Raw genomic sequence first — 72,089 nt, forward strand, 5'->3', positions numbered from 1 at the left:
GCCCATTTTCACCTCGAGGGTCGGGGCAACTTTCATGGTGCATCCAAACCCCGTGACATGATACACTCTATTGCACATATGACTCATTATATCTTCCTCAAAACAGCCACCATACCTACCTATCATGGCATTTCCATAGCTATTCTGAAATCTATTGCCATGCAACTTTCATCATCATCATATACAGACTAGAGCATTCATTGTCATATTGCTTTGCATGATCGTAAGATAGCTAGCATGATATTACCATGGCTTGTATGTTTTTATATCTTTTGCTACGCTAGATCATTGCACATCCTGGTACACTGCAGAGGCATTCATATTGAGTCATATCATTTCATAGGTTTCCATATCGAGTTGTAAGTAATTTAAAGCGTGATGATCATCATTATTAGAGCATTGTCCTAGTGAGGAAAGGATGATGGAGACTATGTTTCCCCCACAAGTCAGGATGAGATTCCGGACGAAAAATGAAAAAATGGGGGAGACCACATGAGCCCACCACAAAAAAGAAGAGAAATGGGGTAGGCAAAAAAGAGCCCACCATGAAAAAAATACATAAAAAAGAAATAAATAAATGAGAGAAAAAGAGAAAAGGGAATTTGCTACTATCCTTTACCACACTTGTGTCTCAAAGTGGCACCATGTTCTTCATATAGAGAGTCTCATGTCTTGTCACTTCCATATGCTAGTGGGGATTTTTCATTATAGAACTTGTCTTGTATATTCCTATGACGGGCTTCCTCAAATGCCCGAGGTCTTCATGAGCAAGCAAGTTAGATGCACACCCACTTAGCTTCACTTGAGCTTTCATACACTTATATCTCTAGTGCATCTGTTGCATGGCAATCTCTACTCCTCGCATTGATATCTATTGATGGGCATCTCCATAGCCCGTTGATACGCCTAGTTGATGCGAGACATTCTTCTCCACTTTTACGCCTTTGAAACCTACAACCATATTATATTCCACCTTTAAGCTATATCCATGGTTCACGCTCATGTATCGACTGAGTAATAAAAAGCTGAAGCGCGTTAAAAAGTACGATCCAATTGCTTGGTTGATACCGAGGTGCTCATGACTTATTCTTTATGCTAGGGAAACCAAGCATGACAGGCTATATGTTTTTTTAGTGATAGCATTCTTTAGCATTGTTATTTTGAAAGGACATAATTGTTTGCTAGTAAACCTGATTATGGATGTGTTTGCGTCAAATGATAGAATATTGCCTTCAATCACTTGTATCTTAATATTCTTCCAAGCTTAGAAATTTGTTCAAGATTATGTTAGGCATCATTCCACATCAAAAAATATATTTTTATCATTTACCTACTCGAGGACGAGTAGAAATTAAGCTTGGGATGTTGATACGTCTTCGTCGTATCTATAATTTAATATTGTTTCATGCCAATGTTCCACAACTTTCAATACTTTTGGCAACATTTTATATTATTTTTGGGATTAACTTACATATCCAGTGCTCGGTGCTAGTTCATGCTTTTGTGTTTTTTCGCATAAATTCCATATCAAACGGAGTCAAAATGCGATAAAAATTTACGGAGATTTTTTTTGGAATATATGTGAATTTTGGGAAGAAGAATCAACGCCACACGATGCTCGAGGCTCTCACTAGGCAACAGGACGCGACCAGGGGGGTGGTTGCGCCCTCATGGCTTGTGGCTCCACCTTAAGTCGGTTGGGGACCTACTATTGTCGCAAGAAAGATAATTTCCTGATAAAAATCTCCTCCAAATATCAGCCCGGTCGAATTTATGGATCTTTGGATATTTAAGAAATGGTGAACGGCGAGAAAACAGTAGAGAAAACAAGAGATAAATAGAGAGAGAGAGATCCATTTTTGGAGGGGCTCCTGCCCTCCGTGATACATGGCAGCCATGGACCAGATGTGAAACCCTCCTCCCACCCAGGGAGGAGGCCAAATAAGAAGAAGAAGGAGGGTTGCTCTCTCCCCCTCTCTCCCGGTGGCGCCGGAGCGCCACCGGGGCAACCATCATGGCGGCGATCCACACCAACTACTTCACCACCGTCACCACAAACTATCTCCCCCTCTATGCATCGGTGTACCCTCTTATCCCCTCTCTAATCTCTAATTAAACATGGTGCTTAATGCTATATATTATTACCCAATGATGTGTGGCTATCCAATGATGTTTTGGTATATTTCTTTTGTCCTATGGGTTAATTGTGGTTGAGGGAGTCCGGAATTAAGGGATCCTCAGGTAATCGGCTTATTACGAAGAGGTCGACCTCATGGGCTGACCCTATGATGGGTCGGGCTGTGCGATTGTTTTGTATTCAAGGAGGAGAACCCCGAAGACTAGCATGGCAACCAAGTAAAAGTAGACTAGGTCCGTTGTATGTAACCCTAGGCCCTCCCGGTAACTATATAAACCCGGGGTCCTCGTCCATGTAGAGAGATTAATCCACCTAGGGTTTAGTATACACGATCTCGAGGTAGACTCTGTAATCATCATCCACAACAATATAATCAAGCGGGATGTAGGGTTTTACCTCTTCAATAGGGCCCGAACCTGGGTAAACATTGTCTCCCCCTCTCTCCTGTAACCCATCGACCCAAGGTCCACAGTTTGGGACCCCCTACTCGAGATCTGCCTGTTTTGACGCCGACATTGGCGCTTTCATTGAGAGTTCCATTGGTTGGATCACTGAAGGATCGATGGTGTGCCTAGTCATGAGCAAAGAGATCATTGAAAGGAACATCTTCATCTCCGAACAAATCTTCGTCTTTGGAAGTGTGGTTCTGCACGCCAATATGGCCGGCCATCTCGGCCTGGTCGAGAACTTTGCCCCAGGTCAGGAGGTTAGGTTCGGGAACCTAGAGTTCATCGCTGACACCTGGCGAGAGCTTGCGTTAACAAGACTTTTTACTCCTCTCGAGGAACTCGCGGCCCCTGACACTTCGGCATCAGGAACCGCAGACCTCACCACTGGGACAATCTCCGTCCCCACCTCGACCCTAGAGCTCGGCGCGATGAATACATCGGAGCACGGCTTGACCGAGAACACTCTGGAAGCGACCTCGAACGCCACTAGAGGATCAGCAACACTGATTGAACCCGAACAATCAAGCGGCGCGAGCCCCGCTGAAATCCCCATGTTACACAAGCTACCCGATCAAACGCAAGTCATGGGGATGACAAACAACCAAGGTACAGTCTATGAACAGCTCGGACTTAGACCCGACAAAGGGAAACTTATATCCCACCCATTACACACCTGACAAAGATTGTTGAGTGCCTAGGCACGGGCTCCCCGCATCAATCACCTGGTCAGAGAAAGAGAGCCATCAAGGAGCTCCATCAAGTCCATCATGTAGCAGCGGCAAACCCATTGTCGAACATACCTATCACATTCAACCAGGACGACAAGGCGATGACTAGAACAGGATGGGCACCTGCCGCCCTAGCCCTAAACCCCATTGTTGACGGCATCATACTCAACAAGGTACTGATGGACGGGGGCAGCGGAATCAACCTCATTTATTTGGATACGCTTGAAAAGATGCAGTTCGACCGATCTCAAATCGAGTCGAGCACAACAACCTTCCGGGGTATCGTCCCTAGAAGAGAGGCCCGCTGCACAGGACGAGTAGCGCTCGATGTGGTATTCGGCACACCCGATAATTACAGATCCGAGGAGCTACTCTTTCATATCGTCCCTTTCCATAGTGGTTACCATGCACTGTTGGGGCGTGAAGCCTTCACACGGTTCTAGGCCATATCCCATTATGGGTACATGAAACTCAAAATGCTAGGGCCGAATGGGGTGATCACAGTAAACAGTGACCCCAACAGAGCCCTCTGGGCCAAAAACAAAATGGCATCCCTCGACTTGGAAGTACTGGCAGAGACCCTCGCCACAGAAGAACTCACGGCACTACGTTCCGTGGTGGACAAAAACAACGCGATCCTCGGCAAGCGGCCCAAGTCCACATCCTTCAAACCGGCCAAAACAATCGTCAAATTCCAGGTACACCCTATGAGCCCCAATAAAGCAACATCAATCGGGGCACAATTGGAGCCTGAAATCGATGAAGCACTATGCGCTTTTCTGTGTGAAAATTATGACATATTCTCCTGGGACCCATCAGACATGCCAGGAATCCCTCGGGCGCTGGCAGAGCATAGCCTGAACATAATAGCCGGTTTCAAACCCGCCAAATAGGCCTTGCGCTGATTTTTCGAACCTAAACACCAAGCTATGGGCGAAGAGCTCGCCAAACTAATGGAAGTTGGTTTCATCACGGACATTAAACACCCCGACTGGTTGGCAAACCTGGTCATGGTACTGAAGAAGGATAGTTCCTGGCGGCTATGTGTCGATTTTAAAGACCTAAACAAAGCCTGCCCCAAGGATCCCTTTCCGTTGCCCCGAAAAGATCAGATTATTAACGCCACATCCGGTCATGATTCACTATGCTTCCTTGATGCCTACTCCGGATACCATCAGATCAAAATGAAGGAATTCAATCAGGCAGCAACCACATTCATCACACCCTACGGGCCATTCTGTTTTAACACAATGTTGTTTGGACTGAAAAACGTGGGCGCCACTTATCATCCCATGATTCAGACTTGCTTGGGGAAAAATCGGAAAAACAGTAGAGGCATATGTCAACGATGTGGTCATCATGACTATACACATCAACCAGCTGGTGGATGACCTCAGGGAGACCTTCGCCAATTTACGGGAGTACGATATTCGGCTTAACCCGAATAAATGCATCTTCGGCGTACCCGTCGGCAAACTCCTTGGATTTATTGCATCGCAAAGAGGAATTGAAGCCAATCTAGCCAAAATACGAGCATTGTCACAACTCGTGACACCAATAGAGCTACAACACGTCCAAAAACTGGCAGGCTGCATGGCGGCTCTAAGCCGATTTATATCTCATCTAGGCGAGAAGGTCGTGCCACTGTATCGGTTGCTTAAGAGAACCTGAGATTTCAAGTGGACCGATGAGGCCACAATGGCTTTGGAGGACATCAAGGCGATATTAGCCAGCAACCCTATACTATCAGCACCCTGCACAGGGGAGTCGATGTTGCTATACATCTCGGCCACCAATCAAGTCATCAGCGTGGTACTTGTCTTAGAACGACAAGCCGAGGGCCAACAAGTATGGATTCAAAGGCCGGTCTACTAAATATCCAAAGTTCTCACCCCGTGCAAAACTAGGTACCCACACTAACAAAAGATCGCTTATACGATGTTCATGGCATCACGGAAGCTTCGACACTATTTCCACGGGTGTGCGGTCAATGTGACTTCAGAAGTTCCGCTAAACGATATTATAAACAATAAAGATGCCACTAGCCGAATAGCAAAATGGGCCATCAAGCTCCTACCTTTAGAGATCACCTACAAACCTCGACGGGCCATTAAATCTCAGGTCCTGGCCGACTTCATGGAAGAATGGATCGAGGCTGAACTCCCCAAAGAGTATAACACTTATGCTCATTGGACCATGTACTTCGACGGGTCCAAAACCCGCACCGGACTGGGGGCTGGAGTGATTTTCACATCCCCCACCATGGACAATATTTGGTATGTGCTACAAATCATGTACGCTGATTCAAACAACACGACCCAATACGAAGTCCTATTGCACGGCACGGTCCTCGAAATTACAGCCTCAATGGTCATTCACCGGCTCGAAGTATGAGGAGACTCTAATCTTGCCATTTCACAAATCAACAGCGAATTCGACGCAAAGAATCCAAAATGGCGGCTTATAGGAACATCGTCCTCAAAATATCGTCATAGTTTGAAGGATTAGAGTTCCACCATGTCTCAAGAGACAACAACCAAGCAGCTGACGTTCTCGTCCGCTTAGGCGCCAAGCATTACCCCGTCCCTAGCAACATCTTCCTGGAGCGGCTATTCAAGCCATCCATAGTATGGTAAGATGAGCGGTCCGCACAGGGGCTGATGGTGAAGAGCTAGTGGTACCTCCAGCGACCGAACATGACGATCAAGTCATCGGCGGGTCTTCATTCGAAGAGACCCCTCGGCCCATGAGGTCATGGCCATAATTGCATCATGGACCGAACCCTTCCGTGCTTATCTATTACGCAAGGAGCTCTCCGACGACCAAACCGAGGCGGCGTATCATCCACCAATCGAAGACTTATAAGGTCCACGAGGGTGAGCTATATAAAAATAGCACCACAGGAGTACTCCAGCGGTCCATATCCGAGGAATAAGGAAGGCAACTTTTGGCCGAGGTACACGCAGGTATGGGTGGTCACCACGCAATAGCTCGGGCCCTGGTCAACAAGGCTTTTCGATCCGGATTATACTGGCCAACGGCCCGAGAAGACGCCCAAGCGCTCGTTCAGCGTTGTACGGGTGTCAACTCTTTGAAAACCAAAGCCACATGCCCCAACAGCTCTTAGAACTATTCCGATCACTTGGCCTTTCGTGGTGTGGATATGGACATGGTCGGCCCACTTAAAGGGGGGGGCAATAAAAAGAAATACCTCCTGGTTATGGTGGACAAAATTACCAAATGGATCGAGGCAAAGCCGATCATCTCGGCCAAGGCTAAGCCAGTAATCGAATTTATCTCCAGTGTCGAACACCGTTATGGTGTTCCACACAGCATAATAACAAACAATGAATCCAATTTCACCGCCCAGGAGGTCAAATATTGGTGTGCAAACTTGGGCATAAAGCTCAATTACACCTCCGTATACCACCCGCGGACCAATGGACAAGTCGCAAGATCCAACGGGCTCATAATGAGTGGTATTAAACCCAGGTTGGTTCGCTCCCTTCAAGACTCCGATTGCCAATGCGTGGAGGAGCTCGACTCCGTTCTATGGGGCTTGCGCACCACCCCGAATCGATCCACATGGTACACCCCTTTCTTCATGGTGTATGGGGATGAGGCGGTTGTACCCTGTGACATTATACACGACGCACCCCGGGTGCGCATGTACGAGGAAAAAGAGGCCGAACTAGATCGGCAAGATGACTTGTATGCATTGGAAGGTGAGCGCAACATAGGTCTCGCCCGATCGGCTTTCTATCAACAGCAAGCTCGACGCTATCACAGCAAGGAAGTCCAGGCAAAGGCATATAACATCGCAGAACTCGTCCTACACCTCCCCGAGAAGCAGAAGCATAAACTTCACCCCAAGTGGGAATCGATGAAATCTTAACACGAGGAGCGCATCGCCTGCGCAGATCCGAAGACAACCACCTCGATCCAAACCCTTGGAATGCAGCTCGCCTTCGGCGTTTTTACAGCTAGACCATTATGATTCTCCCTTTTTCGTCACTTTATTTTTCCTGTATCACCCAAGTTTTTTATTTTTCCTATAAGGATAATTAGTTGTTCATGTGGCATGTTCGGCTTAACCGAACATCCCCGGACATATAGCGAACCATCCATACGAAACACTGCCCAGTTTATAAATAGGGGAGGTAGAAGTCGATGGCCGATCAAAGACAAAATTTTCAAAGTATGGAGGGAAGTGCATTAACACACAAATATCATTACAGGCGGTTACAAGCTTAGCGATTGATCTAGTTGATCTATTATATCATCTCACATGTAGTCTTTTGCGACAAGCGCGCGACAGGCATCACTTGATCATACACGAGACGTGGAGGAATCTCCTTCCCATCTGGTCGAACTTTGGCCATATGCTCGAGATCTAGGCGGGTAAAGCGGGTCTTCACCATAGCTCACGCCTCCCAAGCTCCTTCTTGGCAGGCTGAGGTCTTCCATAGTTCGAAGCAATCATGGGCTCTTGTAAACTACTCGGCAAGATCGTCCATCCCTTGCAGAGGATTTTTGTCTGGCCATAAAGATCGGAACATATTCTGCATAGCCTGCCGTGCACGCTCATGCACAATAGATAGTTCCTTCAACAACCCCCCCCCCCCAAAGTTAGTGGCCTCCTCAGGACGCCCATTCAAAAGACCTAATCCAAAGAAGAAACAAATTTTCATGATCAACACAATAAAGGTCGAATCACTTCCAGGTCAGAACTTCACTTACAGTACATGCCGCCTTTCAATCTTTGGTTCTCTTCTTGAGTTTGCGCCAGTTGAGTTTTCAAACTCTCAACTTCCTGATCTTGTTTTTTGTTCTTTTCCTTGAGGATAGACAACATACATATCATCAAAATAATGGTGAAGTGTCATGTAGTCGACGTTCACATGACACCACTAGAGGATAGACAACATACATCTCATCAAAATATCGAACGAATACCAATTCACATGATTACTTATGACAAGACTTATCACATGTCCTCGGGAACAAACGTAACTACTCATAAAGCATATTCATGTTCATAACCATAGGAGTATTAATAATCATTAAGGATCTGAACATATAATCTTCCACCAAATAAACCAACTAGCATCAACTACAAGGAGTAATCAACATTACTACCAACCCACATGTACCAATCTGAGGTTTTGAGACAAAGATCGGATACAAGAGATGAACTAGGGTTTGGAGAGGAGATGGTGCTGATGAAGGTGTTGATGGGGATTGACCCTCTCTCGATGAGAGGATCGTTCGTGATGACGATGACTTCGATTTCCCCCTCCTGGAGGGAAGTTTCCCCGATGGAATAGCTCCGCCGGAGCTCTAGATTGGTTCTATCGAAGTTTCGCCTAGAGACGGCAGCGCCTCGTCCCGAAAAGTCTGATATGATTTTTTCCAGGTCAAAATCCTTCATATAGCAGAAGATGGGCACCGAAGGCCTGCGAGGGGGCCCACAAGCCTGCAGGGCGCAACCAGGGGGTTAGGTTGTGCCCCTGGCTTGTAACCTCCTCGTGGGCCCCCTCTGATATTTCTTTCACCCAATAATTTTTATAAATTCCAAAAGTATTCTCTGTAACTTTCCAGGACTTTTGGAGTTGTGCAGAATATGTCTCTCAGATTTGCTCCTTTTCCAGTCAAGAATTCTAGCTGCCGACATTCTCCCTCTTCATGTAAACCTTATAAAATAAGAGAGAAAAGACATAAGTGTTACACCATAATGTGTATTAACAACCCATAATGCAATAAATATCGATACAAAAGCATGATGCAAAATGGACGTATCAGTGCCAACATCGACATCCCCAACCAGCCCCAAATGGACTGGGAGGGACATGACCTACTGGATGTTGAGAGCCCGCCACCGGTCACGCTGCGACTATAGCCCTCTAAGAGAATCTATAGTCAGGTACCTCGAACCCCCTCAAACTCCCGACCGGTCGGCCATGTCACTGATCACTCAAAAAACCCAACCACCAATCACTAATCGCTCAAAATACCGGCCTCAAATACCCGCGCACACCAGCACCCCTCATATCCAACCCAAATCTAGGGTGGATATTAGGCGGCCCGGGCACGACTGCCACATCATGGTGACAATCGGGTCCCATACGTAAATGCCCGAAAACCCAATGGCTCGGCGTGTGTCCCCATCTATGAGGGGGTTAAACATTGTGTGCCACCACTTCAGCTTGCCGCCCAAGGGCAAGGGCTCGACTATTTAAGTCAGACAGCGTCCCGGAACCCTAGTCACATCTGCTTCCTCCCTCTCCGCGTCGCTAGCCCAATCCCATCAATCCACTTCTCCTCGTCGTCCATGTCCACCCTCCCTCTCGTCGTCCATATCTGTCATGGCCCAATAGAAGAATACGACCTATGTTATGCTTATGCCTAAGCGGTGCCTCCAGCTGCTTGAGGACATTCGGGCTAGGGGCACCACCAAGTTCGCATCAGGTGTTCCTCTGGATTCGCCGAAGCCAGAGGAGGATCAATAGCTGGAGCAGGAGCACGATCCGGAGTCCATGGAGGAGAAGGAGGCGGTGAAGCCGGTGCCAGTTTCGTACTTTTCCATAGCGGATGCGATGGCGAAATGCGAGGTCGCCCAAGCAGTGGAAATGGTGGAGCAGACCGCCATCCTGGAGTCCATCTAGGATGAGGCCTAAGTCGAGGCTAACTGGTGGTTCATCCAGCAAGAACAAGCGTCGACCAATGTGCTTTTCTCTGAACTAGAGGTCGAGGAGGAGGAGGCGGACGTAGGGGAGTCGGAGTTGCAGCTGTCGCCCATATACCCGAAGTCGGGCACGAAGATTGTGTACATTTCCAACAACGAAGATTCAGTAGATTTATATAGTACGTAGATGTTTTTTGCATGTTTTGTATGGTTTTAAGATTTGAACTATAGTGTGTTTAGATGCAGAGAGAAAAATTGAAGGACTCACTGGTCATTGCGCACATCCGCATTTGTTGTCCATTCGTGTATATGCTCTAAGCTTGCCAGAGGGAAACCCGAAGCTCGCGGACATCTACTATACATTGTATGACTTGGGTACAAGTATTAACCGAACCCTACATTGATATGATTGTACTATCTATACCTAATATTAAAGGAAGGATTGTTTCTCCACTTTTTTCATCCTCCTATATTCATTCGTAAGTCGTTTTTTGTGTCATACATGATGCACTACTGGGCCTAGTAGAGGATCTAGCCCAAACAACCACATGTGTGTCATTGAATTAAACAAAGGAACAAGAAAGCGGTGACCCTAGAATTATATGCCTAGCCTCGTCAGTGGATGATCGCACTGCCAATTAGCTTGCTTGGGCTCGCGGTTGTGATCAATAAGGATGCTTGGTTCATTTTGACCAAATGGTCATATGTTGTGAATTAAACAGATAAACAAGAAAAGGAAGTGGTCGCTTGGATCGGATCCTTGGCTATCTCAGCGGATGGTCGTGCCGGCAACTAGGCTCGTGCGTGTGATCAAGAAGGGCGCCTCGTTCATTTGGAAAGATAAGTCCAAGCATTCTTCTCACGCATGAATATGGTCAAGATTAGGTGTTTTCGATGAGCAAGTCGAATGTGGTACGCCCGCGAGCGTGTAGAAATAGGGTGTGGTGGCGATGAGGGCATGTGGAGCAACCGCGGGAGTTACCCGTAGTGTTAGTCCCAAGGCTCATCGAAGCAGCCTACAACAATCCTATAATCGGCATTTTCATATATGTTCATCCATTAAATAGTCCCACCTTGCTATTTTACACTAGCTTATATGCGATTTTGGGTTTGTAAGGCATCAAAGAGTTGTTTCATAAATTAACAAAGCAAAGAATGAGGCGTGAATAATTTGTGTCCTTAACAAAACAAATGATAGATAGAGCAATGAGCCATTATGAATAATTAAGCCAATCATTAAGAAGGCTAGAGCAATGAGCCAGCCCCATTGGTTTAAAAATGGAATTCATGACACATGTGATATAGGATTGTTAAATCCTTGAATCAATCAAAGGAAAAATGCACAAGGTGAGTCATACGATGAAGCCTTCATGAGGTAGAGGACGATGCACACGAAACACCATTGTGCATAATTAAGCCGAGCATTATATCAATCAAAGGAAAACACACACAAGGTAACTAAGAGCATAATGCCTCCATGAGGTGAAGGATGATGCACACGAAACAAAGCCATCAGTAAGACATTGCTAGAGAATCTACAGTTGGACCCCTCATACCCGTCTCAAACGCCTAGACAAACCGTCCAGTCACTAACTGGTCACAAAATTTCGACCGAGTTAGCCGCCTCAAACGGGCCTCAAACGCTCGGGCTGACTGACACCCCTCATATCCATCCCAAATATAAGGCAGATATGGGGTGCCCAAGCACGCATGTCACGTCGGACCCGATGGAATACCTCGCAACAAACTATATCAAATTCACCCAGGAGAACTACCGGGTCCATTTGCCCTTTCCTATCTTCTTCCTCCTCTGCATCGTCCATATCGAAGCTCTGCCGCCACCCGCGCTCTGTCGCCATTCCGAGCCTTTGCACCGCTAGCTCCGGTAGAGCAATCGTTTGTCCTGTCCTCGCCGCGGGGGACACCGTCGCCGACCTTGAAGACACCGGTACATCCGACAACTCTGTGCCTCCGCCTTGCGCTAGATGTGTTCAACACAATGTTTGACCGTTTTTCCATATTTTTAGGGAAACCAATGGATTCTGATGCTTCCTCCAGCTAGGATTATGGACCGAGGAGCTTGATCAAATTATTCAAGAAGAGTTCTTCTATTCCTTGGAGTTAGACGAAGAAGTGTACATGATCATGCTCATGACCATGCAAGAGGAAATGAACCGGGAAGTGGAGAATATTCTCAATTTCAAGGGCTCAATAAAAGGGAGAAGAGTGATCAATCGGGATAGGGTATCTAGAGCAAAGCTATTGCAGAAGGATTACTTTTTTGTGAACCCAACTTTCCCGGATGATCCATGGTTTCGTCGCCGTTTTCGCATGTGAAAACCATTGCTTTTGCACATTGTGGACGGAGTGGAGGCACACGATGACTACTTTAAGCTCATAAGGGATTGTTGCGGTCAACTCTCTATCTCTGGAAAACAGAAGTGCACGACTGCTATGAGAATTCTTGCACTTGGTACTACGGCAGACGCCGTTGGTGAGATGGTCGGGATGGGGGAGAGCACATGCCTGAAGACTACTGCTAAGTTTTCCCGTGTTGTGGTCGAGGTGTTTGGAACAGAGTATCTCAGAGAACCAAATGTGCAGGACACAGAGAAGTTGTTGGCTATTGGAGAGGCCAAAGAGTTTCCATAAATGCTCGGATCATTTGATTGCATGCATTGGTAGTGGAAGAATTTCCCCAAAGGTTTGCGAGGAATGTATCAAGGTCAAACGAGAGAGGCCACCATCATACTAAAAGCGGTGGCATCCCATGACTTATGAATTTGGCATGCTTTCTTTGGAGGTTCTCACAATGACATCAACGTGCTTCAAAGATCTTCGGTGTTCAAGAGGCTTTGCAATGGGGAATCACTGTCGTGCAACTACACCATATATGGGATACTATCTTGCCGATGGCATATATCCTTAGTGGGCTTCATTTGTGAATACCATATTTGAACCACGGGGCAACAAACAAAAGCACTTGGCAACAATATAGGAAGCAACTAGGAAGGATGTGGAGAGGGCATTCAGAGTATTGCAAGCTCGTTTGGGAGTTGTTCGTGGAGCTGCAATGATGTGGGAATCAGAAACATTGTGGAAGTTGATGGCATGTTGTGTTATTTTGCACAATATGATTATCGAGGATGAGGGTGATGGTGTAGCCCAAACCAATGATTTTGAAGCACGCGAAGATCAAGTTGAAATCCCAGAAGATCAAAATATGGCTCAACTGATGAACTTTCTACAGATGCATCAGAATCTCTAAGATTATTAGGTGCATGCGCAACTACTCAATGATATGCTGGAGCATATGCGGATCCACAATGGAAATCAAAGAGGAGATGATTGCTTGTGCACTTAAAATACACTTTATGTAAACACTATTTATGTTTGGTACCAACATTTGTTATTTACATGTGGCATTGGTTTGTGTGATCGATGTTTATGGTTTTGCATGGATTTGAGAATTCGGATATGAGATATGTGGATACAGGGAGCAAAATATGAGGGGTCGTTCGGATGCCCCCGCAAATGTATAGGGGGCCAAATTTTCCCACTCTGGTTGTAGATGCTCTTATAACGAGTCAATTAGCGGTCAAGCCTAGCCGCGTGACATAGAACATATGCATTGGACACTAGCTAAGTGGGGCAGCACTCTGGACTGGACACTGGCTAAGTGTTGCATTGTGGGGTGTTTTGGTGATCGGGACAACTAGCATTTTTTCAGTGAATTAGTATGACTCTTTCTACTTGCACATAATTTGGTTATGGAAAAACTTCTATTATTCATAGCATAGTAAAATGTTCTTTTTATTGTATTTTATTGGTGCTATATCTATGAGTTTAAAACATTGTCTCATTGTGATGGATGTAAAGAGTGGATCCACTCAAAGTTTGTGGCAACCTCGCCATGGTAAACCTCTTACTATAGGTCAAGAGTTACCAGTCACAACGGGATGACCCTATATATCGCGGAGCCACTCCATGGTACTAGGAGGAACTCACGATTTCCAGGCTCGACCTAGCACCACGCTCATGAAGCTCATAATCATGGGCGGGCAATGTTCCAAGGTGTTCGAAAAATGTCATGCCATCGGGAAATGTCCGACTCGCTTGAGGCACTCGTACTCTCCATCAATGCACGAGGAGGAGTCAAAGTTTCGTATTTCTCCCATTGCAACACACGTACATATACTGTTTGAGCATATTTCTGATGTGTGGTTTTGATAATTGATGACAATCCCTATGTACTAATGGTTGCCTTGAGTTATATTCAAAGGATTTGTCCATAGGCACTTCTTGAAGTCCATTTGTTCATTTAAAGGAGTTTATATGGTGACCAAGGTGGTATTCAATGTGTTATGCAAAGATTGGTCATGTGAGAGTTGAGCTTATTGCAAGCATGTCCTAAAGAAGAAGATTGTGTGAACATTCATGTTTACCTTCAAGACATCATCTTTATGAAGAGATAAGTAAAGATACAAGGTTTATAAAGACTAATTCAAAGAGTGAATCAAGTTGATCAACACACAAAGCATAAAAGATGTACCGAGAGGGATCAAGTGATCCCATGGTATGGTAAGCATTGTTCGTTACACTTTGTGTACTAACCCATGGTCTATGTGATAGTTCTATGTGGGGTTCGGTATGTTTCCATGGGCTTGAGTCAAAAGGAAGTTATCATATGACCGATGGAGCATGATATCAAGTGGTGATTGTCATCCAGATTGCGGTGTGCAAGTTCAAGTGGAGCATCACTAAGATATCATGCTTCAAGCTTGTTGTCCAATATGGTGACAATGGACTTGTGAAGATGTGACGAAGAGTGGACCACCCGTAGCGGAGTATGGGAGAGCAATCTACTAGTCTTCAACGCGCCGATACAACCAATAAAGGTGGTCCATTTTGAGGAGGAGAGCATCGTCATCATGTAGCTCAAGTAGACTATGTGCAAGGCAAAGGTTTGCCCTTAATAGGTTTTCTATTTTGAGGAGGACAACATCATCATATATATATATATATATATATATATATATATATATATATATATATATATATATATTCATCCCTAAGCTTATCGTTTAACAACACACGGAATCTCTCCTAATTTTGAAAGGCCGTAGTAGGCCAGGGTCCGTTTTTTTGAACGAGCGGTTCGACACTGTTTTATTGACACGTCCCATCATGGAGATCATTCCCCCTTTTTCCAGGGATATGGTTTATGGTTTGGGTTTATCCCATGAACCCATAATCATGATTTTATTAGGACGTGGCGAAGTTCACGGTGCAACTGCAGGGCTTTCTGTATTCTAGCGATTTATAAAAGATAAAAACCGTCACCTCGGCCTCCCCACACGCCTCAGATCTCGCTCACCATCGCCATTCTGTGCTCCCAAAGCTCCAGCGCCCCAGCTCTCCTTCTCCTCCCGAGCTTTCGAATCCCCTCACCAGTCCGGCAATGGCCAGCGCCGGTTCCAAGGGAAAGTGGGAGGTTTCCTCTCTCACTGAAAAGGACATTTTGGAGATGAAGAGATGCGGCTATCTCCGAGAGAACATAGCCCACCGTGCACCAGAGAAGGACCAGGTTATCCCCACCCCTAGGGATGGGGAAATAGTAGTTTTCGTCCCTCATTTCATTAGAGGTTTAAGCTTTCCCCTTCACTCATTTGTTCAGGGGATCATGTTTTACTATGGGCTTGATTTCCACGATCCCCCTAACTCCATCATCCATATTTCCGCTTTCATCACGGTCCGTGAGGCCTTCTTGCGGGTCCAACCCCACTTCAGCCTATGGCTGGAGGTTCTTAATGTCAATCCCAAGGTCGTTAACGACGAGCAGGCTGACTGCGGAGGAGCGATGATCGGCAAGCTCAACGGGGCCACATGGCCGAAGGGCACATTCATCGACACCAACAAGTCGTGGTAGAAGGAGTGGTTCTACATCAACGAGCCATGCAACACAGGCGAGGCAACGCCTCCTGCATTTTGATCCCCAACGCATCTCGTGTGCTGGACAGAAAAGACCCTAGATTGGGGGGAAGGCATGGAGGTGAAGGAGCTCACAAAGAGGATCTATGTTCTAATGGAGAAAATCGACATCACCAATGTGGTCCAAGTGATGTTCCATCGTGACCTTCTCCCCTGCTAGCGCCGGCTTGTCCCAATGTGGGAATATGATCCAGAGAATCCAGACAGTGTGGCTGGCCCGGTGCGGAGCTTTTTCCGTACTACACTCTAGAAGCTTTGGAAGGCACTGTTCAAGTCGCAAAAAACTTGGCCCGACGAGGAGGAAGACGAAGGCCTTTCCCTCCTCAATCATGCGGGACCAGTATTGTTTATACCATATTGTTTAGATTTCATCCCTTTCTTTTTAACAAGCCATTCACCCCTTCCTCCCCCAATACCTGCAGATCTGGCTGTAGAAATCCGAACAGATTAAGTGTCCGGCGCCTTTGCTCGAGGATGTCATGACCCCTCTACTGGCAGCCATGCTAGTCGAGAAGTTGTACACGGCTCCAAGGGAGAAGGAGGAATAGAAGAATGGGAAGAAGAAGATCCAGAATGGTCTTTGGTCGAAGGGTCCCCCGGACACTAAGTCCGAAGAGACACTAGCTCCCTCCCACCTGCAGGGAGAGGAAGAGGAAGATGAGGAGGAGGTAAGTGACTCCCCCCATACCAAAAAAGAGTGGCGTACAAATATGTCGGGGGAGATCAAGCTCCTATTGCCTCGAAGAAACCACGTAGGGCCCCTATGGCCTTATCCGATGACATTTCGGACTCGGACGAGGAGTCTGCCAACGAGGCACCGGTCCCTCGAAGGACCATCATGGTGAAATCCCGAGCAAAAAAGGTACGTAAAAATACCGGAATACACGTCTCCTCTAACTACTATGGTTCTAATTAGGCTCATATTCTGCATTACAGCCCACATCGCGATTTCCCCACCGATCATATTTCGGAGGGGGGTTCCCTGCTAGCCAATCTGGCTGAAAGCAGGACCGGCTCCCCCACTCACCTCCCCGTGTAGCTCAGGGGACCCGGGAGGTGGTATCCAGGGACCCCCCTATTGGGGAACGTCGCATGGGAAACAAAAAATTTCCTACGCGCACGAAGACCTATCATGGTGATGTCCATCGACGAGGGGGATTTCAGATCTACGTACCCTTGTGGATCGCACAGCAGAAGCGTTAATAAACGCGGTTGATGTAGTGGAACGTCCCCACGTCCCTTGATCTGCCCCGCGAACCATCCCACGAACCGTCCCGCGATCCTCCCACGATCCGCTCCGATCTAGTGCCGAACGGACGACACCTCCGCGTTCAGCACACGTACAACTCGACGATGATCTCGGCCTTCTTGATCCAGCAAGAGAGACGGAGAGGTAGATGAGTTCTCCGGCAGCATGATGGCGCTCCAGAGGTTGGTGGTGATCTAATCTCAACAGGACTCCGCCCGAGCTCCGCAGAAACACGATCTAGAGGAAAAACCGTGGAGGTATGTGGTCGGGCTGCCGTGGAAAAGTTTTCTCAAATCAGCCCTGAAACCTCCGTATATATAGGTGGGAGGGGAGGGGCCTTGCCTTGAGGCTCAAGGAGCCCCAAGGGGGTTGGCCGAAGGGGGGGAAGAGGATTCCTCCTCCAATCCTAGTCCAAGTAGGATTGGAAGGTGGAGTCCTTCCCTTCCTTCCCACTTCCCCTTTTTTTCTCTATGCTTTTCTTATCTCCTTGCGCAGGGGCCTTCTTGGGCTTGCCCATCAGCCCACTAAGGGCTGGTGTGGCACCCCTAAGGCCTATGGGCTTCTCCGAGGTGTGCTGCCCCCCCCCCCCCCGGTGAACATCCGGAACCCATTCGTCATTCCCGGTACATTCCCGGTAATTCCGAAAACCTTCGGGTAATCAAATGAGGTCATCCTATATATCAATCTTCGTCTTCGGACCATTCCGTAAACCCTCGTGACGTCCGTGATCTCATCCGGGACTCCGAACAACATTCGGTAACCAACCATATAACTCAAATACACATAAAAAACGTAAAACCTTAAGTTTGCAGACCCTGCGGGTTCGAGAACTATGTAGGCATGACCCGAGGGACTCCTCGGTCAATATCCAATAGCGGGACCTGGATGCCCATATTGGATCCTACATATTCTACGAAGATCTTATCGTTTGAACCTCAGTGCCAAGGATTCATATAATCACGTATGTCATTCCCTTTGTCCTTCGGTATGTTACTTGCCCGAGATTCGATCGTTAGTATCCGCGTACCTATTTCAATCTCGTTTACCGGCAAGTCTCTTTACTCGTTCCATAATACAAGATCCCGCAACTTATACTAAGTCACATTGCTTGCAAGGCTTGTGTGTGATGTTGTATTACCGAGTGGGCCCCGAGATACCTCTCCGTCACACGGAGTGACAAATCCCAGTCTTGATCCATACCAACTCAAGGGACACCTTCGGAGATACCTGTAGAGCATCTTTATAGCCACCCAGTTAAGTTGTGACGTTTGATACACACAAAGTATTCCTCCGGTGTCAGTGAGTTATATGATCTCATGGTCATAGGAATAAATACTTGACACGCAGAAATTAGTAGCAACAAAATGACACGATCAACATGCTACGTCTATTAGTTTGGCTCTAGTGCATCACATGATTCTCACAATGATGTGACCCAGTTATCAATCAACAACACCTTGTACATAGTCAGAAGACCCTGACTATCCTTGATCAACTGGCTAGCCAACTAGAGGCTTGCTAGGGACAGTGTTTTGTCTATGTATCCACACATGTATCTTAAGTCTTCATTCAATACAATTATAGCATGGATAATAAACGATTATCTTGATACAGGAATCATAATAATAACTTATTTATCTTGCCTCTAGGGCATAATTCCAACACCCCCCCCCCGTGCGTTGGTTACCTGTTGGAAATATGCCCTAGAGGCAATAATAAATTAGTTATTATTATATTTCTTAGTTCATGATAATCGTTTATTATCCATGCTATAATTGTATTGATTGGAAACACAATACTTGTGTGGATACATAGACAAAACACTGTCCCTAGTAAGCCTCTAGTTGACTAGCTCGTTGATCAAAGATGGTCAAGGTTTCCTGGCCATAGGCAAGTGTTGTCACTTGATAACGAGATCACATCATTAGGAGAATCATGTGATGGACTAGACCCAAACTAATAGACGTAGCATGTTGATCGTGTCATTTAGTTGCTACTGTTTTCTGCGTGTCAAGTATTTGTTCCTATGACCATGAGATCATATAACTCACGGACACCGGAGGAATGCTTTGTGTGTATCAAACGTCGCAACGTAACTGGGTGACTATAAAGATGCTCTACAGGTATCTCCGAATGTGTTTGTTGAGTTAGTATAGATCGAGACTGGGATTTGTCACTCCGTGTGACGGAGAGGTATCTCGGGGCCCACTCGGTAATACAACATCACACACAAGCCTTGCAAGCAATGTAACTTAATGTAAGTTGCGGGATCTTGTATTACGGAACGAGTAAAGAGACTTGCCGGTAAACGAGATTGAAATAGGTATGCGGATACTAACGATCGAATCTCGGGCAAGTAACATACCGAAGGACAAAGGGAATGACATACGGGATTATACGAATCCTTGGCACTGAGGTTCAAACGATAAGATCTTCGTAGAATATGTAGGATCCAATATGGGCATCCAGGTCCCGCTATTGGATATTGACTGAGGAGTCTCTCGGGTCATGTCTACATAGTTCTCGAACCCGCAGGGTCTGCACACTTAAGGTTCGACGTTGTTTTATGCGTATTTGAGTTATATGGTTGGTTACCGAATGTTGTTCGGAGTCCCGGATGAGATCACGGACGTCACGAGGGTTTCCGGAATGGTCCGGAAACGAAGATTGATATATAGGATGACCTCATTTGGTTACCGGAAGGTTTTCGTGCATTACCGGAAAAGTTTCGGGCTCATCGGTAGTGTACTGGGAGTGCCGGGAGGGGTGTCGGGGACCATCGGGAGGGGTGTCACGCCCCAAGGGGTCTCATGGGCTATGGGAAGAGATAAACCAGCCCCTAGTGGGCTGGAATAAGTTCCCACTAAGGCCCACAAGGTTTGAGAAGGAAAAAACACAAGGTGGAAAGAGTTTCCAAGTGGGAAGGTGGAATCCTACTCCAAGTAGGATTGGAGTAGGACTCCTCCACCTCCAATTTCGGCCAAACCTTTAGGTTTTGAGGCTACCTCCTCCCCTCCCTCCCACCTATATATACGGAGGTTTTAGGGCTGATTTGAGACGACTTTCCCACAGCAGCCCGACCACATACCTCCACAGTTTTTCCTCTAGATCGCGTTTCTGCGGAGCTCGGGCGGAGCCCTGCTGAGACAAGGTCATCACCAACCTTCGGAGCGCCGTCACGCTGCCGGAGAACTCTTCTACCTCTCCGTCTCTCTTGCTGGATCAAGAAGGCCGAGATCAACGTCGAGCTGTACGTGTGCTGAACGCGGAGGTGCCGTCCGTTCGGTACTAGATCGTGGGACTGATCGCGGGATTGTTCGCGGGGCGGATCGAGGGACGTGAGGACGTTCCACTACATCAACCGCGTTCTCTAACTCTTCTGCTGTACGGTCTACGAGGGTACGTAGATCACTCATCCCCTCTCGTAGATGGACATCACCATGATAGGTCTTCGTGCGTGTAGGAAAATTTTTGTTTCCCATGCGACGTTCCCCAACAGTGGCATCATGAGCTAGGTTCATGCGTAGATGTCTTCTCGAGTAGAACACAAAAAGTTTTTGTGTGCGGTGATGTGCGTTTTGCTGCCCTCCTTAGTCTTTTCTTTATTCCGCGGTATTGTTGGATTGAAGCGGCTTGGACCGACATTACTCGTACGCTTACGAGAGACTGGTTTCATCGCTACGAGTAACCCCGTTGCTCAAAGATGACTGGCAAGTGTCGGTTTCTCCAACTTTAGTTGAATCGGATTTGACCGAGGAGGTCCTTGGATGAGGTTAAATAGCAACTCATATATCTCCGTTGTGGTGTTTGCGTAAGTAAGATGCGATCCTACTAGATACCCATGGTGACCACGTAAAACATGCAACAACAAAATTAGAGGACGTCTAACTTTTTTTTGCAGGGTATGCTTGTGATGTGATATGGCCAACGATGTGATGTGATATATTGGATGTATGAGATGATCATGTTGTAATAGATAATATCGACTTGCACGTCGATGGTACGGCAACCGGCAGGAGCCATAGGGTTGTCTTTATAACTAACGTTTGTGCTTGCAGATGCGTTTACTATTTTGCTAGGACGTAGCTTTAGTAGTAATAGCATGAGTAGCACGACAACCCCGATGGCGACACGTTGATGGAGATCATGATGATGGAGATCATGGTGTGACGCCGGTGACAAGAAGATCGTGCCGGTGCTTTGGTGATGGAGATCAAGAAGCACGTGATGATGGCCATATCATGTCACTTATAAATTGCATGTGATGTTAATCCTTTTATGCACCTTATTTTGCTTAGAACGACGGTAGCATTATGAGGTGACCTCTCACTAAAATTTCAAGACGAAATTGTGTTCTCCCCGACTGTGCACCGTTGCTACAGTTCGTCGTTTCGAGACACCACGTGATGATCGGGTGTGATAGACTCAACGTTCACATACAACGGGTGCAAAACAGTTGCGCACGCGGAACACTCGGGTTAAGCTTGACGAGCCTAGCATGTGCAGACATGGCCTCGGAACACATGAGACCGAAAGGTCGAGCATGAATCGTATAGTTGATATGATTAGCATAGAGATGCTTACCACTGAAACTATTCTCGACTCACGTGATGATCGGACTTGAGATAGTGGATTTGGATCATGTACCACTCAAATGACTAGAGAGATGTACTTTTTGAGTGGGAGTTCTTAAGTAATATGATTAATTGAACTAATTGTCATGAACATAGTCTAATGGTCTTTGCGAATTACGATGTAGCTTGCGCTATAGCTCTACTATTTTATATGTTCCTAGAGAAAATTTAGTTGAAAGTTGATAGTAGCAAACTTTGCAGACTGAGTCTGTAAAACCGAGGATTGTCCTCGTTGCTTCACAGAAGGCTTATGTCTTTAATGCACCACTCGGTGTGCTGCACCTCGAGCATCGTTTGTGGATGCTATGAACATCCAACATACACGTTTCTGATGACTACACGATAGTTCAGTGCAAAATACTTAATGGTTTAGAAGCAAGGCGCCGAAAACGTTGTAAAACGTCACGGAACATAAGTGATGTTCTAAAGAGATGAAATTGTGATTTCATGCTTGTGCCCTTGTTAAGAGGTACGAGACCTCCAACAAGATTCTTTGTCCACAAAGTAAAGGAGAAAAGCTCAAATCGTTGAGCGTGTGCTCAGATTGTGTGAGTACGACAATCACTTGAATCAAGTGGGAGTTAATCTTCCAGATGAGATAGTGATGGTTCTCCAAAAGTCACTGCCACCAAGCTTTGAGAGCTTCGTGATGAACTATAACATATCAAGGATAGATACGATGATCCTTGAACGATTCACGATGTTTGACACTGCGAAAGTAGAAATCGAGAAGGAGCATCAATAGTTGATGGTTTGTAAAACCACTAAGTTTCAAGAAAGGCAAGGGCTAGAAGGGATACTTCGTGAAACGGCAAAACAATTGCTGCACTAATGAAGAGACCCAAGATTAAACCCAAACCCGAGACTAAGTGCTTCTGTAATGAGGGGAACAGTCACTGAGGCGGAGCAACTCTAGATACTTGGTAGATAAGAAGGCTGGCAAAAGTCGAAAGAAGTGTATTTGATATACATGATGTTGATGTGTACTTTACTAGTACTCCTAGTAGCATGAGGGTATTGGATACCGGTTCGGTTGCTAAGTGATTAGTAACACAAAATGAAAGCTACGGCATAAACGGAGACTAGCTAAAGGCGAGGTGACGATACATGTTGGAAGTGTTTCCAAGGTTGATATGATCAAACGCCGCACGCTCCCTCTACCATCGGGATTGGTATTAAACCTAAATAATTGTTATTTGGTGCTTGCGTTAAGCATGAACATGATTGGATCGTGTTTATTGCAATACGATTATTCATTTAAAGAGAATAATGGTTACTCTATTTTCTTGAATATTCACCTTCAATGGTTTATTGAATCTCGATTGTAGTGTTACAAATGTTCATGATATTGGTGCCAAAAGATACGAGTTAATGATGATAGTACCACTTACTTGTGGCACTGCCGCTTGAGTCATGTTAGTATAAATTGCATGAAGAGGCTCCATGCTGATGGATCTTTGTACTCACCTGATTTCGAATCACTAGTGACATGCAAATCATACCACATGAGCAAGGCCTTGTTTTCATTGAGATGAAATAAGATAGTAACTTGTTGGAAGTGATACATTTTGATGTATGCAGTCCAATGGGTGCTGAGGCACGTAGTGGATATCATTATGTTCTTACTTCACTCACGATTTGAGTAGATACAGGAGTATTTACTTAATGAATCACAAGTCTGAAATGTTGAAAAGTTCAATTCCGTTTCAGAGTGAAGTTCGTCGTAACAAGAGGATAAACTGTCTACGATATGATCATGGAAATGAATATCTGAGTTACGAGTTTTGGTACTCAGTTAAGACAATGTGGAAATTGTTTCGCAGTTCATGCCACCTGGAACATCATAGTGTGATGATGTGTCTGAACGTCATAGCCATGCACTATTTGGTATGGTGCATACTATGATGTCTCTTATCGAATTACCACTATCGTTTATGGGTTATGCATTAGAGACAACCGCACTCACTTTAAATAGGGCACCGCGTATTTCCGTTGAGATGACACAGTATAGACTGAGGTTTAGAGAAATCTAAACTGTCGTTTCTTGAAAGTTTGGGGCTTCGACACTTATGTGAAAAAGTTTCAGTCGGATAAGCTCGAACCCAAATCAGATAAATGCATCTTCATAGGATATCCAAAACAGTTGGGTACATCTCCTATCTCAGATCCGAAAGCAAAGTGTTTGTTTCTAGAAACGGATCCTTTCTCGAGGAAAGGTTTCTCTCGAAAGAATTGAGTGGGAGGGTAGTAGAACTTGATGAAGTTATTGAACCATCACTTCAACCAGTGTGTAGCAGGGCGCAGGAAGTTGTTTATGTGGCGCCTACACCAATTGAAGTGGAAGCTGATGATGGTGATCATTGAGCTTCGAATCAAGTTACTACAAACCTCGTAGGTCGACAAGGTCGCGTACTGCTGCAGAGTAGTACGATAACCCTGTCTTGGAGGTCATGTTGTTGAGCAACAGTGAACCTACGAGTTATGGAGAAAGCGATGGTGGGCCCAGATTCCGACAAATGGCTGGAAGCCATGAAATCCGAGAGAGGATCCATGTGTGGAAACAAAGTGTAGACTTTGGTAGAACTACTTGATGGTCGTAGGACTATTGAGTAAAATGGATCATTAAAAGAAGACAGACGATGATGGTGATAAGTCACTATTAAGAAAAGCTCGACTTGTCGCAAAGATGTTTTCGACAAGATCAAACAGTTGACTATGATGAGATTTTCTCACTCGTAGCATTGCTAAAGGTCTATTAGAATTATGTTAGTTGTTGATGCATTATTTATGAAATATTGCATGTAGGATGTCAAAACATTGTTTCCTCGACGGTTTCCTTGAGCAAACATTGTATGTGATACAACCAAAAGGTTTTGTTGATCCTAAAGATACTAGCAAGTATGCAAGCTCCAGTGATCCTTCAATGGACTGGTGCAAGCATCTCGGAGTTGGAATGTACACTTTGATGAGATGATCAAAGATTTTGGGTTTGTACAAAGTTTATGAGAAACTTGTATTTCCAAAGAAGTGAGTGGGAGCACTATAGAATTTCTGATAAGTATATGTGGGTGACATATTGTGGATCAGAAGTAATATAGAATTTCTGAAAAGCATACAAGGTTGTTTGAAAGAAGTTTTCAAAGGAGTACCTGGATTATGCTACTTGAACGTTGAGCATCAAAGATCTATGGAGATAGATCGAAAGCGCTTAATAGAAGTTTCAACAAGATGCATGCCTTGACAAGTTTTTGAAAGAGTTCAAAATAGACCAGCAAAGAAGGAGTTCTTGGTTGCGTTGTGAGTTGTGGATTTGAGTAAGACTCAAAACCCGACCACGGCAGAATAAAGAGAATAGACAAAGGTCGTCTTCTATGCCTTAGCCGTAGAATCTAAATTATGCCATGCTGTGTACCGCACCTGAAGTGTGCCTTGACTCAAAGTATGTTGAGAGGAACAGAGAGTGATCCATGGTTGAATCACTAGCAGCGGTCGAAATTTATCCATAGTAACTAATGGACTAAGGAATTTTTCTCGACTATGGAGGTGGTTAAAGAGTTTGTCGTAAAGGGTTACGTCAATACAAGCTTTGACACTAATCTGGATAACTATGAGTAGTGAAACGGATTCGTATAGTAGAGTAGATATTTGGAGCATTTCCAAATAGCACGTAGTAGCAGCATCTATAAGATGACATAAAGATTTGTAAAGAACGCACGAATCTGAAAGTTTCAGAACCGTTGACTAAAACCTCTCTCACGAGCAAGACGCGATCAGACCCCATAACTATATGGGTGTTGGATTCGTTGGAATCACATGGTGATGTGAACTAGATTATTGACTCTAGTGCAAGTGGGAGACTGTTGGAAATATGCCCTAGAGGCAATAATAAATTAGTTATTATTATATTTCTTAGTTCATGATAATCGTTTATTATCCATGCTATAATTGTATTGATTGGAAACACAATACTTGTGTGGATACATAGACAAAACACTGTCCCTAGTAAGCCTCTAGTTGACTAGCTCGTTGATCAAAGATGGTCAAGGTTTCCTGGCCATAGGCAAGTGTTGTCACTTGATAACGAGATCACATCATTAGGAGAATCATGTGATGGACTAGACCCAAACTAATAGACGTAGCATGTTGATCGTGTCATTTAGTTGCTACTGTTTTCTGCGTGTCAAGTATTTGTTCCTATGACCATGAGATCATATAACTCACGGACACCGGAGGAATGCTTTGTGTGTATCAAACGTCGCAACGTAACTGGGTGACTATAAAGATGCTCTACAGGTATCTCCGAGTGTGTTTGTTGAGTTAGTATAGATCGAGACTGGGATTTGTCACTCCGTGTGACGGAGAGGTATCTCGGGGCCCACTCGGTAATACAACATCACACACAAGCCTTGCAAGCAATGTAACTTAATGTAAGTTGCGGGATCTTGTATTACGGAACGAGTAAAGAGACTTGCCGGTAAACGAGATTGAAATAGGTATGCGGATACTAACGATCGAATCTCGGGCAAGTAACATACCGAAGGACAAAGGGAATGACATACGGGATTATACGAATCCTTGGCACTGAGGTTCAAACGATAAGATCTTCGTAGAATATGTAGGATCCAATATGGGCATCCAGGTCCCGCTATTGGATATTGACTGAGGAGTCTCTCGGGTCATGTCTACATAGTTCTCGAACCCGCAGGGTCTGCACACTTAAGGTTCGACGTTGTTTTATGCGTATTTGAGTTATATGGTTGGTTACCGAATGTTGTTCGGAGTCCCGGATGAGATCACGGACGTCACGAGGGTTTCCGGAATGGTCCGGAAACGAAGATTGATATATAGGATGACCTCATTTGGTTACCGGAAGGTTTTCGTGCATTACCGGAAAAGTTTCGGGCTCATCGGTAGTGTACCGGGAGTGTCGGGAGGGGTGTTGGGGACCATCGGGAGGGGTGTCACGCCCCAAGGGGTCTCATGGGCTATGGGAAGAGATAAACCAGCCCCTAGTGGGCTGGAATAAGTTCCCACTAAGGCCCACAAGGTTTGAGAAGGAAAAAACACAAGGTGGAAAGAGTTTCCAAGTGGGAAGGTGGAATCCTACTCCAAGTAGGATTGGAGTAGGACTCCTCCACCTCCAATTTCGGCCAAACCTTTAGGTTTTGAGGCTACCTCCTCCCCTCCCTTCCACCTATATATACGGAGGTTTTAGGGCTGATTTGAGACGACTTTCCCACAGCAGCCCGACCACATACCTCCACAGTTTTTCCTCTAGATCGCGTTTCTGCGGAGCTCGGGCGGAGCCCTGCTGAGACAAGGTCATCACCAACCTCCGGAGCGCCGTCACGCTGCCGGAGAACTCTTCTACCTCTCCGTCTCTCTTGCTGGATCAAGAAGGCCGAGATCAACGTCGAGTTGTACGTGTGCTGAACGCGGAGGTGCCGTCCGTTCGGTACTAGATCGTGGGACTGATCGCGGGATTGTTCGCGGGGCGGATCGAGGGACGTGAGGACGTTCCACTACATCAACCGCGTTCTCTAACGCTTCTGCTGTACGGTCTACGAGGGTACGTAGATCACTCATCCCCTCTCGTAGATGGACATCACCATGATAGGTCTTCGTGCGCGTAGGAAATTTTTTGTTTCCCATGCGACGTTCCCCAACATTACCATGGATGGGGGTGATGATATTATGGTCGAGGTCAATACTTCAGCCACAAAGGACCAGGAGGATGAACTCCCCCTACCGACAAAGGAGGGAGGGCCCGGACCTTGTGCATCTCCTCTGAAGACAACTCCCGAGGGTTCTCCCTCTTTGGTGCCATCATTAGTTGTCTCTCTGCAAAGGGAGACTACTATGGCGCACTCGGAGTCATCCATGACAGAGCCACTCCGAACTGGATGGCCTAACTTAAGGGAGGAAGGTTTGAACGTTCCTTCGATTCCTGAAGAATGCCGCACTCATCCGAGTGCGGCCTTGCAAAGCGTTCAGTCCATTGATAACAGTCTGAAAGGAGATTTCAACGCAATGCTAGCACGCATCAAGGTAATCCACATACTTTTCCGTTTGTAATTGTGTATTGTCTAAAAGTTTTATTATGCCCGGTATCCCCCAAGCCCTATGTGATTTTGAAAGACTGATGCGGGGGGTTAGAATAATTCGGAAGAGTGTGTGTAGTCCCCAAGGCTTTGGTGGGTTCATGAGAACGCATCTTGACAAAAGATTTCGAAAGAATCTGAAAACTAACAAAATATGTTCTTTTGCACGCTTCTGCATTAGCCGTAGCCCCCAACTCTTTGGAGTTGGAGGAAATGAACCGGAAACTAAAAGTTTCCGAAGAGGAGCTCGATCACATCAACAAGTGTTTTGAAAATGCTCAAAGTAAGTGTGAAAGCCTTAGCTCTCTTATTCAATTATTTGTAATATTTTTCTCTAAATGCATGTTGTCCAAATGACTATCACATTTGTTGCTGCTAACGTTGATCGGCTCAAAGCCAGACTGGGCCAAGCCAAACAAGAGGTCGCCAAACAAAGGGCACCAACCGTATAGGCCAAAGTTGTTAGCGATAAATCCGAGGCCCAGGTCAGCGAAGTTCAGCAAGAACTTAAGGAGGCCATCATGAAGAATGAGGCCCTTGAGCTGAAAGAAAGAGATAAATCGAACGAACTAACATCGGTCATCGCCGCACTCCAAGAAAGGCGGAAGGAGGCACATGATCTCCGGAAGGAGGTCCATCAGATCAAGAAAACCGCATGGGGTAAGCGATATTTACTACAATGTACCTTTGGTGGGCGAAGATTTGTATCTCTTAATCGAACATGGAGTTCTCCAGGTGAAATTGCCGATCGGCAGAAGAGTGTGGCAGAGAATGAGAAGTACTATGCTTCTGAGGAGGGCGTGGTGCAGCAAAGGATCTTCTGGGCCCACTTCCAAAATCCGGGGCATCCTCAGCTGGCATCTGATCAGTTGAAGCAGCTGCTGGAGCTGCACAAGATGACCGAGCCTGCCATGAAGGACTTGTGCATCAGGCTATGGCTAACCGAACCGTTGCCTAGTAGCTACTTCAGCTTGGTTCAAAAGCTAATTGCTAAGCGTTCGGTCTGCATCGAAGGAGCTCGCATGCCTTTGCAAAAACAATGGCACATTTGCCTAAGTTAGAGCCCTCGAAGATGGCCACCGCACCTCTGCCGCCTGGGAAGGAGCACGGGTGCCCCAAACGGTATTTCTCCACTCCTATGGAAGGTGCCCCAGCTATAGAGGCACTATGTTGTAAGGACATAGTCTTTGATTAGAAGATACTATCATGTATAAGTGGTTGTGTAATACAATGCCTTCTAATTTTTGCATGGTAGATCATGTTGTTAAATTGCAACTCTTATTTTGGTTATTTTTGTAATGAAAGCTTCGAGTCGTCGGCTTCAGCCCCCCGCCAGATTATAGCGAGGGTGTTTTCGGCTTCCGCATAATTATCTTAGCCAACATCTTGGCACTCTTAAGGCGGTAATGTGGGAGAAAACCAGGGAATCAGAATACTTGGCTTTAATGCTTTCATTTAACCATAAGAGCTTGATCGTGTGTACTTAGTAAAACCCGTTCAAGAATTTGTGATAGTATGCTTATGCCATGGTGTAAAAATATGTAATCACTTGGTATGAATGACTTCAAACCTTCTGCAGAAAGCGATGAACCCCTAACGGTCTAGTAGTTTAACACTTGTCTTTGAATCGCAGACCATCTCTCGCTCATCATGCCAGTCAGTTTTCAGCTTTCTCCACTAAGGTACTTAACCAAGCTAACTGGAAATATAATCGCAGTGGTTCTCCCTTTACCCTTTTAGCCGAACTAGCGAAACGTAAATGGGTAAACACAGGAGCGAGGCAATCCAACATTTGACCAAAGACATAATTCAGAAGTGACTCATATAACACAAATCTAAGACGTCGCACACGTGAAATGCCAAGTAGTAGTGTAACAGTTTGAAAGGATTGGTTGTGATGACCAAGCCCCCGTTAACTCAACCAATATGTGCACAAAAACAAGCTTGTATAAGTGTTCGAGAAGAAGTTTGGGAAAAGTAGGAAGCAAAAAACCATTGCAAAACTCATAAATAAAAAGGAGCATTTTGTACCTCTGAAGAATTATGAATTGTAAAATTCAAACTTTACAAGCAGTTGTATATGTACGGATGAATAAAAGAGTATAGAGTAGAGGTTTACACGGGATTGGGTATGACTAGCTTTATGTTCCTATAGCCACCCTGTTGCACGTCTGCGCCTTCACTCGTTAGAGAATATTACTTGAAAAGGAGAGAACTTCAATGAACAACTCTTGTGGCCAATGGCGGTCTTGAGAAGCCGCCTATGTGTATGTGTGCTTGACGCAAAGATTGGTCCTTAATTGGTACATGTATATGTCTGAAGACTATACTCGCCATGATTCAGTTTATCCAAACAGTAAGCCTTCTATTATTAATCCTCAAAGCTGCCCATGGTATCTTTTTTTTGAAGGAAAACCGCAAGGGAAACCCCCCACAACATTTTTTTTGAAATAATAAGAACCCAAATTCGCGCCCGTGGGGACTTGAACCTGGGTGGCTTGGTTGTACATCCACTCCTTGACAGACACCTTTATCTAGTGCCCATGGTATCTTGAGCACAAAGTTGTGTCTTCGAGGTACATACTTTGCTGGAGGCAAGGTGCTGCTATGAGGAGCATATCCCTATTTACCTGTCGTGGTGTGTGACTGTGGCGGGGCACGAGCCCGTTTATGCTCCTTGACAAACACCTTTAGCTTGGGAATCGTGTCACTAGCATGTACTTCGGCTGCAAAAGCCACAGTGTGTTCCTCGGTCCGAAGCAATCGCTCGATGTTACCATTGAGTGTAAAAACACCTTTAGGTCTTGGCATCTTCACCTTGAGGTATGCATAATGGGGGACGACATTAAAGCGAGCGAATGTCATACGACCGAGGAGGGAATGGTACGCGCTGCGAAAAAGGGCGATGTCGAAGATCAAAACTTCGCTGCAAAAGTTGTCGGGTCAGCCGAACACTACCTCTAGGGTTATCGTGCCTGAATAACGAGCTTCAGTGCCAGGAATTACTCCTGTAAATGTGGTCTTACTAGGTTTGATTCTTGATGGATCAATACCCATTTTCCCCACTTTATCCTCATAAATAATATTAAGGTTGTTTCCCCATCCATGAGGACTCGTGTGAGGTGGTACCCGTTAACGATGGGATCGAGTACCAAGGATGCTAACCCCCCATGTCGAATACTGGTGGGGTGGTCAACGCGATCATAGGTGATCATACATGCCGACCATGGATTGTACTTTAGGGCCACTGGCTCAATGGCATATACGTCCCGAACGACATGCTTCCTCTCCTTTTTGTGCAAGTGGGTGCCATAGATCATGTTCACCGTTTTACTTTAGGGGGAACTGCTTTTGGCCCCCATTGTTCGGGCGATGGGGCTCTTCATCGTCCTCGCTGTGTGGGATCTTAGTCTGATCTTCGTCCATGATCTTACTTCCCGCTTTGATCACCCAACTATTACGGATGGTGTGTGTGGCAGGCTTATTCTGAGTGCCATGTATCTGACAAGGCCTCGCGAGTATTTTGTCCAGCGCAGTCGGCCTGTCCCGATTTCCCTTGAAAGGTTTCTTCTTGGGTCCAGGCCTGGAGTTGCTGAATTCGGCGTTGATCGTCGTGTCATCGGCTTCACCACCTTAGTGTCGGCGCTTATTCTTGTTGAGTCATGGCTTTATATTACTGTCCCAGACTGTAGAAGTGTCGGGGTTTGAGGGAGGGTTATTCCGCCAAGCCAGCCAAGTATCCTCATCCGTGCAATGGCAGGTCATGAGGGAGGTGAGGGCGGCCATTGTCCTCAGCCTTTCCTGTCCAAGTGTTTGGGTGAGCCATTCATCCCGTATATTGTTGACGAAGGAAGCTAATGCCTGAGCGTCCAAAAAATCAACAATCTGATTTTCTTCATGAGGAATATATTCTAGAATTGCCGAGATGACTCATCGGGCTCTTGAATTATGTGACTTAAGTCATCGGACCCAGGTGGCCGAACATAAGTGCCTTGAAAGTTGTCTCTAAAGGTGTCTTCAAGATCCTCCCAACTCCCGATGGAGTTTTCTTGGAGGTTCTTCATCCAATGCCTAGTTGGGCCCTTAACCTTAAGTGGTAGGTCTTTGATGGCGTGGAGATCATATCCACGGGCCATGTGAATATGAAGTAGAAAATCCTTGACCCACACACCCAAATTTGTCATCCCATCATATTGTTTGATATTCACGGGTTTAAACCCTTCAGGGAACTGATGCCGCATTACCTCATCCGTGAAGCACATTGGGTGAGTGGCTCCCCTTATCCGAGTTGTGTCAAGCTAGAGATCGGTCGAGTTTCTACCGTGCTGCATGTCTCAAACTCCATTGTTCTGGTTGGGACGAGCTTGGTATATGTTCTGTCTTGCGGGAGTGTAACTTACGGATTCGTAAATGGATCTTGTTTGTTCTGCTTTAGATTAATTTTCTATCGCAGATCATATTGGTCTTTCAGTTGAACCGGTTCCTTTTGCTTATCCCGTCCTCGAGGAGGACGATATGGTTGATCATCTTGTGCGAATCTGGGTGGTGCGGGCTCCAAGGCCTCGTCTTCAAATTCTAGTAACAGGCGTCGATGTGGATAACTCGTTTTGCCCCTGTCGCTCTTGTCTGTACCCTTCTTCAGCGGCCAAGACTTTGGTCCATATTTCATTAATGGAGTCGTGTTCTTCTTTGAGTTGTCTTTGCTTTAGCTTAAGGCTCCGAGTAGTGGCAATGAGATGTTGCCTGAACACTTCCTGATCCAATGGGTCTTCGGGGACAATAAAATCTTCGGCTCCGAGGCTCTCGTCCTCCTCGACCGGAGGGACGTAGTTGCTTTCTTCGGAGTCGTCGAGATCTTCAAGCTAGTTTGTATCCATATATCCTTGTAAGTCGGGGTCATATGCGGTATTTTCGGCTGGGGTGTCATCATCGCTTTTCCATGTATCACCTTCGACCCTGAGGGTGTCCACCATGTAGACATCGTACGTGGAGGCGGTGGTCCATCGTATCGTTACGGGAGGGTCTGGTGATTGAATAGTCGTGTCCATGTCTTTGGCTTCTTTAGAAGAGAAGTCTAACAGATCGGTTAGATCTTCATGGTGGCGACTATCGGGCCCCTGGGACCGGATGGACCCAGGCCCGTCAGCCTGCGGCCCCACGCACGACATGCTACACAAGCCAGGCTCATCCCACCGACAAACCAGACAAGGAGGACCCTTGCGAGGGCCCCTGCCTTACAAGGCGAGCATCTAAGGATCATCACCAAGGACCACGAGAGGGCGCTTGCTGTGGGGATGTTTCCTCAAGTCACCCCTGAGGCTCTCGCAAGGCGGGCTCATCGAGGGCGACATCGCAAGGGTCTCATAACCATATGCCTTCACGTGGGTGATGTAGGTTGCGTAGGTGGCGCAGGAGCGGTACCAGCGAGCATGCATAGGAGACATTTCCACTTTCGAGCTGAGGTAGCGGGGCCAGATGGCGGGTCCCCAAAGCAACCCCGAAAGGTTTCCCGATCGATGCAAGAGTTCTAAGGCTGGGGTCTCGGCAGGATGGAGGTCACCTCCTAGCCCACCAACACATCATGACGAAGGGCTTTTGTAGGCGAAGACCACCTTTTTCATGGCAGGCCGCAGTCATGTCCCCTTTCAAAATGGCCGTTATGGCAACCATTCCCACCAAATGTGTTTTCGAGGGAAGAGGACCAAGGCCAGTATAAAACAGAGGCCCTGCCTCTGTAGGAGGGATCTGAATCCCCATCGTCTCCACTAGGGAAAGAACCCACCTTTGTATTTGTCTTCCACCTCAAGCAATCGAGACAAGCGGGGGTAGGGTTTTACACCGCAAGGTGTCCTGAACCTAGGTAAACTGCCCGCGTGTTCTTGTTTTCTTTCCTTCGCTCGAGCCATTGGAGAGTCACAGTGAAGTTGAAAGGTAGAGCAGGGTAATAGAGCGAGCGTACCCCAGAGTTCAAACCTTTCTGGGTCTGTGAAGCCCCGATTCCGACATTTGGCGCGCCAGGTAGGGGTGCAAGGTCGTCCTCCGGCTCCAGTTTCATATCCAACTTCACCGACCCCATGGTCGACGCCCGCTGCACGCGTCCCAAGCGCTCGGTGCCAGACGGTCATCACCAACCCACCAGCGTCGTCACCCCCGCCACCCACGGGCAGCAGGGCTTCCTGTGGCCTCTGGTGTGCCAAGGCGGCGGCCTCGATGCGTCCCCTGTGGTGTCTGCCTCACCCTGCGCGCACGTGGGGAATCTCAACACGCAAGATGAACTGCTCATGGCGAGCGAGCTGCTTCGCCATCGCGTGACGGGATACGACGCCTGGGAAGACCACATCACCGAGCTCGTCGTCGTTGCGAGGAGGGACCTGGAGCCCTACGTCTTGTTTCGGCCCCCGGCGCCAAAGGAGGGGTGCTCACACAGCAGGCCATGCGGTGACTCACTCGGTCCACGGCCCGAGGGGCCCGCGAGCAAGGTCCGCCTCACAATGTGCTCCTACTCCTCCGGGTCTCGTTGACCGGCTTTGGGCCACCACCGGGCCCCTATAGCGGCACGCCCGAAAGGGCCGGCGGGATGTTCTACGCCCATCACAACATGTGCACCCCACAACACGAAGGACTGCCACACAATGAGGACTTCTCACAGAAAGCAGACATGACTTATCATAGAAAGTGCACAGCCCAGCGCCGAGACCGCGTCCGTGCCACTGGACGCAGAGGTGACTGTGATAGCGGTGAAAGGGGTGACCTCGATGACCACCCTCACCAACCCCGCGGCGATGGTGGAAGCAGTGTGCCTCAAGGAGACGATCGGCGTGGGTACCCCCACGGCAGGCGCCACCAGGACGGCGCCACCCTGCCAGCACGATCACAGCCTCCCGGGGAGAGGGGTGCCACACCGGACATTGGTGTCATGGTCCTTGCGGTCCAAGCCGGCGCTCACCTCCCTCCGGCATAGGGGGTCATGTCGGGTGCCCTCGTCAGATCGGTCTCGAGGGCTCCAGCCTAGGGCCGCCTGGTATGGTCGGTTTGATGAGGGGTAGCCTAGGGACCCTGTGGAGGCGCGCCCTAGAATGCGCCCTCACGAGCCAGGAGAGTGGCACCAAGCACCAAGGGCATGGGAGTTCGCCACTTAGGAGATCGACAAGCTATGAGGGGTGTGGGTTGCACGCACCCCATGAGGTGTCGGGACCTCGCGGGCTCGTGAAGCCTTTGGAGCCATCAGCCTCAGGAGTCAGCCGTCCCTAGTCCCCACCAGAGGGGTATACCCGTGTGGCACGTAATGTCACGCGGCCTGACGCGCCTGCGGCGGCTTGGCCTTTAGGTGACTTTTTGGGTTGTTAGTATCAAACAGTTTCCTGTGTTTTGCATTGCCTCAAGCGGGTGTTTCCTGAATATGTAATGAACTTGATTAAGCTTCACTTGACATGGTGTCGTTTGTTTGGATCTTAAGCTTTAGTGTCAAGCCAGCACCATGCAATCGAGCTCTTCTGGCTGCATGGAGCACGATGGCGCTCGTGCTCGGGCTACGGGAGTGTCGCGCCGACATACACGTTTCCGCGCCGAAGCGCGCGGGAGCACTTGAGGTGAGCCCTTTCCGGGAGGGGCCCTTCAAAAGCGCACATGTCTCCAGGCCTGACGCCGCGTGCCTCGAGACGGAGGGTGGGGGGCTTCAAATGCGCCCATGTCTCCAGGCCTAATGTCGCGCGCCTGGAGACGGAGGGTGGGAGATCGGAGACGGACGGTCGAAAGTCTACCCGTGACACTCTGAGTAAGAATGAGTGGGATGTATACGCCCGGAGCCTCCTAAGTGGAAGCCCACGACGAGTTGCGTCGTGGCCTCGGTGAAGGGCTCCTCCCACACCCAAGTGGAAGTCCCTATGCTCTGCGCTAGCAGAATGACTGTCGAACCGCCACTATGCCCACGCCCTAGTGGAAGCCCCTTGCACCGGGCCTGGGGAACGATCGGAGAAGACGTCCCATGGGTCGCAACTAACACTTCTTTTAGGTTGACCCGTGCTGGATACATCAGCCGCATTTCTTTCTAGGTTGACCCGTGCTAGATACGGCAGCCGCTTTTATTCATTTCTTTGTTCGACCTGTGAACAATCTCACCAAGCTGACCCATGCTGGATATAGAAGCCGCACCTCCCCCTTTTTGGGCTCGCGAACAAGTGAGCCTCGGGTTTTAGAGACGATCTTGGTCTTCTTGTTTTTCGCGGAGTTTCCTTGGTTTTATCTCTTCTTACCATGTCCGCGGCTAGCGGAATCGCCATGCCTCGCGCTAGGGGGACAACGAAGATAGCAAAGGAATGCCCCTATGGCACGCGCCCACTAGTTGACCCCGGGCCTCACGCTCGCAGGGGTTGGGCATGGTGCCTTTACCTGGGCCCAGCCCTGTGGTGCTGGGGACCCAAAGAAGTGAGTTCTGGCTCGGCAGGCATGCCCACGAGCACGACAGCTCACCAGGGCCCTCGGGGCCTATACTTCTCGTGTAACACCCAAGAGCAAGTAGACGAGCTCGTACGGTTTGAAACAAGGTGTTTTCCATGCAGGGCTTCTCTCACCACGACCCTCGGGGCCTATACATCAATATTCTTACTAAAGCACAATTACTCATCAACATGACTCACATATCATATCGTCATATCTCAAAACCATTACTAAGAATCAAGTTTATTTTGTCCAATGATCTTCATGAAAGTTTTTATTATATCCTCCTTGTATATCTATCACTTTGGGACTATTTTCATATGTGGCTTTTGATAAGCTCAAACAAATTTAAGTGAAGAACATGAGCATAATTTTTATTTCTCTCAAAATAATCTAAGTGAAGTAAGAGAGAATTTCTTAAAAAATTACTAACTCCCAAATAAAATAAGTGAAGCATGAGAGCATTTCTTCAAAAATAACAAATCACAACATGCTCAAAAAGATATAAGTGAAGTACTAGAGCAAGCCCATGGCTCTAAAAATTTAAGTGAAGCATAGGAGCAAGCATAGCATAATTTTTGGTCTCTCAAAAAGGTGTGTCCAGCAGGGATTCAAGACTTAAAAGACAAATCAAAACGAGGAAAGACTCATATCATACAAGACGCTCCAAGCATAACTCATAATATGTGACGAATAAAAATATATTTTCAAGTAAAATACCGATGGTTGTTAGAAGAAAGAGGGGATGCCACTCGGGGGCATCCCCAAGCTTAGTTGCTTACTACCTCTTGAATATTATCTTGGGGTGCCTCGGTCATCCCCAAGATTAGGCTTTTGATATACCTTATTCCTTCATCCATCGTAAGAGCACCCAAAACTTGAAAACTTCACTCACACAAAACTCAACAAAACCTTCGTGAGATCCGTTAGTATAAGAAAGAAAACCACTACTATAAGTACTATTGCAAACCTATTCATATTTTATTGTTGCATTATATCTACTGTATTTCAACTTTTCTATGGAAAAAAATCATCAAAGAAAACCATGGAATCATCAAAACAAGCACACAACGCAAAGAAAACAGAATTTGTCAAAAACAAAACAGTCTATAGCAATCTCACTACTTCGAATACTTCTGTAACTCCACAAATTCTAAAAAAATAGGAAGGCCTGAATAATTTGTTTATTAGTCTTATGCAAAAAGAATCAACTCAAAAGCTCTCTTCTCTAAAAAATGAAAAAATAATTTCGTGAGCGCAATAGTTTCTGTTTTTGAGCAAGATCAAATCAACTTTCACCCAAATCATCCCAAAGGTCTTACTTGGCTCAAACATTAATCAAAACAAGAAAACATAATTATTATAGAGTTAATAATGTGTGCATCACTCAAAACAGAAGCAAAATACAAAAGCATAAAAATAAAATTGGGTTGCTTCCCAACAAGCGCTATTGTTTAACGCCCCTAGCTAGGCATGATGATTTCAATGATGCTCGCATAAAAAGTAGTAATAGGGATATGCAAAAGAGCTTCATGAATAGCATGAAAAACACATTTAAGTCTAACCCACTTCCTCTACATAGGGATTTGTGAGCAAACAATTTATGGGAACAAGAATCAACTAGCATAGGAAGGCAAAACAAGCATAACTTCAAAACTATAAACACATAGAGAGGAAACTTGATATTATTGCAATCCATACAAGCATATGTTCCTCCCTCATAATAAATTTCAGTAGAATCATGAAGGAATTCAACAATATAACTATCATATAAAAATTTCTCTTCATGGTCCGCATGCATGCAAAGTTGACACTCTTCCAAAATAGTGGGATGATCATTAACTAAAGTCATGACCTCTCCAAACCCACTTCTATCAAAAAATTCATAAGATTGAACACTCTCCAAAATAGTGGGATCAATAATGCCTAAAGTTGACACTCTTCCAAGTCCACTTTCATTATCATAATCATGAAGAGTACTAAATAAATTATCAAGATCATAAGAAGCATTATCACCCCAATCATGATCTTTGCAATAAGTAGTGGTCATGGAAAACTCATAAAATATAGCATCCCCAAGCTTGTGAGTTTGCATATCATTAGCACAATTGATATTAATAGAATTTATAACAATATCATTGCAATCATGCTTTTCATTCAAGGAAACATCGTGAATCACTTCATCACAATTTTCAGATTCACGAATCTCAAGCAAAACTTCATGGAGATAATAAAGTACACTCAACTCACTAGAAATTGGTTCATCATAATTGGATCTCTTGAAAAGATTAGCAAGTGGATGAGGATCCATAGCAATAGATTTTTAGCAAGCAAAGATGCAAGCAAATAGAAGGCACATGATAACACAAGTAGACAAAAAGAGATCCGGCGAGAAAAAGGCGAATAAAACGGCAACTTGGTGAAGTGGGGGAGAGGAAAATGAGAGGCAATGGAAAATAATGTAAATTAGGAGCCTGGTTGATGTTGAAGATCATCCCCGGCAACGGCGCCAGAAGTTCCTTTTGATGTTTGTTAGAACTACGTTGGTATTTCCCAAAAGAGGAAGGGATGATGTAGTATAGCGACGGTAGGTATTTTCCCTCAGTGATGAGAACAAGGTTATCGAGGCAGTAGGAGAACCTCCTCACACCACGTAAACAGCACATGCACACAAATAACAAATACTCGCAACCTAACGTGTTAAAGGGGTTGTCAATCCCTTTCGGGTACGGCGCCTCAAGATAGGCAAATAACATTATGTAAAAGTGGTAGATAGGATAAATAGATCGCGGAACAAATAAATTGCAGCAAGGTATTTTTGTATTTTTGGTTTAATAGATCTGAAAATAAAGCAAAGGAAAATAGATCGCAAAGGCAAATATGATGAAAAGAGACCCGGGGGCCGTGGGTATCACTAGTGGCTTCTCTCGAGAAAAATAGCAAACGGTGGGAAAACAATTACTGATGGGCAATTGATATAACTTCAAATAATCATGACGATATCGAGGCAATGATCATTATATAGGCATCACGTCCAAGATTAGTAGACCGACTCATGCCTGCATTACTACTATTATTCCACACATCGACCACTATCCAGCATGCATCTAGTGTATTAAGTTCATGACAAAATGGAATAATGCAATAAGAACGATGACACGATGTAGACAAGATCTATTTATGTGGAAATAAACCCCATCTTGTTATCCTTAATAGCAACGATACATAGTGTTGTTTCCCTTTCTGCCACTGGGATCAAGCACTGTAAGATCGAACCCATCACAAAACACCTCTTCCCATTGCAAGATAAATAAATCAAGTTGGCCAAACAAAATCCAAATATCGGAGAAGAAATATGATGCTATAATCAATCACACATATAAGAGCTCAAAGAAGACTCAAATAACTTTCAAGGATAAAAACATATATGTGATCATAAGCTCAAAGTTCATCGGATCCCAACAAACACACCGCAAAAAGACTTACATCATATGGATCTCCAAGAGACCATTGTATTGATAATCAAGAGAGAGAGGAAGCCATCTAGCTACTAACTATGGACCCGAGGTATACAAAGAACTACTCACGGATCATCCAAGAGGCACTGATGGACATGATGAACCCCTCCGTGATGGTGTCTAGATTGGATCTGGTGTTTCTGGACTCTGCGGTGACTGGAATTGATTTTCGTCCCCCCCCCCTTTAGGGTTTATGGAATATTGGGGTATTTATAGATCAAAGAGGCGGTGCGAGAGGCCAACGAGGAGGGCACAACCCACTAGGGCGCGCCCTGGGCCCCTAGGCGCGCCCTGGTAGGTTGTGCTCCTATCGGAGCTCCCCTCAAGTGCGTTCCTGGCCCACTGGATGTCTTCTGGCCGAAAAAATTCACAAAAAGTTTCGCTGCGTTTGGACTCCATTTGGTATTGATTTCCAGCGATGTAAAAAACATGCCGAAAACAGCAACTGGCACTGGGCACTATGTCAATAGGTTAGTACCAAAATTTGATATAAAATGACTATAAAATGATTGTAAAACATTCAAGAATGATAGTATAACAGCATGGAACAATAAAAAATTATAGATACGTTGGAAACATATCACGCCTCGCAGGAAAGCCCCTTAAAGCAAGGCATGGTGCAAAGTAACCGCCTAACTAGGCGAGGGCAGGTACTAAAAAGTGCTTGGGGGCTTCCGTCCCACGGCCCCCGACATGCATCAAGAATGGGAGCCTCAGGAACCGCCTGTTGTGGGCCCTTGCCGGTGAGAGCACAGAAAACGCACAAGGAAAAACAGAGGACCTTGCGGATGGTACGAAGGCATCCCCAGCATAACAAGCAACCACTACTCAAGGCAAAAGTATGTCACAAAATGTCTGCGCCCCCCGGAACAAAGAGGTTCTTTGGTGCAAAAAGAAAAAGATGGGAAATCTTAAGCAGAGGAGGCGCCGTCTTTGTTGCGGCTCTCGGAAGCTGCGGCGCCAAGCCTGTCGCTCCCCTCGGAAGGCACCGCCTGGGCGAACCGCCCGACCAGGGACTCCACATGCTCGCGCAGCTCGTCCTTGAGGGGGCTCCGGAGCTCCGCGATCACCGGTTCCATCGCGTGGGAAAGGTCAAACGCGGGGTCATGGCAGCGCAGGTTGGAGAAGATGCGCGTCCGCGCATTTTCCAAGAGGTCACGCACACAGGACTCGATGTCTTCCTCCACCTTGGAGGTGCCGGACTCCAGTGCCTCCACCATCTTGAGGAAGAATTCGAGGTAGCCTCCATCGTCCTGCATTTGCGGTAGCGCGGTGTTATCCCAGACAAAGCGACGGAGCATGCTGCCCGCGCGACAGGCAAGCTCCAAGAACTGCTAGGTGTGTTGCGCCTTCGTACGTCACGCGTGCGCCGTGACGTCCTTGGCCACCTGCACGACATCGACAGCTTCACCAACCTGGGCCAGAAGCGACTTCAGCTCCTCCCTGGCCTCCCCCTCGCTCCTGAAGGCGGCCTCGAGGGCGACTTGGCAACTCTGCAGCTGGGTTGTGAGCACGCTCACCTCCTCTTGGAGTGCGTCATACCTGAGCTGGAGGCTGGCTTCCTGCCGGGCGAGCTCGTCGTCGTACTCCTCTAGGGAGGCCTCCCGCTCTCGAGGCACCCTCGCATCTGCAACGGCGAAGGCTTCCTTATGCGCCAATGCAAGGGCGGCCCCATCAGCGAAAACGTGCCCTTCCAGGGCAACAAGGCGCTTGTGCTCCGCCTCCTGTTCATGGGCGGTCCGCGTGGCCTCCCGCTCGCGGAGGGCCACGATCGCCTCCCGCTCGATGATGGCCGCCTCCCTGAGGGACAGGTCCGCCCCACGCTCGGGGCTACGAGAGTTGAACGCGTCGACATGGGTCGCGTGCCCCCGGGGCTCTCCCATCGCCACACAGGGGGCCACAGATTCTCCAGGCCCTTCTAGGCCAAGCGTGAAGGAAGAGGCCTCACTAACTGGCAGCGTGCGAGAGGGCTCCCCTGGCAGGGCATCCCTGCCTCTTGGGTGTAGCCGCCCTAGAAAAGATGGTGACCTGATTCATCAGACCAGACAGGATATGCAAGGGAAAGCAATAACGACAGCACACTTACTTGTCCCTGGCGGCCGAGTGCTAGCGCGTTGGGGTTGGCCTTGAGGGTTGGTCCCCGTTGCCCCCGTGGGATGGCGGCGGCGCCGAGGGCCCCGCCCGTGCTTTGGCGCTCATGGCATCCCTACGGGCCGCCATGGAAAGAAGGGGGAGGGAAGAAGGCGGTGTTTGCGCAAGGATGGCGGAGGAGCGTGGGAAGAAGGCACATGGGGGAAGCTGTGTGGTGGCGCCTCCGCCCCTCGGGCGCGTGAGTTTTGTGGGCTGTAGAATCAAAAATATGTCTAGAGGCGAGTGATTAGACTACTTTACATGATAAAAACTTAGCCTTTTCCCAATTTAAGTTGTGGGTCAGTTTTAGCATCTATGACTAGTCAAGTTCACCTTACACATGCACATCTAAGAGTATAGGAGCGGAAAGTAAGACATGCAAATGTAAAGTAGAGGGTAAAGTAGGGAGATCGAACGCAAAGGTTGACACGACGATTTTTGTCATAGTTCCGATAAGTGGCGCTATTGTACGTCCATGTTAGTGGAGAATTCAACCCACGGAGGGTAACGGCTACGAGAGTCCATGGAGGGCTCCACCCACAAGGGGTCCACGAAGAAGCGGCCTTGTTTATTCCACCACAGCTTCCATCCACACGGGACTAGCCTCACTCACGGTAGATCTTCACGAAGTAGGCGATCTCCTTGCCCTTACAAACATCTTGGTTCAACTCTACAACACGAAGTAGGAGGCTCCAAAGTGACACCTAACCAAACTACAAGGCACCACCCTCCAAAAGGTAATAGATGCGGTAGAACGATGAACTCCTTTCTCTTGTGCTTATAAAGAAAGTCTCCTCGACGCTCAATCACTCTCTCTCGGATTTGGCAGGGGTAGGAGAGATTGATCTTGTGGAAAGCAACTTGGGGAGGCTAGAAATCAAGGTTCAAATGGTTGGAATGGAATCTCTTGATCTCAACACATGAGTAGGTGGCTCTCTCTCAGAAAAATGGATCTGGAAAGTGTAAGTTTGTTCTGAGTGCTTCCTCTACAAATGAGAGGTAGGTAGAGGGGTATATATAGGCATCCCCCAAAATCCAACCATTACAACATTATTACCCAACTTGGTGACACCGAAATGAATCTTGGTGGTACCGACTTGCATTAAATGTGGCGACTTTAGAATTCTCGATGACACCGATATAGGAATCTTGGTGGTATCGATACGATGACCTAGACCAGTTTCCAAATGTCGATGAGACCGACTTCAAACTCGAAAAATCAGATTCTTGAAATATTCTCAACAGAAATTTGGTCACTAAATCTCGGTGGCACCAATGTGAAAGTTGGTGGTACCGAGATGGTAGGGTTTGGTATAGGATCTATCAAGTGTAAAATCGGTAGGGCCGAATGAAAATAGTTGGTGGCACCAATTTTGCAGGTTTAGCTTTGGACAGAGATATTTTGTGGGAGAATGGATGAGTATTTTTGGTGGCTACCTCTAAGCACTTGAGCAACCAATTCATCATAATACCTCACCCCCTTTTAATAGTATTGGCTTTCCTATGGACTCAAAGTGATTTCTCACAAATGTAAAATGTGGAGTCTTCTTGCTTGAAGGTTGAGCCAATCCTATTTGTTTTCTAGCATCAAGGGGCATCTCCTCACAATCCTATATCCAAGGCATCTTTCAACTTTTATGAAATATACTTGGATAAGATCATTAGTCCAATGATGCATATGTTGTGATTAATTACCAAAACCACCTTAGGGAGCAAGTGTGCTTTCAATGTCCCCCTTTTTGGTAATTGGTGACAACATATAGATCAAAGCTTTGACAAAAGATACAATCAATGATTAGCATCGACCCTTTGAGAAGTATGTGAAAAGCTAGAGCTCCCCCTAAATTGTGTATTATTTTAAATTTGCATTTGAATGCAAATGCACAATTGATTAGTATCATGGGTTACTCTTCCATGTCACATACAACTTGATGGTGCGCATAAATGATATGAATGGATAGTAATGCACATAACACCAAACAAGCAAGTGAATGATCATCATGTAGATAGCTCAAAGGTAATAATGTGGTGGCATCAAACAATCAAAGCGATGATCAAACACACCTCTAAACAGATAAAGTCATCAAAAACACCTAAAGTTTTGAAAAACCAAATGAGAGCAAATAAAGTGCAAAGCTCTCCCTCTCGAAGCCCTGTTCACTTCTCCCCCTTTGGCAAGAAGTTACCAAAAAGTTCAAAGGTCTAGAACTAAGCGTCTTTGTGGGCACGATCTCCTCTGGTAGATGATGATGGAGTGGACAAGAGAGTGTGGACGAAGGCTTATGCGGAAGTCACTGGAGGTGGAGGTGGAGACACTAGAGGTGCAGGAGGAGGAGTTGAAGCTTGAGCTGATGAAGATGGTATTGCTTTCGGAACTGGCACAATTGCTGACCTAGTCTGGGTCCTGAACTAAGTAGTAGTAGGAAGGGGCGACTCTTCATCATCAGTGTCGGAGCATGGAATCTTCACAGAATGAACTTCATGCTGGAGCTGCTCAACAGTGGTAGTCAACTCCGTTACCTTAACATCCAGGTCATGGAATTTTGTCTCCGCGATCCTCTCGAGGCTCTTCTAGTTCAGCAATATCTCAGATACTTTCTTCTCCATTCCTTGGATGGTGCTGACCAAGAATTACATCTTCTCATCTATGGTTCTGAGCTGGGGTTGGAGCTAGAGCATTCCTAGCAGCCTCCGCCGCTGCTGCCTCTACTACCTCTCGAGCAGTAGCTGAGCTGGGATGGCTTTCGTCCATCACAACTTCATTGTCTTCCAAATCAGGTTAAAGTGGCAGATGGGGACGATCAAGTAGATATGCATGCTTTCCATTCTTGGCATTGATGAGCATATGAACATATGGAGCATGTCCACAGGATCTCTTCTGGTCTACAGCAGTCCTCTTGACAGTCTCAACTATATATCAAGTCCATCACTCGGAACTGGGTGTGGGTGTCTAGATGACGCACCATGTTGATGGAATAACCTCTAATCATCTTATCATCATCTCATTTGGGCATCAGGGTGTATCTCATGATGGTGTTCGTAGTAGGTATTCTTGCTTGCAAGAAATAGACAGAGCCAAACTTGTGCGATTGCACAAACTCATGAGGAATTGGCTTGTACATGTTGGCCATGGTGTTGTGATTCATCTTGAGTTGTGAGTACACATCCAAGTCTCCTTCTTGTGCTCTTGGAGCACTAATGATAGTTGGCCATTCGTCAACTGTAGACTCATACTAGTGACCCTCAGTCATCCAAACAATTTTTTCATCGGAATATAAGTGAGCTGTGGAATAGAATTGCATGATCATCTCATCATTCCAAGCAGTCATCTCTTTGCCAACAAAATCTTCAATATAAACCATCCTAAAATTTTCTCTCACATGGGGAAAATAATCTTCATTGGCCTTGATGTATTCCCAATCGACATATCTCATGTCGTTGACTGATGGATTATTATCAAGCAAAATTGTCTCATAGAAATCTTGTTTCTCCCTTGTGTGAAAGCGGGGATCAACATCAGTTCTCCTTCTCACAGGATATGGATCAACAGATCTCCATTTCCTGAGACCTTGATCTTTCCTCTTCTTCATGTCCTCAGCAGTAGGGTGAGAAGCATCATGGGTTGGCAGATGAGCTCTCAGCTTCATAAGCACAGGGGCATCCTCATCTTCCTCTACAAAAAAATATCTGCACGCGGAGCCTTTGTTCTTCTCAGCTGGAGGAATATCCTTTGTAGTGCTCTTGGGAGCTACAAACTTCTTCGACTTAGGTGTTGAGGGCTTGGGGCAGTCTTCTTAGGCATAGCATCAGCCATCAGTGTTTTATTCTTGGGAGGAGGAACCTCTGCTGGAATTTCTTCCTCCTCATCATCAGTAGCTTCCGCTGGATCTTCACACATTGAGGTTGGCCTCCTAACAGCATGGACAATCCTCTTCCTCGCTCTCTTCTAACATGGATTCTTTTCAAGCCTAGCTTCTAGAGCTCTAGTGTTAGCAGGTCTGTCATATTCCTTCCTCATATTCTTCCTAACTGTGGTCTTCTCCTTCTGCTTCTGGGGAGCAGATTCCTCAGGGATGAAGTCAACATCTTCTTCATCAGAATTTACCTTCCTTCTGGACCTGGTGCCTTGGGAAGCCATGGGAACTAGGAGTACCTGGGTCAGAAGGTGTCCTCTCAGGACTAGTACCTGAGTCCATTTCACAACTGGGCTCACTGAAGTTGTTATGACTATCCTCTAAACCTGACATACTGGCAAGACCAAGCAGACAAGAAGACTGACTGACAAGCAGACAACCAGACACTATGAAAATATATAGAAGAACTAGAATGGACGAACATCACAAAATTGCAGAAGTTTTGTCAAATTTGAACTCTAAAAAGTTACTTTTAACATTCAACAAAAGAGGATTTCGGTTCCACCAAGTCAGAAATTTCGGAGCCACAGAGACAAATGCTCTCACTAACAGAAACTTGACATCCTTTTTGGTTTCATCGAAAAGGAGAACTCACTACCACTAAGAACATTCTCAGTAACCCTAAAACCAAAATCGGTAAGACCGACTATTATGAATCAGTGACACCGAGATTAAATTTTGCAGACTCTTTACCCTAAAATTTTATTTGCTCGCTAAACTATGGGAATTCTCTTCTAGGTAGAATTAGTAGCAATTGGGAAGATTTGTGAGTGCCTATTTGTGCAAGAATTAGATTTAAAAGAGCGCAAAAGTGGTTGGATCTGTACCCTAACTTGGCGAGGATCCACTACAACGGCGATGGTGGTGAAGATTATATCGACAGCGAGGACTCTAGTGGAGAGGGCACATGGGAGGATCAATAAGAAGTCCAAGGGACTAGGGCACGGCAGCGAGGAGGTGCGGCAAGACAACGTTTGAAGAGTAGTTTCAACCATCGGGTTCCGCTAGATATATATCTCCTGGCTGTTGGTGACAGCGAGATTGATTTTTTGTGCCACCGAGTTCCTTAACTGTGAGCTGACACAGAAACTCCGTGAAGCCGAAAAGAACGATTTGTTGGTACCGAGATGAGAAAACCTGATCAACCCTAGGCTTTGGTGGGACCGAGATTTTTGAGGTTGGTCACACCGACATGCACTTTGCGATATTTGGAATTCAGCCCTTGTCAAAACGGATCTCCGAGTGCTCCTCACATGGAGTGTCCCTAAAGTGCTTGCTCAAATTTTGTAATGAAGCATGAATAGAATTTGAGACGAGAAAGCATAGATAGCTAGAGAAAGGTACTTAGGCATTCTTGTATATACAATTGGCCAAAAGAAATAGAAAGCCAAATAGCAACAATTGGATATCCTTGAATGAGCAAAATATGCATACCACATGATCACCCAATAAGATGTCGAATTAAACATGGTGAACATGCACAAACATTCTAGCATCTATCAAGCACTTTGGCAATGACGAAGTCATCTATATATGAGTATATTGACTTAGGAGCCAAGTAAGAATACTTGATCATAGGTCATACTCATCGATTAAGCACAAGTGGGGTTACCACTTTTACATAAAGCATTAATGTGTTCACATCATTTAGAAGACGCTTATACTCAAGTATTAGAGTAAAGCTCCCCCTAGATGTGACATCCCCCCTAAGAGGGATAAACTAACCTTGGGTTTTGTTGTAGAAGACTTCAAGTAGGTGTAGTACTGGTGGATGCTCATTGTTAATGAAGATCATCTAGAGTTGGGAGCAATCCTTGTTGTTTGTTACTGTTCTCACCTACATGGGTTAGTCCCAAAGCAAAAGGAACAAATACAAAGATATTTATGGACATGGAGTGAAATACATGGGAGGTGATGTCCAAAGATGTATTAATTACCTTGTCCCTTGATCACCTTTGAGGGAATGTGTGACTCCTTTAACTAATGCATATGGTTGGAGTTGATTGCATATAGTTCTTGCCGAAATGAATAAGAGTGAATTTCATTGGCGGAGTCACCCCTCAAGAACTTTCTAGTTAATCCTCTTGGGGACCCACATCACCTTGATGGGGATCCTTGGAGTTCTGGTAGCACTAGATGAGGTAGTACTATAAGTGTCCTTGGGAACCCACTCAACCTTGGCTTGGGGTTCTTCCTCAAATAAGTCAATCTTCTCTTGGAGCTTTCCCTTGCCCTTGTGCTCCTGTGGTGGAAGGTCATCTTGAAAGCTTGTTCCCTTGGGAGGAGTAGGATCATACTTCTCCTCTTGAGGAACAAACTTGGGAATGGGATATGGACCTTCTTCCCAAACATCTCCGTGGACATTGAAGTAGCCAACACCTTGCTTCTTCCGATGTCCTCCTTGCTTGCGCACAATTTACTTGAATTTCTTACTTCCGCAAGACTCTTGAAGACACCTATCTCTATAATCCCTTTTAATAAATCGTTTCCTTGATCAAGTGTAACTTGGCTAAGAGAATCATTAGTGGAATCAAGAGAGCTACTAGCAACAACATCATTTGATCTAGCTTTAGCATTGTTGTTACTATATGAAGAAACATCATTGCCTTTGTTACTAGTGTTCTTAGGTTTAACTTGTGGAACAAAAGTAGACAAGACTAATCGTTTGCCTAGATAATAAGAACTCTTCTTTCAAAGATCATCATTGATTGCTTTTAGAAACTCATGCTCTTGCTCTAAATTTAGCTTCTCAAAGCATAGCTTCTCATGAGTTCTTGCAAGCTCTTTATGATCTTCTAGAGTAGTTTCATGAGCTAACTTAAGAGTGTTTAATTCTTTAGTTAGTCGTTCAATCTCTTTCTTATCATCATCTTTCGATTTTTCTTGACTAGCATGAATATCCTCAAGTTCATTTTCAATGTTATCACTAGTCTTATCAAAGAGCAAGTCATCTTCCCCTAACAAGTCATCCTCATCACTATCAAAGTCAAAGTACTCGAGGTGTGATACTTTGTGGCCTTTTGCCATGAAGCAGTTTCCAATCCCTTCATTTGGTGAATCAAATAAGTCATAGGAGTTGGAGGAAACGAGTGTAAGACCGGCAACGAATTCGTCTTGACTATAGTCGGAGTTGGAGTGATAGCTCCTCTCAGATTGGTTGTCAGACTCGGAGCCGGAAACCCATTCACCAACGTGAGCTTGATGTCTTCTTCTTGATCTGCTATTGGTGTATTTGTCCTTCTTCTCTAATTCCTTGCCTCTGCGGGAGTGTCTTCGTTCATAATGATCTTCTCTACTCCTTCTCTCTCTGCAAGGAGACTCATCTCTTGAGCTTCGTCTTCTAGGTGACTCTTCGCTTCATTTGTAGGGAGCCGAGCACTCATTGTAATAGTGTTCGGGCTTTCCATAGTTGTAGAAGTTTTGGCCATGACTAGACGAATGCTTCTCATCATGTCTTGAGCTTGATCTTCTCTCTTTGCCTCTACTCTTGTAGAACTTGTTGAATTTTCTAACCATGAGGCTGATCTCTTCATTGGTAACGAGGTTGTCACTTGAAGTAGCGGGAGTATCACTTGAGGCTTTGTAAGCACCGCTTGACTTGTTGTGCAACTCATATTTGTCCTTGAGAGACATTTAATGAGCAAAAATCCTTCCAATCACTTCAATTGGCTTTAGATCCTTGTAGTTTGGCATCATTTGGATTAATGTGCACACGGTGTCGTATCTTCCATCCAAGGCTCTAAGTATCTTCTTGATGATCAATTTGTCGGTCATTTCTTCACTTCCTAAGCTAGCAATCTCATTTGTGATGAGAGAAAGCCTAGAATACATCTCAGCGACTCCTTCACCATCCTTCATCTTGAACTTGTCAAGATGATTTTGAAGCACATCCAACTTAGATTCCCTAACAGAATGAGTATCTTCGTGCATATCAATCAAAGTATCCCAAATTTCCTTTGCATTCTCAACGCGACTCATTTTGTTGAATTTTTTGGGACGCAAGTAGTTGAACATGATATCACAGGCTTGAGCATTGTATTGTAACATCTTCAACTCATCCGCTGTCGCATCACAATCAGGTTCTTTTCCTTCTCCAAGGAAATCACCTTGCACACCAACACGAACAATAGCCCAAACGGCTGGATTATGACCAAGAATATGCATTTTCATCTCATGCTTCCAAGTAGCGAAATTAGTGTCAACGAAATATGGACCTCTACGGTGATAATTTCCCTCACTAGACGTCATACTCTCCTAGGTTGTGAAACCAATGCAATGGAGACCAAAGCTTTGATGCCACTTGTAGGATCGAAAGTATGTCTGGATGGGGGGTGATGTGACAGCCCGATGCCGACGTTCCAGAAGATTCCCCTTTCTTTCCATTTTCGTCGTGTGGGTATTTTCATTTGTCGCATCATCATTGCATCATTCGCATCATCAGCATTGCATCGGCATCCTGTTGCCGCCAGTTTTCAAAACTTGCATCCATTGTTAGTTGCCGATTCTCGTTGTTGTCCGTTCTAAGCCCGACCGCACTCGCACGAGGTGTGCGTAAAACTTTCTCTGATCGGGTTGAGATTTGACGTGCGGTCTTATCTTTACCTAATAATAAAGAGGCTATCGCTTCCATCGAAAAACCCACCGAGGTGATTTTACAAAAAAGCCCTTACTGTTTATGACATTAAACTCGTAGTATATATTAAATATTTTTTTGAATACTCATATCTTTTAAACCGTAACTCCAAATTTAACATATTATACATGGAATTTGATTAGAAAAATATGTAGAATTTAAATATGATATTATTTTATTTGTTAAACATTTAATAAAAATACTATCTAGGGTGCAATCTTAATAAATAAGTTTCGTCTTTCTTTCATACCGGTACTCATCCGGGTTGGGGATGAACACGTCAACAAAATCAGGATTAGAGATGAAGCTGAAGGTCATTTGACTGATTCTTTGTACGTATTAAATCTACATGCAAGCCGTGTTAAAATAGAAGACCCGTGAAATTTTGAACTGCATTTTTGTCGGATAAGACCATCTTTATTTGTATCGTAACTATAAATTCTTAAATTATAGAATTTTTTTATAAATTAAGAGTGTGTGCCGTGTGGTATTTCTTTCTCCCGTTGCAACGCATGGGCCCTTTTGCTATTTTAATAAATCTAGGCCGCCTGTCGAATTTCGTTGCGATCGGAGACCGTCTCGTAACCGAACGGTCGACCGTAGCGGCACCGTATTCGGTCTACCGTCGGACGTTTTTCGGTATTTTAAAATCGCGTTGCCACGCCGCACCGTTTCCCTCTCTTCCCCGGCTAGCCTACTCTACACATTCACTTAGCCGACCCCGCGTTCGAGTTCGTACGATTCCGATTGCGTGGGCGAAAACGGGGCCGAATTCGGATAACCCTACCCCCGTTTGTCTATATATATAAACCCCCGTGCCTATTTTTAGACAGCAGCCCCCTGCCTCGTTTTCTGTGCACCCCTCAAACCCTAGCCGCCATCTCCCCCAGCAGCCTCTCTCTCCCACCTCCAACCGCCGGGCCCGCGGAGCCCGTGTTGGGCCCGCCCGAGCCCATCTGGGCCCGAGGCTCCCGCAGCTCCTCCCGAGCACCTCCATGGCAGGCCATCGGTCTGCCTCCCCAGGCTCCCATGTGCCCTCGCCGGAGCCACCACCGGCCGAAGCCCCGCCGCCCTCGGACCTGCGCCGCCCCGCCTGCTCGCCGCTTCTCGCCGGCCGGAGCGCCGCCCCTCGGTCCCGCGCGTTGCAGCCGCCCCGTGCCTTGCCTGCCCGAGTCACCGGAGGACAGCCCCGCCGGATCCAAGGCCGAGTAGCGCCCACGCTGCCCCTGCCGGAGGAGCCGGCCCGACCCTGCCTCAGCAAGGCTGCCGAACCCGCCGCAGATCCCCGCCTCGTCGCCGAGCCCTACTGCATCCGCCGCCATGACTTCCGCTCGAGAGGTTGAGCAGAGCGCAACCGCTCGCGCTGGCCGTGGTGGGCCTCACCCTCACGCGGCCCAGGAGTCGGCCCACGCGAGCCACACCGGCTAGCTGCTTCGCCCAGGCCCAGGAGCACCCCGACCCAGCGGCCCACCTCCAGATTTGGCCCGATGGCTAGGTGAGCAGCACCTCTCCCATGCTATACAGTGCCCCATGCACCATGTTGCAATATTGCGCCCACTAGTTTGGCCCATTTAGTTTATTTAGGATTTTTAGAATTAATTTAATTCCAGGAATTTGTCGGATATTAAAATGAGCGTAGATATTTAACCGAGTGTCGGATCGTGATGAATTAGATATGGTTTTGTGGTAGTTTTGCGCGTAGAATACGAATTTAAAACATGCATAATAGTTTGACATAGTTTTACGTGCCAAACGCCTAGTTTAGCGTGCTTTCCCAATAGGGGAACGTCCCGTATTTATTTTTCTTGCGGTCCGGATTGCTCGAGTGCCTTAGGTAAAATACCTATGTTTTAGGGACCATTATTCCATGCATTTTAGAGCGGTCATTGGTATTTTTACGTGTAGGGATTGCCGGTAGTTTATTTTCCCGTGTATATGTTATTTTCTCGCATTTTTGTGTGGTATTATTTTTTTGTGCAACCCCACATATTTTATATGTTTCCGGGGTAGAAAAATCCATGGGATTTTACTGTGCAATTAGTTTTAGCTTTTGAGCAAGTTAGTTCACGCAGTATTTTGCCGTGATGCCCTTTTGTTTATTTCGTAGGATTTATTCTGTGCTCCGTTTGATTAAGTTGTAAACTAGGGAGTTGTTCTTGGATGTTTTGTCTATCCCCTGGTATTTTTGGTTGCAATAGAAATGCATGTTTAGGTGTGGTTTGCTTGCCCTCAAGTTGCTAGAAATAGTGCTGATTTGGAGGAGATGAAATATTTCTAAGTCTGGATTCTGTTATATTTTGTTGCTGTCTTGTATTGCTTCTGATCGAAAACTGCACTTTCATGGGGTGTAATTTTCACCAAGTCTGAGATGGTGTGTGAGATGTCATTTTGTGTCTTCTTTCCCTAGTGATCCATGATGCCATGCTAGTTGTTGTTAGTTGTTTGTAGTAGTGCTTCTTTCCCTCTTTCGTGTCATGCCTTGCTTGAGTTTATCGGGGTTGTGTAGCGCGTAGTTGTGGGGCGTAGAAGATGCTATGGGGCTGATTTTAGCAGATTGTGGTGATATCTTGTTTTGCTCGTAGTTTTTGAACCGTAGCTCCGATTTGATCGTGTCCTACATGAAACTTGCTTAGAATCTCGTGTAGTTTCATTTTCTCTTGCTGGTTGCATGTTTTGAAGTGCTCGTGACCGCCGTTGCAGACATATTGCATTCATGCCATCATATCTTGCGGTGTCCGTATCTTTTGATCCGTAGCTCCGTTGGAGATGATCTCTATGTGTAGATTGCTTGGCATGACGCGTAGAATCACATGAACCTATTTGTTTTGCTGTTTAACAACTACATAAATGTGTTAGTACAGATCTGGTCAGAATTGTAAATTAACATGTGAGGTCGTCTCGGAGGTGCTATATGTCATTTTCGACCTCATTTAAAATGCCTAGATAGATAGTTTAATTGCGCTTCACCTCTTGCCATGTTTAACCACATTTAATATGGCCGTGTACCTAATCGGGATAGAACTAAATAAATAAATGTGGAGTTTCGTCAATATGCAACTCGTTGCATATTGAACTTCACTTAAGGTGTAGTGTTTGTTTGTGTGAATTGTCATGCCGTGACTTGCATATATTCAGCTGCTCATGCATCATATGTGTTCTGCATCGCGTGGTGAATTCCGTGTGTTGATTTGTGTTTCCGGTTTGCTTCGTCTCGATAGAGTTCCGCAGCGTGTCGGATGTGAGGACCCGTTTATCTACATCGGTTCGTCTGCTTCACGGAGGCATTCTTCTTCCAAGCGGGATCTCAGGCAAGATGACCATTTCCCCAGATACCATTACTATCATTGCCATGCTAGTTTTACCGTTGTTGTCGTTTATGTCTCGTTGCCTACCACATGTTAAATATCAGCCTCTCAACAATGCCATGAAACCTTCAACCTGTTCGACCTAGCAAACCACTGATTGGCTATGTTACTGCTTGCTTAATCCTGTGTAGCGTTGCTAGTTGCAGGTGCAGTTGCTTCCATGTGTTAACATGGGTTCCTTGTTCTATCACCATATTAATGCTATTTAATTTAATGCACCTATATACTTGGTAAAAGGTGGAAGGCTCGGCCTTTCTAGCCTGGTGTTCTGTTCCACCTTTGCCCACTTAGTTTCGGCTACCGGTGTTATGTTCCATAATTGAGCGCTCCTAACACGATCGGGGTTGTTATGGGGACCCCCTTGATAATTCGTTTTAGATTAAAGCTGGTCTGGCAAGGCCCAACATTGGTACTACATTTTCCCAACATAGTAACTTGATAATATTGAAATGCATAGGGAGTTAGCGCTACCCGAGGAGTAATTCTACATAATACAGGGGGGCAGTGCTGTTGGTGCTGGTCCAAAACTAGAGCCGTTTGCGGGGCCAACCCGGGGCAACTCAGGTGATTTCAATCAGACCACCGTACGCTGTGCTTATCCGTCGTGTCCTGAGAACGAGATACGCGGCTCCTATCGGGATCGTCGACGCGCCGGGCGGCCTTGCTGGATTAGTTTTACCTTTGACGAGATATCTTGTGCATCGGGATTCCGGTGATGCTTTGGGTAATCTCAGAGTTGAGGTTTTCCACTAGGGAATCCGACGAGATCACGAGCTTCGTGATTGAGGATTTCTATGCGGCTTGTGGTAATTTGTGATGGACTAGTTGGAGCACCCCTGCAGGGTTAAATCTTTCGGAAAGCCGTGCCTGCGGTTATGTGGCAACGTGGAAACTTTGTTTAACACTGGTTCTAGATAACTTGAAGTTAACTAAATGAAAACATGCCAACTGTGTGCGTAACCGTGACTGTCTCTTTCGTGAATTCTTTCTCCGATCGAGGACACGGTGGGGTTATGTCTAACGTAGGTAGGTGTTCAGGATCATTCATTTGATCATGAGTAGTTCACGTCCGTTATGCGTAGATCTTCCCCCTCTTATTTCTTGTACTCGTAAGTTTAGCCACCAAATATATGCTTAGCCGCTGCTGCAACCTCACCACTTAACCATACCTCACCCATTAAGCTTTGCTAGTCTTGATACCTTTGGAAATGAGATTGCTGAGTGCCCTATGGCTCACAGATTACTACAACACCAGTTGCAGGTACATGTAAAGGTTACTTGACGCGAGCGCGTTGATTGTTCATTTGGAGTTGCTTCTTCTTCTTCTTCATCATCGATCTAGGATGGGTTCCAGGTCGCCAGCCTGGGATAGCAAGGATGGACGTCGTTCTTATTTTTCTCGTTTGTTTTCGTCCTAGTCGGACCCTGCTCTTACTCTTGATGATTATGTAATGTACTGATGTGACTCTGATGTAGCTTGTGGCGAGTGTAAGCCAATTCTATATATATATCTCTTCTTTTCAGTACATGTACTTGTAACGATATCCATTCTTGCGACACGACGAGATGCGCTTCTATCCCTGACGAGGCATTCGTGCCAAATTGAGGATAGGGTCGCTTCTTGGGCGTGACAAGTTGGTATCAGAGCAGTACCGACCTAGGAGCCCCCTTGATTGATCGAACTTGGCCGAGTCGAGTCTAGTGAAAATTTGCTTTGAGTCTAGTTATATATCGGAGAGTAGGATTCTTTTTTCTCCTCTTCTATGCTCTGGTGAGGAATCTTGATGTAATAATTTATTCTAGTCCTCTTCCCACTCAATTTTTTTTAGGATCACGCGGATATTTTTGAGATCTATATGATGCCGATGTGATGGAGTTCTGTCTTGGTGCCTCCTATCTGCTTTAAGTTTCAGGGGAGTTGAGCTCCAGGGGATTCTCGAGCACATCGTTATCATTTAGATTTCTTAGTATCTCAGACCGAAGGATGTTCGTAATTGCTTCAATACTAGTAGTGGCGAGATAACCCCGATGTCCCCAGTACTGGTGCAGATTGTTCGGGAGTACTGCCATACTTTGTATCGTTGTGATCACGAGGGTCTGTTGTAGATGAAGGTCCGAGATTCTGGTCGTGTGTTGATGGATGTGATACAAGTGATGGGTTAGTATAGGAGTTGTGTGATATTACTCCTTGTATCCATGTACCAGATTGCATGACCAGCTATTTCGGGAATTCATAGGTGGGAATTCAAGTAGTTGCTTATAGGACAATCTTCCAACAAATGCATGATGTTAGGTTGGGGTTCGACATCTAGTGGATTCCTGTCCATGAAAATATCGGACGAAATCTTTCTCATGAGTTTGTTCTGGCTTGTTTCATAAGCCTCATCCCTTTGTTTTGCTGAATATGGTAATTCGTGTTGCTTCGATGTCAAATGGTGATTTCAGATCTTTCCTAAGAGGTGTTCTCATATTTTTACGTGAGAGTGTTAATCCTTTTGCTCAATCAATTGTCTTATCAATTTTTGTCAACCGAAGTCATCGTATCAATTCCATTCAACCGGTGTGTTTCTCTCCAAGTGGATTCAATCCTCTCTAATTTTTGCAAGATCAATCTCTCATTTCTTTCCGGAGTCATCTCATCTGTCCCATGTTGTCTTTGTTTTTCCCCGCCCTCCCACCCTTTTTCTCAGTAATTCAATTTTCATCCAAGATTTTTCTCTTCTTTGTGATTCCGCTATTTGTTCTTTTCTCTCTTACTCGGTGATTCATTATGAAGGTTCTCAGGAGCTGCGTGTTCATCTTTATTCAATCTTGTTATCTTTTCCGGTGAATTCAATTTAATTATCCGTGTTCATTATATTCTATTCATCTTTGTAATTCTTTCCTATGTTGGAAATTTTTATCGGTCTATCTTCTGTTGTCATTTCTCTCTATTCCATCCGGAGTGCTGAAGTTATCTCAGAAATTCGTGTTTTCAATCCTTCAGTTATTTTGAGGTGCCAACCTCATCTAGTTCTCTTCATACCGATGCAATATCTCTCGTTCTAGCAATTGTTTCAACGGTGATTTCTTTGAGTGGGCCCATAACCCACAGGTTTTTCCCAGGATCTGTTATAGCTCTTGTAATCTTCCGGAGATCTTTAATTCTTTTCAACTATGACGTAAGTATGAATTTCATCAGTCATATCCCTTCTCCAAGATCTATTTGAATTAATTCTCATATTTGGCTCAACCTTGCATTCTTCTTTATTCCGGAGTGTCTCAGCTATTCTTGGTGTTGTTCCTCATCATCATTCTCAGCTTGCAATCCGAAGGAGTGTTTCTCTCAAATCTTGGTCCATTCTCTAGAAGATTCATCATTTCAGCCTTGTGCCATCATTTTAATTTTTGTCAATCATGTGTATCCCTTTCTTGCTATCCGGTGCATTTCTAAGTTGTTTTCATTCTCGATCCTCCGAAGGACATCATTTGAGAAGACTTCTTTGTTCTCAGCTTTCAGCTTTCGTTCTCTAATTCTTCTCCAGTGTTGTCTCTTCGTTCGTCTCTCAATTATCCGGTGCCTTCTTCAAGTTTTATTTCAGGTGGATCATGATATCTTCATTCTCATGTATATCCATTACTTCTGGGTATTCCTATTCAATTGTGAATTCTCACCGGTGCTTCCTTCAATTATACTTCAAATGGTCCTTATCTCTCTGCCTCTTCAAGATCCTTTCAAGAATAAGTGCTACGCTAAATCCGTTGTTTGTCATCAATTAAACTTGATGAAGGATGAGCATAACATAATTCTTATTCTTGTTCATAGTAATCTGAATTCTTCTTCCGGAGGACTCATGGTATCAATTCTTTTCTCAAGTGCCTATATTTCTTTTCCGGAGTTCCAAGTTCTTTTAAGTATCTCTTGTGAGGCTTCATCTAAATCTTGGCAAGGTCATAATCTTATTCTTTCTACCTTCATGTCTTTGCATCATTCATTTGTATACGGAGGTCCTTCATGGTGGTTCATCAAGGTCTCAATCCATTCTCAAGTGTTCTTCAAGATTCTTGTTGGAGAACCTCAAGTATCCTTTCTCTTTCATTTATATGTGCAATTGTTCTTCCTTTATCCTTTGAGGTGGTATTATAGCATTCTTGTTAGTGTAGGAGCCTCGAAGAGTTTTCCTTTCAAGAATGAGATAATTAAACCCACCAATTCTATGATCATGAGATATTTGCAACCCATGATTTCTTCATTGAGCTATCTTGGTTTGGATTTCACCTAAAGCTTTTCCTATGGATTGTTGCTATTATGGTGCTTGTCATTATTCCGAGTTCTCAACGTATCCTCTTGGTGTAAGAAATTTTTCATATCTTGTTTCTCCCAATCAACCCTTGTTTCGGTTAGTGGATGGTTGTCACTTCATTAGATTGAAAGGTTTCCATAAGCCCACTGTTGGGGAACGTCGCATGGGAAACAAAAAATTTCCTACGCGCACGAAAACCTATCATGGTGATGTCCATCTACGAGAGGGGATGAGTGATCTACGTACCCTTGTAGATCGTACAGCAAAAGCGTTAGAGAACGCGGTTGATGTAGTGGAACGTCCTCACGTCCCTCGATCCGCCCCGCGAACAATCCCGCGATCAGTCCCACGATCTAGTACCGAACGGACGGCACCTCCGCGTTCAGCACACGTACAGCTCGACGATGATCTCGGCCTTCTTGATCCAGCAAGAGAGACGGAGAGGTAGAAGAGTTCTCAGGCAGCGTGACGGTGCTCCGGAGGTTGGTGATGACCTTGTCTCAGCAGGGCTCCGCCCGAGCTCCGCAGAAACGCGATCTAGAGGAAAACCCGTGGAGGTATGTGGTCGGGCAGCCGTGAGAAAGTCGTCTCAAATCAGCCCTAATTGCTCCATATATATAGGAGGAGGGAGGGGGGCCTTGCCTTGGGGTCCAAGGACCCCCAAGGAGTCGGCCGAGCCAAGGGGGGGAGGACTCCCCCCCCAAACCGAGTTGGACTTGGTTTAGTGGGAGGAGTCCCCCTTCCTTCCCACCTCCTTCCTTTTTTTTCTTTCCTCTTGATTTTTCTTCTCTTGGCGCATTGGGCACTTGTGGGCTGTCCCACCAGCCCACTAAGGGCTGGTGTGACTCCCCCAATGCCTATGGGCTTCCTCGGGGTGGGTTGCCCCCCCCCCCCCCCGGTGAACTCCCGGAACCCATTCGTCATTCCCGGTACATTCCCAGTAACTCCGAAAACCTTCCGGTAATCAAATGAGGTCATCCTATATATCAATCTTCGTTTCCGGACCATTCCGGAAACCCTCGTGACGTCTGTGATCTCATCCGGGACTCCGAACAACATTCGGTAACCAACCATATAACTCAAATACGCATAAAACAACGTCGAACCTTAAGTGTGCAGACCCTGCGGGTTCGAGAACTATGTAGACATGACCCGAGAGACTCCTCGGTCAATATCCAATAGCGGGACCTGGATGCCCATATTGGATCCTACATATTCTACGAAGATCTTATAGTTTGAACCTCAGTGCCAAGGATTCGTATAATCCCGTATGTCATTCCCTTTGTCCTTCGGTATATTACTTGCCCGAGATTCGATCGTCAGTATCCGCATACCTATTTCAATCTCGTTTACCGGCAAGTCTCTTTACTCGTTCCGTAATACAAGATCCCGCAACTTAGACTAAGTTACATTGCTTGCAAGGCTTGTGTGTGATGTTGTATTACCGAGTGGGCCCCGAGATACCTCTCCGTCACACGGAGTGACAAATCCCAGTCTTGATCCATACTAACTCAACTAACACCTTCGGAGATACCTATAGAGCATCTTTATAGTCACCCAGTTACGTTGCGACGTTTGATACACACAAAGCATTCCTCCGGTGTCAGTAAGTTATATGATCTCATGGTCATAGGAATAAATACTTGACACGCAGAAAACAGTAGCAACAAAATGACACGATCAACATGCTACGTCTATTAGTTTGGGTCTAGTCTATCACGTGATTCTCCCAATGACGTGATCCAGTTATCAAGCAACAACACCTTGTTCATAATTAGAAGACACTGACTATCATTGATCAACTGGCTAGCTAACTAGAGGCATGCTAGGGACGGTGTTTTGTCTATGTATCCACACATGTAAAAGAGTCTTCATTCAATACAATTATAGCATGGATAATAAACTATTATCTTGATACAGGAATTATAATAATAACTATACATTTATTATTGCCTCTAGGGCATAATTCCAACAGTCTCCCACTTGCACTAGAGTCAATAATCTAGCCCTCACATCACCATGTGAATTACATTGTAATAAATCTAACACCCATACAGTTCTGGTGTCGATCATGTTTTGGCCGTGGAAGAGGTTTAGTCAGCGGGTCTGCTACATTCAGATCCGTGTGCACTTTGCATATATTTACGTCCTCCTCCTCGACGTAGTCGCGGATGAGGTTGAAGCGTCGTTTGATGTGTCTGGTCTTCTTGTGAAACCTTGGCTCCTTTGCTAAGGCAATGGCACCAGTGTTGTCACAGAACAAGGTTCTTGGATCCAGTGCACTTGGCACCACTCCAAGATCCGTCATGAACTGCTTCATCCAGACACCCTCCTTAGCCGCCTCCGAGGCAGCCATGTACTCCGCTTCACATGTAGAATCTGCTACGACGCTTTGCTTGGAACTGCACCAGCTTACTGCACCCCCATTAAGAATAAATACGTATCCGGTTTGCGACTTAGAGTCGTCCGGATCTGTGTCAAAGCTTGCATCGACGTAACCTTTTACGGCGAGCTCTTCGTCACCTCCATACACGAGAAACATCTCCTTAGTCCTTTTCAGGTACTTCAGGATATTCTTGACCGCTGTCCAGTGATCCACTCCTGGATTACTCTGGAACCTACCTGCCATACTTATGGCCAGGCTAACATCCGGTCTAGTGCACAGCATCGCATACATGATAGAACCTATGGCTGAAGCATAGGGGACGGAGCGCATATGCTCTCTATCTTCATCAGTTGCTGGGCACTGAGTCTTACTCAATCTCGTACCTTGTAACACTGGCAAGAACCCTTTCTTGGACTGCTCCATTTTGAACCTCTTCAAAACTTTATCAAGGTATGTGCTTTGTGAAAGTCCTATCAGGCGTTTTGATCTATCCCTATAGATCTTAATGCCTAGAATGTAAGCAGCTTCTCCTAGGTCCTTCATAGAGAAACTTTTATTCAAGTAACCTTTTATGCTCTCCAAAAGCTCTACGTTGTTTCCAATCAGTAATATGTCATCCACATATAATATTAGAAACGCCACAGAGCTCCCACTCACTTTCTTGTAAATACAAGATTGTCCAACCACTTGTATAAACCCAAATGCTTTGATCACCTCATCAAAGCGTTTGTTCCAACTCCGAGATGCTTGCACCAGTCCATAAATGGATCGCTGGAGCTTGCACACCTTGTTAGCATTTTTAGGATCGACAAAACCTTCGGGTTGCATCATATACAACTCTTCCTTAAGGAAACCGTTAAGGAACGCCGTTTTGACATCCATCTGCCAGATTTCATAATCGAAAAATGCAGCTATTGCTAACATGATTCTGACGGACTTAAGCATTGCCACGGGAGAGAAAGTCTCATCGTAGTCGATTCCTGGAACTTGTGAAAAACCCTTTGCCACAAGTCGAGCTTTATAAACGGTCACATTACCGTCAGCGTCCGTCTTCTTCTTAAAGATCCATTTGTTCTGAATAGCCTTGCGGCCCTCAGGCAGTATCTCCAAAGTCCACACTTTGTTCTCATACATGGATCCTATCTCAGATTTCATGGCTTCTAGCCATTTGTTGGAATCTGGGCCCACCATCGCTTCTTCATAATTTGCAGGTTCATTGTTGTCTAACAACATGATTGATAAGACGGGATTACCGTACCACTCTAGAGCAGCGCGTGATCTCATCGACCTGCGTGGTTCAACAGAAACTTGAACTGGAGTTTCATGATCATCATCATTAACTTCCTCCTCAACCGGTGTCACAATGACAGAGGTTTCCCCTTGCCCTGCGCCACCATCTAGAGGGATGAGAGGTTCGACAACCTCGTCAAGTTCTATCTTCCTCCCACTCAATTCTCTCGAGAGAAACTCCCTCTCGAGAAAAGTTCCGTTCTTAGCAACAAACACTTTGCCCTCGGATTTGAGATAGAAGGTGTACCCAACTGTCTCTTTTGGGTAACCTATGAAGACGCATTTTTCCGCTTTGGGTTCCAGCTTTTCAGGCTGAAGCTTTTTGACATAAGCATCACATCCCCAAACTTTAAGAAACGACAACTTTGGCCTTTTGCCATACCACAGTTCATATGGTGTCGTCTCAATGGATTTTGATGGTGCCCTATTTAAAGTGAATGCAACTGTTTCTAATGCATAACCCCAAAATGATAACGGCAAATCAGTAAGAGACATCATAGATCGCACCATCTCTAACAAAGTACGATTACGACGTTCGGACACACCATTACGCTGTGGTGTTCCAGGCGGTGTTAACTGCGAAACAATTCCACATTGTCTTAAGTGAGCACCAAACTCGAAACTCAGATATTCACCCCCACGATCAGACCGTAGGAACTTGATCTTCTTGTTACGATGATTTTCCACTTCACTCTGAAATTGCTTGAACTTTTCAAATGTTTCAGACATGTGCTTCATCAAGTAGACATAACCATATCTACTTAAATCGTCAGTGAAGGTGAGGAAATAACGATATCCGCCGCGTGCCTCTACGCTCATTGGACCACACACATCGGTATGTATGATTTCCAACAAGTCACTTGCATGCTCCATTGTTCCGGAGAACGGAGTCTTAGTCATCTTGCCCATGAGGCATGGTTCGCACATGTCAAGTGAATCAAAGTCAAGTGACTCCAAAAGTCCATCAGCATGGAGTTTCTTCATGCGCTTTACACCAATATGACCCAAGCGGCAGTGCCACAAAAATATGGCGCTATCATTGTTTACTCTAACTCTTTTGGTCTCAATGTTATGTATATGCGTATCGCTATCAAGATTCAATATGAACAATCCTCTCACATTCGGTGCATGACCATAAAAGATGTTACTCATAGAAATAGAACAACCATTATTCTCAGACTTAAAAGAGTAACCGTCTCGCAATAAACAAGATCCAGATATAATGTTCATGCTCAACGCAGGCACTAAATAACAATGATTTAAGTTCATCACTAATCCCGATGGTAGCTGAAGTGACACTGTGCCGACGGCGATTGCATCAACCTTGGAACCATTTCCTACGCGCATCGTCACTTCGTCTTTCGCCAGCCTTCGTCTATTCCGCAGTTCTTGTTTCGAGTTGCAAATGTGAGCAACAGAACCGGTATCGAATACCCAGGCACTACTACGAGAGCCGGTTAAGTATCAATAACATGTATATCAAATATACCTGATTTTTCTTTGCCCGCCTTCTTATCTGCCAGATACTTGGGGCAATTGCGCTTCCATTGACCCATACCCTTGCAATAGAAGCACTCTGTTTCAGGCTTAGGTCCAGCCTTGGGTTTCTTCGGCGGATTGGCAACAGGCTTGCCGCTCTTCTTCGAATTGCCCTTCTTGCCTTTGCCGTTTCTCTTGAAACTAGTGGTCTTGCTCACCATCAACACTTGATGCTCTTTACGGAGTTCAGACTCTGCGACTTTCAGCATCGCAAACAACTCGCCGGGAGACTTGTTCATCCCTTGCATGTTGTAGTTCAACACAAAGCCTTTATAGCTTGGCGGCAGTGATTGAAGGATTCTGTCAGTGATAGCCTCTTGCGGGAGTTCAATCCCCAGCTCAGCCAGACGGTTTGAGTACCCAGACATTTTGAGCACATGTTCACTGACAGACGAGTTTTCCTCCATCTTGCAAGCATAGAATTTATCGGAGGTCTCATACCTCTCGATCCGGGCGTTCTTCTGAAAGATAAACTTCAACTCCTGGAACATCTCAAATGCTCCATGACGCTCAAAGCGACGTTGAAGTCCCGGTTCTAAGCCATACAAGACTGCACATTGAACTATTGAGTAGTCCTCCTTACGCGCTAACCAAGCGTTCTTAACATCCTGATCAGCCGTAGCGGGTGGTTCATCTCCTAGCGCAGCATTAAGGACATAATCCTTCTTCCCAGCTTGTAAGATTAGCTTAAGATTACGAGCCCAGTCTACAAAGTTGCTTCCATCATCTTTCAACTTAGCTTTCTCTAGGAACGTATTAAAATTCAGGATGACACTCGCGTGAGCCATGATCTACAACACAAATATATTCAAAGTGGACTTAGACTATGTTCAAGATAATTAGAGTTTAACTTAATCAAATTATATGCTAAACTCCCACTCAAAAAGTACATCTCTCTAGTCATTTGAGTGGTTCATGATCCACTTACACTATCCCAAGTCCGATCATCACGTGAGTTGAGTATAGTTTCAGCGGTAAGCATCCCTATGCTAATCATATCAACTATATGATTCATGATCGACCTTTCGGTCTCATGTGTTCCGAGGCCATGTCTGCACATGCTAGGCTCGTCAAGCTTAACCCGAGTGTTCCGCGTGCGCAACTGTTTTGCACCCGTTGTATGTGAACGTTGAGTCTATCACACCCGATCATCACGTGGTGTCTCGAAACGACGAACTGTAGCAATGGTGCACAGTCGGGGAGAACACAATTTCGTCTTGAAATTTTAGTGAGAGATCACCTCATAATGCTACCGTCGTTCTAAGCAAAATAAGGTGCATAAAAGGATTAACATCACATGCAATTCATAAGTGACATGATATGGCCATCATCACGTGCTTCTTGATCTCCATCACCAAAGCACCGGCACGATCTTCTTGTCACCGGCGCCACACCATGATCATCCATCAACGTGTTGCCATCGGGGTTGTCGTGTTACTTATGCTATTACTACTAAAGCTACATCCTAGCAAAATAGTAAACGCATCTGCAAGCACAAACGTTAGTATAAAGACAACCCTATGGCTCCTGCCGGTTGCCGTACCATCGACGTGCAAGTCGATATTTCTATTACAACATGATCATCTCATACATCCAATATATCACATCACATCATTGGCCATATCACATCACAATCATACCCTGCAAAAACAAGTTAGACGTCCTCTAATTTTGTTGTTGCATGTTTTACGTGGTGACCAAGGGTATCTAGTAGGATCGCATCTTACTTACGCAAACACCACAACGGAGATATATGAGTTGCTATTTAACCTCATCCAAGGACCTCCTCGGTCAAATCCGATTCAACTAAAGTTGGAGAAACCGTCACTTGCCAGTCATCTTTGAGCAAAGGGGGTTACTCGTAACGATGAAACCAGTCTCTCGTAAGCGTACGAGTAATGTCGGTCCAAGCCGCTTCAATCCAACAATATCGCGGAATCAAGAAAAGACTAAGGAGGGCAGCAAAACGCACATCACCGCCCACAAAAACTTTTGTGTTCTACTCGAGAAGACATCTACGCATGAACCTAGCTCTGATACCACTGTTGGGGAACGTCGCATGGGAAACAAAAAATTTCCTACGCGCACGAAAACCTATCATGGTGATGTCCATCTACGAGAGGGGATGAGTGATCTACGTACCCTTGTAGATCGTATAGCAGAAGCGTTAGAGAACGCGGTTGATGTAGTGGAACGTCCTCACGTCCCTCGATCCGCCCCGCGAACAATCCCGCGATCAGTCCCACGATCTAGTACCGAACGGACGGCACCTCCGCGTTCAGCACACGTACAGCTCGACGATGATCTCGGCCTTCTTGATCCAGCAAGAGAGACGGAGAGGTAGAAGAGTTCTCAGGCAGCGTGACGGCGCTCCGGAGGTTGGTGATGACCTTGTCTCAGCAGGGCTCCGCCCGAGCTCCGCAGAAACGCGATCTAGAGGAAAAACCGTGGAGGTATGTGGTCGGGCAGCCGTGAGAAAGTCGTCTCAAATCAGCCCTAATTGCTCCATATATATAGGAGGAGGGAGGGGGCCTTGCCTTGGGGTCCAAGGACCCCCAAGGAGTCGGCCGAGCCAAGGGGGGGAGGACTCCCCCCCCAAACCGAGTTGGACTTGGTTTGGTGGGAGGAGTCCCCCTTCCTTCCCACCTCCTTCCTTTTTTTTTCTTTCCTCTTGATTTTTCTTCTCTTGGCGCATTGGGCACTTGTGGGCTGTCCCACCAGCCCACTAAGGGCTGGTGTGACTCCCCCAATGCCTATGGGCTTCCTCGGGGTGGGTTGCCCCCCCCCCCCCGGTGAACTCCCGGAACCCATTCGTCATTCCCGGTACATTCCCGGTAACTCCGAAAACCTTCCGGTAATCAAATGAGGTCATCCTATATATCAATCTTCGTTTCCGGACCATTCCGGAAACCCTCGTGACGTCCGTGATCTCATCCGGGACTCCGAATAACATTCGGTAACCAACCATATAACTCAAATACGCATAAAACAACGTCGAACCTTAAGTGTGCAGACCCTGCGGGTTCGAGAACTATGTAGACATGACCCGAGAGACTCCTCGGTCAATATCCAATAGCGGGACCTGGATGCCCATATTGGATCCTACATATTCTACGAAGATCTTATCGTTTGAACCTCAGTGCCAAGGATTCGTATAATCCCGTATGTCATTCCCTTTGTCCTTCGGTATATTACTTGCCCGAGATTCGATCGTCAGTATCCGCATACCTATTTCAATCTCGTTTACCGGCAAGTCTCTTTACTCATTCCGTAATACAAGATCCCGCAACTTACACTAAGTTACATTGCTTGCAAGGCTTGTGTGTGATGTTGCATTACCGATTGGGCCCCGAGATACCTCTCCGTCACACGGAGTGACAAATCCCAGTCTTGATCCATACTAACTCAACTAACACCTTCGGAGATACCTATAGAGCATCTTTATAGTCACCCAGTTACGTTGCGACGTTTGATACACACAAAGCATTCCTCCGGTGTCAGTAAGTTATATGATCTCATGGTCATAGGAATAAATACTTGACACGCAGAAAACAGTAGCAACAAAATGACACGATCAACATGCTACGTCTATTAGTTTGGGTCTAGTCCATCACGTGATTCTCCCAATGACGTGATCCAGTTATCAAGAAACAACACCTTGTTCATAATCAGAAGACACTGACTATCATTGATCAACTGGCTAGCTAACTAGAGGCATGCTAGGGACGGTGTTTTGTCTATGTATCCACACATGTAAAAGAGTCTTCATTCAATACAATTATAGCATGGATAATAAACTATTATCTTGATACAGGAATTATAATAATAACTATACATTTATTATTGCCTCTAGGGCATAATTCCAACACCCACTACTATCTGGTTCTTTTCGTTGTTGTTTTTCCAACAACTCCGTTCAATTCTTCTTGCAAGAATGCTTGCCAAGTTCATTGGAGTTACTAGTTGTCATTCTCTTCTTCCGTATGAGTTAGTTCCTATTCTATTGTTCCGAAGGCATTGTGTTGTTGCTCTTTTGGGTCTATTATGTTGTTCTATCAAGATCTTGGTGTTCCCTTGCTCTATTTACTTGTTTGTTGTGAATATTGTCTATTTCTTCCATCTTATCGAATTTTTTGTCCCATTTTCCTATCGAAGTGGTGCCGAAATTTTCCGTGAATTCTTGCTTGTTTCTCATATTTGTCCTCATCTCTTTGCAACCTTCAAGGATTGTTGGTTTCACTCGTTTGTCAAAGAAGCGACTAAGTTTTACCTCTTGTTCTTTCTCATCCTCTCCCCCTTTCATTCTTGGATCTCGGGGCGAGATCCTCTTGTAGTGTAGGAGAGTTGTGACAGCCCAATGCCGACGTTCCAGAAGATTCCCCTTTCTTTCCGTTTTCGTCGTGTGGGTATTTTCATTTGTCGCATCATCGTCACATCATTCGCATCATCAGCATTGCATCGGCATCCTGTTGCCGCCAGTTTTCAAAACTTGCATCCGTTGTTAGTTGCCGGTTCTCGTCGTTGTCCGTTCTAAGCCCGACCGCACTCGCACGAGGTGTGTGTAAAACCTTCTTTGATCGGGTTGAGATTTGACGTGCGGTCTTATTTTAATAAATCTAGGCCGCCTGTCGAATTTTGTCGCGATCGGAGACCGTCTAGTAACCGAACGGTCGACCGTAGCGGCACCGTATTCGGTCTACCGTCGGATGTTTTTTTGGTGTTTTAAAATCACGTTGCCACGCCGCACCGTTTCCCTCTCTTCCCTGGCTAGCCTACTCTACACGTTCACTTAGCAGACCCCGCGTTCGAGTTCGTACGATTCCGATCGCGTGGGCGAAAACGGGGCCGAATTCGGATAACCCTACCCCCGTTTGTCTATATATATAGAGCCCGTGCCTATTTTTAGACAACAGCCCCCTGCCTCATTTTTCGTGCACCCCTCAAACCCTAGCCTCCATCTCCCCCAGCAGCCTCTCTCTCCCACCTCCAACCGCCGGGCCCGCGGAGCCCGCGTTGGGCCCGCCCGAGCCCATCTGGGCCCGAGGCTCCCGCAGCTCCTCCCGAGCACCTCCATGGCAGGCCATCGGTCTGCCTCCCCGTGCTCCCGCGTGCCCTCGCTGGAGCCACCACCGGTCGTAGCCCCGCCGCCCTCGGACCTGCGCCGCCCCGCCTGCTCGCCGCTTCTCGCCGGCCGGAGCACCGCCCCTCGGTCCCGCGCGTTGCAGCCGCCCCGTGCCTTGCCTGCCCGAGTCGCCGGAGGACAGCCCCGCCGGATCCAAGGCCGAGTAGCGCCCACGCCGCCCCTGTCGGAGGTCTGCGCCGCCCCTGCCGGAGGAGCCGACCCGACCCTGCCTCAGCAAGGCTGCCGAACCCGCCACAGATCCCCTCCTCGTCGCCGAGCCCTGCTGCATCCGCCGCCATGACTTCCGCTCGAGAGGTTGAGCAGAGCGCAACCGCTCGCGCTGGCCATGGTGGGCCTCACCCCCACGCGGCCCAGGAGTCGGCCCAGGCGAGCCACACCGGCTAGCTGCTTCGCCCAGGCCCAGGAGCACCCCGACCCAGCGGCCCACCTCCAGATCTGGCCCGATGGCAAGGTGAGCAGCACCTCTCCCATGCTATACAGCGCCCCGTGCACCATGTTGCAATATTGCGCCCACCAGTTTGGCCCGTTTAGTTTATTTAGTATTTTTGGAATTAATTTAATTCCTGGAATTTGTCGGATATTAAAACGAGCGTAGATATTTAACCGAGTGTCGGATCGTGATGAATTACATATGGTTTTGTGGTAGTTTTGCGCGTAGAATACGAATTTAAAACATGCATAATTGTTTGACGTAGATTTACGTGCCAAATGCCTAGTTTAGCGTGCTGTCCTAATAGGGGGAACGTCCCGTATTTATTTTTCTTGCGGTCCGGATTGCTCGAGTGCCTTAGGTAAAATGCCTATGTTTTAGAGACCATTATTCCATGTATTTTAGAGCGGTCATTGGTATTTTTACGTGTAGGGATTGCGGTAGTTTATTTTCCCGTGTATACGTTATTTTCTCGCATTTTCGTGTGGTATTATTTTGTTGTGCAACCCCACATATTTTATATGTTTCCGGGGTAGAAAAATCCATGGGATTTTACTGTGCAATTAGTTTTAGCTTTTGAGCAAGTTAGTTCGCGCGGTATTTTGCCGTGATGCCCTTTTGTTTATTTCGTAGGATTTATTCCGTGCTCCGTTTGATTAAGTTGTCAACTAGGGAGTTGTTCTTGGATGTTTTGTCTAGCCCCTGGTATTTTTGGTTGCAATAGAAATGCATTTTTAGGTGTGGTTTTCTTTCCCTCAAGTTGCTAGAAATAGTGCTGATTTGGAGGAGATGAAATATTTCTAAGTCTGGATTCTGTTATATTTTGTTGTTGTCTTGTCTTGCTTGTAACTTGTGATATGTAGATCTTTTGAGGTTGGTGCAATGGAATTAGTTGTACCCCTTGTGTTTCTCTAGCATGCTGTAAATTTTCATGCCATTTGGAGTCCTGTAGCTATAGGTTTTTCTGCTGTCAATATTGCTTCAGATCGAAAACTGCACTTTCATGGGGTGTAATTTTCACCAAGTCTGAAATGGTGTGTGAGATATCATTTTGTGTCTTCTTTCCCTAGTGATCCATGATGCCATGCTAGTTGTTGTTAGTTGTTTGTAGTAGTGCTTCTTGCCCTCTTTTGTGTCATGCCTTGCTTGAGTTTATCGGGGTTGTGTAGCCCGTAGTTGTGGGGCGTAGAAGATGCTATTGGGCTGATTTTGGCAGATTGTGGTGATATCTTGTTTTGCTCGTAGTTTTTGAACCGTAGCTCCGATTTGATCGTGTCCTACATGAAACTTGCTTAGAATCTCGTGTAGTTTCATTTTCTCTTGCTGGTTGCATGTTTTGAAATGCTCGTGACCGCCGTTGCACACATATTGCATTCATGCCATCATATCTTGCGGTGTCCGTATCTTTTGATCCGTAGCTCCGTTGGAGATGATCTCTATGTGTAGGTTGCTTGACATGACGCGTAGAATCATGTGAACCTATTTGTTTTGCTGTTTAACAACTAAATAAATGTGTTAGTACAGATCTGGTCAGAATTGTAAATTAACATGTGAGGTCGTCTCGGAGGTGTTATATGTCATTTCCGACCTCATTTAAAATGCCTAGATAGATAGTTTAATTGCGCTTCACCTCTTGCCATGTTTAACCACATTTAATATGGTCGTGTACCTAATCGGGATAGAACTAAATAAATAAACGTGGAATTTCGTCAATATGCAACTCGTTGCATATTGAACTTCACTTAAGGTGTAGTGTTTGTTTGTGTGAATTGCCATGCCGTGACTTGCATATATTCAGCTGCTCATGCATCATATGTGTTGTGCATCGTGTGGTGAATTCCGTGTGTTGATTTGTGTTTCCGGTTTGCTTCGTCTCGATAGAGTTCCGCAGCGTGTCGGATGGGAGGACCCGTTCGTCTACATCGGTTCGTCTGCTTCACGGAGGCATTCTTCTTCCAAGTGGGATCTCAGGCAAGATGACCATTTCCCCAGATACCATTACTATCATTGCCATGCTAGTTTTACCGTTGCTGTCGTTTATGTCTCGTTGCCTACCACATGTTAAATATCAGCCTCTCAACAATGCCATGAAACCTTCAACCTGTTCGACCTAGCAAACCACTGATTGGCTATGTCACTGCTTGCTTAACCCTGTGTAGCGTTGCTAGTTGCAGGTGCAGTTGCTTCCATGTGTTAACATGGGTTCCTTGTTCTATCACCATATTAATGCTATTTAATTTAATGCACCTATATACTTGGTAAAAGGTGGAAGGCTCGGCCTTTCTAGCCTGGTGTTTTGTTCCACCTTTGCCCCCTTAGTTTCGGCTACCGGTGTTATGTTCCATAATTGAGCGCTCCTAACACGATCGGGTTGTTATGGGGACCCCCTTGATAATTCGTTTTAGATTAAAGCTGGTCTGGCAAGGCCCAACATTGGTACTACATTTGCCCAACATAATAACTTGATAATATTGAAATGCATAGGGAGTTAGCGCTACCCGAGGAGTAATTCGACATAATACAGGGGGGGCAGTGTTGTTGGTGCTGGTCTAAAACTAGAGTCGTTTGCGGGGCCAACCCGGGGCAACTCGGGAGATTTCTATCAGGCCACCGTACGCTGTGCTTATCCGTCGTGTCCTGAGAACGAGATACGCGGCTCCTATCGGGATCGTCGACACGCCGGGCGGCCTTGCTGGATTAGTTTTACCTTTGACGAGATATCTTGTGCATCGGGATTCCGGTGATGCTTTGGGTAATCTCAGAGTTGAGGTTTTCCACTAGGGAATCCGACGAGATCGCGAGCTTCATGATTGAGGATTTCTATGCGACTTGTGGTAATTTGTCATGGACTAGTTGGAGCACCCCTGCAGGGTTAAATCTTTCGGAAAGCCGTGCCCGCGGTTATGTGGCAACGTGGAAACTTTGTTTAACACTGGTTCTAGATAACTTGAAGTTAACTAAATTAAAATATGCCAACTGTTTGTGTAACCGTGGCTGTCTCTTTCGTGAGTTCTTTCTCCGATCGAGGACACGGTGGGGTTATGTCTG

The sequence above is a fragment of the Hordeum vulgare genome, chromosome 2H (genome assembly GCF_904849725.1).
Source record: "Hordeum vulgare subsp. vulgare chromosome 2H, MorexV3_pseudomolecules_assembly, whole genome shotgun sequence".
NCBI classification, from domain to species: Eukaryota; Viridiplantae; Streptophyta; class Magnoliopsida; order Poales; family Poaceae; genus Hordeum; species Hordeum vulgare.